Raw genomic sequence first — 72,089 nt, forward strand, 5'->3', positions numbered from 1 at the left:
TCGTGGTGGAAAGACACCGCCAACCTCATTTCCCAACACGTTTCCAATGTTCCTCGCTTTTCTTGAGGCGTAGCGCTACAACAAAGAAGTAGACATTCTATTCTGAATTTACATCATATGCGATATGATGGTACACTTACAATTTTTTTTTTTTTTTTCTGGGATTATATGATATGATTTTTAGTGTTACATTGGATAATTATATTAAATTTTGATTAATTCAAATTTAACTCTAGCTGTCCAGGTAAAAAACCACATGCATGCCTCAATTCAGAGTTATTATTATTATTATTATTATTATTTTATATTATTTATTTGTTAATTATAGTGATATATATTTTCAATTTTTGTCATTCATTTTAATTTGTTTCAATTTTAGTTAGTCAATTTAAAATTATTTAATTTAATTTTAATCCAAAGTATCTTTAAAATTTTTACAAAATGAGAATATTTTGGGTAATTTGAATTAAAGTGGAACATTTTTTGTTTTTTTTTTTTGTTATTTTTTGTTATTTTTTGTTTTTTTTGTTTTTGTTTTGGAGTGATGAGGAAAACTTGTAATCACTATCTAAGTGTGTGTATTGAGCAAACCTTGTTTTGTGACCCTAGTCATATTTTTCTCATTGAGAGTAAAATTTGTGATATTATAATTACCAAACTAACACTTTGACTAACTTGGTTGGAGTTGCTACTGAAGTGGGGGCGTTTTAAATGAGGGACTATACTAGCTCGGGGAACATTTTTTTAGAAGTTAAAGAATGAAAGTTGAACAAATTAGGTTGAAAGACCAAAAGTGTGAAATGCAACTACAATTAAGAGTATAAAATGGAATAAACTCCAAGACTAAATTAGAGTTGTGAAATGTGCAATAGCGTTCAAAATTTGGCAAGGTGAATTGTGGCCACGGAAATAGGATTAGATACAGCAGATACGAGGGCATGTTTAATTTGTTCTAAGGGCATCCCCAATAAGGGGATCTTCACCACATTTTAGAATAGTAAAATTTCTTGGGATAGACTTTAACAAATGGGATGGAGAGATTTTGAGGAAATTTTTCTCCTGCAAAACTAAGAATTTTGTCAGTAAAAAAAAAAAAAACAAAAAAAAATATTTGCTGCTTTTTCAGAGTGGCCAGTGGGCCACTCTGAAATTAATTTCATTGGCCGTTGCCCATGGCAACGGCCAATTTTCCGGCCCAAACTCTGTGCCGTTGCCATTGCAACGGCACACCTTTTTTTTTTTTTTTTTTTTTTTTTTTTTTTTTTTTTAATAATAATAATAATAATAATAATAATAATTATTATTATTATTATTATTATTATTATTATTATTATTATTATTATTATCACATCTTTCACAAATTTTAACACATTTCAATCCACTCCTAATTTATTTATATATTTCTCTCAATTTATTTTTGTAGTTTAATTTTAAGTAATTATTTGTTTAATTTTTATTCTATAACTATCGTATTAATTAATTAGACGTACTATGTTTATAAAATTATAAATATATAAATTAAATAAATAAAGAAATAATTAAAATATGGAGATTAAATGGTGGGTCCACAAAAAGTTGTGAAAAACTTAAAACTAATGGGAAGAAGAGATTTTGTGATTGAGTGAAATAGTGGATGATAAGGTGGATGTTGGGGCCTACAAAAATCTGGGGTAAAATCCCCAACTATTGAGGATGTCCAATACTATTGGTTACGTTTATTAAGATTTTTTTTTATTATTTATCAAAGAGGAGGGGGAAACCCAAAAATCACATGCCAAAAGTTGCTCCCAATTGATCATGCCGAATGAGCTCTTGAACCTCATTTGGTGCATCTGTGAGAATCCGCAAGCCTGCCTGATGTGCAAAAGCATCTCTCGCAAGGAAATCTGCTGCCTTGTTTCCCTCTCGTAGAACATGTACGAAATCCACCGCTTGAAATCTTTCAGCTTCCCCTCAGACATCTCCAGATGATGTTGCAATCTGACTCTTGATCCCTTACTGCCTTGCAAAGCATGTGTACAAGATGTTTGGAATCACTTTCAACCACGAGCTTCATCGCGCCACCCTCTCTTGCTACTCGCAGGCCATGCAGAATCCCCCACGCCTCCGCCTCCGTCACCTGGCACATGCCGATATACGACATAAAGCCCCCACACCAATTGCTGTGCTCATCGCTGTGCCGTTCCCCTTCCGGCTACCATCGACATTCAGTTTGCGCCAGCCACTGGCCAGCTTTTTCCAGCCATTCTGCTCGCTCGTTGTCTGGGCAGCTCCAGTCGCCGGTTGGAGTCTATTAGCAAACGCAGCTTTCACCTCCGTGTCATACCTTGCGAGCCAATCTAACTTTTGCTCCAAAACTAAAACCTGCCGGTTAAACACCCAATCGTTTCTCCACCTCCAAATCCACCAGAGCCGCGCACTGATTGAGCTTGCCAGTCCTCATTGAAACCCTGTCTCACGTCCCCTTTTAAGTTCATTACGAGCCACTCGCCCCACGACAAGGTGTTGAGGAGAGCAAACGTTCGTCTGGGGAGTGCTGCCTCCCAAATACCTTTCGCCGCTGGACACGCTATGAAAAGGTGAGAGAGGTCTTCCACCTGTCCTGCACAAAGAAAACAAAAGGAATCCGAATTTAGTCTGCGTCTCGCTCTTTCCGCATTCGTGAGGATTTTACCATGTCGCACTAGCCAAAGAAACATGATGAGTCTCGCCGGCACTCGAATTCGCCATATTCTGCGCCACACATCTTCATCGCCGGTGCCTGGCTTGTCCACAATCTCCGCATACATAGAGCGAATGGAAAATTTCCCATTGAGCTCAAGACCCCAGCCAATCCCGTCATCCATGCACTCATCCGTTAACACAAACCCCGCTAACTTTTCTCTTGTCTCAGGTTACAGGATGTGCTCCAACAATTCCCATTTCCATCCCCGAGTCTCATCCCAGTAGTCTCTCACCTTGCATAAAGATCAGGGAGCGCAAGTGGTATGTTAAGTTGATTGTACAGTGGTTCCGGCAGGAGCCACTTATCGATCCAAAACTTGACCCTGTTTCCATTCCGAACGGTGCAAGCCAGCCCTTTCGTTATTTCCGTCCAAGCTGCCGATATACCCCGCCATGCGTTAGATGCCTTTCGCCATCCCTGCCCCAAGACGTGTAAGTCCTCGGGCCTCCTGTATTTTGTGTTTATCGTTCGTGCCCATAGGCTGTGCCTCTCTGTCAGAAGACGCCAGCCCAGCTTCGCCATATAGGCCACGTTCATTTTGCACAAGCGCTTAAGCCCCAGCTCGCCTGCATCCCTCCCAGTTGTGACTAGGTCCCACTTCACCAAGCTCATTTTGCTCTCCGTTCCATTGCCCCCCCCCCCCCCCCCCCCCCTCATATAAACTTTTTTATCCATTTTTCGATCTCCATGCACACACCTTTGGGTAGAAAAGTTGTCTGCATTGTGTACGCAGGGATAGCATTTAGGACAGATTTAGCTAGCAAAACTCTCCCGGCGAGTGACAGAGTCTTCGCTTTCCAACCATCTAAACGCCCAGAAATCCTTGTAAGAAGGCCCGAATGTGTCGCGCAGGTGACTCGTCCATGTATGGCTGGTACCCCAAGATATTTGCCCAAGTCCCTAGTGTGTCCAATGCCGAGCCTGCCTGAAATGTCTTGTATAACTTCTGGTGGCGTGTTCTTTGAGAAGAATACCTGGGACTTGCTTAGACTGATTTTCTGACTCGAGGCGCTGCAAAAACTGCACAAGCAATCTTTCAGCACTTCTACCTGCTCTGCCGTGGCTTCTGTGAAAAGCACCATGTCATCTGCAAAATAAAGGTGGGTTAGAATAGGCCCATTAGTCGCAAGTCTTATACATTTCCAAACCTGCCCTTCAACCTCGGCGTTAATCATCTGGCTGAGCCTTTCCATACATAGCACAAAAATTGCCGGTGACATGGCACCCCCTGCTTGATGCCCCGCTCGGGGCGGAAGGGTTCGAGCCATTCCCCATTCCATATGATGGAAAGCCTGGATGTCCTAATGCATGACATCATGAGCTTCTTTAGAGTCCCTGTAAACCCAGCTTGGTCAGAGTGTCTTGAATAAAGCGTCAGGAGAGCCTATCATAGGCTTTCTCTAAATCCAACTTGATAGCCATGTAGCCTTTTCTTCCTTGTTTCTCGTGCATAGTGTGCATCACTTCCTGAAAAATGAGAATATTGTCAGAGATCTGCCGTCCAAGTACAAAGGAGCTTTGGTGTGGTCCCACAATCTTTGGCAGAATACGCTTGAGCCTGTTGGTAATCGTCTTGGTTACGTTCATTAAGATGATATCAATTAGTACATTATTATTTAAATATATTTATGATACAAAAAAATTTCTATTGCAATTCTGGTGGAAGTATCAATTTTGGCGCTAAAAAATGGATAGAAATATTTTTGCAATGAAAACCAACATGCGTTGTAATTTTTGCAACTGAATTTGCAGCGAAATTCCGTTGCAAAATTTTATCAATTCTTAAAAATTAAGGGTTTTGCAATGGTATTTGCAATGGAACACAATATCATTGCAAACGTTATCATGCAATGAAATATGTTGCAACGAAAATTTGCAACGGAATCCATTTTCCTTGCAATTTTTTTTAAAACTAATTATTTTACAATGATATTTGCAACAGAATAAAATTCATTGAAAAAATTCAATTGCAACCAAAAAAATTGCAAGGGAAAAATACAACGGAATAAATTTCCGTTGCAATTATTGTACAATTAATTAATTTGCAATGATCCTCACAAAAAAAAAATTTAATTTGCAACAGAATAAAATATCATTGCAAAAATATCATTGCAATGAGATTAAGTTGATGAAAAATTGCAAAAAAATAAAATCTCATTGCAATTAATTTTTTTTTTAAAATAGGAATAAGGGTCAAATAGTATATTGAACTACACACGAAACTGTAATTTGGTTATCGAATTAACTTCAAAAAACTGTAATCGGATCCTTGAACAACGTAAAATTATGTAATTTTATTATTTTTTAATAATAATAAGCGTCAAATAGACTATCGACTTTTTCTTTTAATGATTGAATTTGATAATATTTAGAAATAAATATTTAAACTGAACCACTTCAAATAAATTCAAACTGAATTAATTAAAGTAAAATTAAAAATAATGGTTTCAGTACTACAATTTAATACTAAATTGATGCACAAAGTAAAATTGAATTATCAAATTACTTGCAAATGAGATTCAATGTAATACCTTCATTTTACAAAACCTGAAATACTATTGAAAATACATTTATTTGATTGGAAAGTCAATAAAATTGCGAAGCGAAAATAAAATCAGAGGAAAATAGAGTGTTACCGCCATGTTCAAATATCTACCTATACCCAAATGCAAGGCTAAAAACAAGCTTACAAAAATACCCCATAACTAATACTAGTTCTATAAATGAAATACAACCGTCTAAAGAAACCTTTAAAATTATTACAGTCTCCAAACAACTGATCTTAAAAGGTGTGAAATGCTCTCAAGGCGGAATGTTATGCAACTTCACATGTAACAGAATTAAGAAGGGAAAAATAAAGAATATACAAATTCAACATAAAACTTGTAAGATTCACTTCACTCCGTAAAACGTTTTTACACATAGAACATAAGACATATCAATGAACTATAAAGAATTTAAATGAGGTGTATATCTTTCACACATTTATTTATTTAACAATGGTTCTCATAACTTACAACAGTATGCTTGGTTAATTACACATAATATTCTAGATGTATACTAATATATGCAATGCAACATGTATAAACATTTAGTAACATGAAGTATATTGTACACAAATAGTCCTTAATGCTTGCATACTAAATAACACCTTCAATCTTCCATTTCTTTCCATACTACTAACCATAACCAGGCCAGCCATATAGACGTATAACTCATAACAATGACGAATCATATCACTAAGGATTGTACACAAATAGTCCTTAATGCTTGCATACCAAATAACACCTTTAATCTTCCATTTCTTCCCATACCAATAACCATAACCAGGCTGGCCATATAGACATATAACTCATAACAATGACGAATCATATCACTAAGTATTGTACACAAATAGTCCTTAATGCTTGCATACCAAATAACACTTTTATTCTTCCATTTCTTCCTATTAGGACTCTATGTATATGAGTCTGTTTAGAACTTCTTATCCTTGTCACACTGTGACTCTCTACTTCTTATCATTGTCACACTATGACTCTCTATTCTATATATTCACATCATCTGATCTCATTGTAATTAAGTTCAGAAAATATAATACAATCAGTTCTCATCTGGTATCAGTTAGCTAGGGTTTTGTGATTCATAAAATTAAGAAGATGCAGCGCTGCGATGGCAACCTTAATTACCGTGGAGGTCAGCAACGTGGCTTCGATGATCTGTGTCAAATCTGTAAAGGTTTCGGCCACACAGGAGTCAATTGTTTTTGGCGCTATGACGATCCGTGTCAAATTTGTAAACATTTTGGTCACACGGGAGCCAATTGTTTTTGGGGCTATGATGATCCGTGTCAAATTTGTAAACGTTTTGGTCACACGGGAGCCAATTGTTTTTGGCGCTATAATGATCCGTGTCAAATTTGCAAAAGTTTCGGTCACACGGGAGTCAACTGTTTTCGGCGATATTCAGGGGCTCCGGGTTCTCAGGCTAATTTGGTGTTTCAGAATGGTTTAGTTGCTAAAACCTCGTCAAATTCTCATACTTGGGTTCCGGACACTGGAGCCACAAATCATGCAACTCCGAACATCGCTGCCCTTTCTACATCGGAGAAGTACACTGGTAATGACACTTTACGTGTCGGTGACGGTATGGGTTTATCTATTAGTCATGTTGGCCATGCCCCTTTTAATACCCCTTCTAGATCATTTGCATTGTCTGATATACTTCACGTTCCGCGTTTGTCTAATTCTTTATTATCTGTTCAGAAGTTTGCATCCGATAATAAAGTCTTTTTTGAGTTTCACCCCTCCTTTTTTGTTGTAAAAGATATCAATACCAAGGAAATACTTCTTCTGGGCAATAGTTCGGGGGGACTATACATACTTTCATTACCTAGTTCGTCTCCGTCAGCGTTTATTTCCGCTCGTGCCTCGGCTTCCACTTGGCACAATCGTCTAGGTCATCCTTATAACCGCGTTCTTAGCCATATACTTCGTTCTTGTTTGGTTAGTGGGTCTCGTGATAATATTCGTTGTCATAATTCTTTATGCAATGCGTGTCAATTAGGCAAATCTGCCTGTTTTCCCCTCCCCCGTGTTGCTTCCTCTAGTTCTCAAGTCCTAGATCTTATTTACACAGACATTTGGGGTCCTGCGCCCACTTTATCTACTTCTGGCTTCCGTTATTTTGTGATCTTTGTGGATGACTATTCCCGTTATACATGGTTCTTTCCTATGAAATTAAAGTCTGATCTTTATGTCATCTTTGATAAATTTCGTACTCTTGTTGAACGGTCATTTAATTGCAAAATAAAGGCCATTCAGTCTGATTTAGGTGCTGAGTACAAAAAGTTGCATTCTTTGTTTGTTCAATTAGGAATTCAACATAGACAATCCTGTGCATATACACATGAACAGAATGTTCGTGTTGAACGAAAACATCGTCACATTGTTGAAACTGGTCTGGCTCTTCTAGCTCATGCCTCTGTTCCTTTGAAATTTTGGGATTTTGCCTTTGAGACTGCTGTCTATTTAATTAACAGAATGCCATCTTCTGTATTAAATAACTCCAGTCCTCATCTCCTGTTACATAAATCCCCTCCTTCCTATCTTTTTCTTCGTGTCTTTGGGTGTTTATAATATAACACAATCAGTTCTCATCCTTCCCATACCAATAACCATAACCAGGCCATATAGACATATAACTCATAACAATGACAAATCATATCACTAAGGATTTCCACATATGTGATATATATATAGATATATATATATATATATATATATATATATATATATATATATATACACACACACACACTAGTAATTCACCCACGCGATGCACGGAAAAAATTATGTTATTATAAAAATAAATAAAAAAATAGAAAAAATAAAAATATTTTAAATTGTTTAATATAATAATATTTTTGAGCTTCCATTGGTTAAGTATTTATTATTTTTATAGAATACAAAATTACAATTAAAATTTTGTATGGTTAATATAATCTCTAATTATGTACATATTCAAATAAACTTATAGAGAGAATTTACATAATTACATTGATTTATTCTTAATTGTATTTTATCTATATTATAATTTTTACAATACGAATAATAACTAAGATAATTACATTTAGAAAGCAAATTTCAAATTTTGTATGAGTAAATTTAATCTCTAATTGAACACATTTTTTTTATATGAGTATATAATATATTCTTTATGCACATGTCATTCCATAAACCCAAATGTCATTTTATAAGTCCAAGACCACTTTTTGTGGAGATAATTCAAATGTATTTTTTTTCTTTTAAAAGTCCTAAGTTTAGACATCCAGAAAAACATTAAAGACCCATACACTATATACGTTTATATATATTTAAAATTTTATTTATGGCTTAAATGAATTTTTTTTTTTATTCTGAAGTCCAATAATTGACCCACGGCCCGCAACATTTGCTTTCTTCATCCCTTCTCGCTTCTGCCATTTCTTTGAAGCATTTGAGATGGAGAAAAATTATATGTAGAGGCTTGCATTAATTGCACTGTTTCAGATATCGAATAGGCTTTCATCAAAAATTTAATTAATATTGTAATCCCAAGAACCACCATAAATAACAAAAGCATATGAAATAGACTTTCATTGTAAAGCCAGAGATTTAATTAATATTGCATTGTTGTTTCATATTTTCTATTAATCGGGAATCGAAATCCTTAATCCTAATACCATAACAGTTAATAACTCCATTAATTCAATAAATGTAATACTTTGTTATGGGCGAGAAAAAAATAACTATTTTATTTTTAAAATATTGTGCTTTTTTTTTTTAGTAAAAGATGTTGTGGCTATTTTATATTTATAGCTAGTAATTATAATAATAATATTGGTAATTAATTGTAACATTAATTACTTCCCAAACCATATAGCTTTATTATATGTAAGATATATATATATATATATATATATATATATATATATATATATATATATATATATATATATAGTGAAAGGTTCCCGTGCGGATGTGCGGTGGATTAATGTGTGTGAGATTTGTACTCAATGTGCGTGAGTGTTGTGCTTAATGTGTCTGAGATTTGTACTTAATGTGCGTGAATGTGTAAAATGCAGCAGAAAATATTGATGTCAGCTTCTTCCCCATCCCCAGTAGCCATTTGCCCCCTCCCTGATGATGATGATGCGGAGGCGAGTTATGGTGGTTAAAAATTATGGGAATAATACAACAGAAATCCACACTTAGCTGCTGCGCAGATTTTACTGTGCGTGCGTCATTTATATAAACATTCAACTGCACTGAAGGTAGCTGATAATCCAGAATCCATGGCCAAATTGAAGGAAGAAGTAACAAGAAGCTTAGGCGTTAATGTGCATGAGTTTCTGTTTTGCTTCCTTCTGAGCTCGTAATTCTGAAATACGCACGCACATTAAGCACAAATCTCACGCACATTAAACACAATACTCAGGCGCATTAAGTACAAATCTCAGGCACATTGAGTACAAATCTCAGGCACATTAAGTATAAACCTCATGCACATTAATCCACCGCACATCCGCACCAGAAGCAACAAATGCACCTGATCCCTTCCCCATATATATATATATATATATATATATATATATATATATATATATATATATATATCACATATGTGGAAATCCTTAGTGATATGATTCGTGATTGTTATGAGTTATATGTCTATATGGCCTGGTTATGGTTATTGGTATGAGACCCGTGCGATGCATGGACAAAGTATATATATGAAAATCAAACAGTTATTGACAACAACAAAATTATAAGATCAAATCTTTTTTCATTTTTATTTTTATATTTTTATTATTCGAATTGGACTTTGTATTTTTTTTATGATAAGTCTGAAACATAAAATAGCTCAAAGCATCATGATTGTTGAAAAATGTTGGTATTATAGGTGTGTAAAATCATGACATTGCATATGCATTTGGTCAACAATTTCCATTTTACAAACAGAACATTTTCTGGACATGCGACCTAATCTCAACACAATTGAATGGCACAGTTTCTGGATTTGTAACCACAAATATAAATTCCAATTAATTATTAAATCATAGCATATTAAAAATAATAAAATACATAATGTTATATAAAATAATCTATATTAAGGTGCCTTTTTAATATTAATATAATTCATTAATTTGCATAAATAATTAGATATGAAATGTATATAAATACCAAAATAATTTTTTTTTTAATATATACCAAGGACATATATTTAAAAATTGCAAATGTAAAGAAAAAAAAAAAGAAAATGATCATAACCATTTATAGTTATTAGGACTCTATTATTCATATTAGACTAGAACTATATTATTCGTGTTAGACTAGGATTCTATCTAACATCTCTATAAATTCGCTCCCTGTACGACATTATTATTGCACAATTATATTCTCATCTGGCATCAGTTAGCTAGGGTTTTCTTTTCCAACATCTATGTTCCTCACTTCGTAGCAGATACACCGTATGAGAAGCGGTCCGGTCAACGACGTGACATTGATGATCCATGTCAAATTTTTAAAGGTTTCGGCCACATGGGAGCCAATTGTTTTTGGCGTTATGATGATCCATGTCAAATTTGTAACCGTTTTGGTCACACGGGAGCCAATTATTTTTGGCGCTATGATGATCCTTGTCAAATTTGTAAATGTTTTGGTCACACGGGAGCCAACTGTTTTCAGTGTTATTCAGGGGCTCCGGGTTTTCAGGCTAATGTGGCCGTCTCTGGTGATAATGGTGATTCCAACAGTCCTCATCTGTGGTTCCCTAACACTGGTGTTACAAATCATGCTACGCCTGATTCTTCTTTGATGGCCCGGAGACTCTGTGAGTCGACAATGGTATAGGTTTGCCTATTGTTAATATTGGTTCTGCTTCGTTAGCTACTGATTCTATGTCTTTTAAGTTACATGATGTTTTGCATGTCCCTGGTTTCTCTTCTTCTCTATTATCTGTCCAGCGTTTTGCAAAGGACAATGATGTTTTCTTTGAGTTTCACCCTCTTTGTTCTATGTGAAAGACATTTTGACCAAGAAGGTTCTTTTTAAGGGATATGCGTCTGGGGGTCTCTACACATGGCCTGTGTCTTCTGCTTCCCCTGCTGCATTTGTTGCTGCACGGTCCTTTTACGTTTGGCACATGCGGTTGGGGCATCCTCATTCTCGAGTCTTACGTAAAATTTTAGCATCTTCATCCGTTGGTAGATTTAATTCTAGTGATCTTCCCAATGTTTGTTCCTCTTGTCAATTAGGAAAATATTCTCGTTTTCCTTTGTCTCGTGTCGAAACTACTAGTACACATCCTTTGACTTTAATTTATTCAGATATTTTGTGTTGTTTGTGGATGATTACACTCGTTATATGTGGTATTATCCCATGCGTGCTAAATCTGATTTGTATGCTATATTTGATAAGTTTCGGTCACTAGTTGAACGTTCCTTTTCTCGCAAGATTATTTCTTTTCAATCTGATTTAGGGGGAGAATATAAAAAGCTTGGTTCCACTCTTGCGTCCTTAGGTATTCGTCACAGGCAATCCTGTGCGTATACTCATGAACAAAATGGCAGGGTAGAACGTAAGCATAGGCATGTTGTTGAAATGGGACTAGCATTAATGGCTCAATCCTCTGTTCCGTATTGTTTTTGGGATTATGATTTTGAAACTGCGGTTTATCTAATCAATAAAATGCCCACTCCTGTCTTATCTGATAAATCTCCTCATTATCTATTGCATCGGTCTCCTCCATCTTATTCATATCTGCGTGTTTTTGGGTGTTTATGCTTTCCAAATCTGCGTCCCTATAATCGCAACAAACTACAGTTTTGGTCATCCCCTTGTGTCTTTCTAGGATATCCTCCATCTTTTCGTGGCTATCGTTGTTTAGACACTAACACTAACAAGGTTTTTATCTGTCGCCATATGTGATTCGATGAGGCTGTCTTTCCTTTTGTTGCCTCTGTGGATTCGCAGGTTCCAAAACCACGCCCGGAGCCGTGGGGTGTTGCACCAATTATTTCTGGTGGTGATCCGACTATTGTCACGGCTTGTGACCCTCCTTCCGCGCCCATAGCCGCTTCTGACCACCACCGCCAGCAGCCTGCTACTGCCGAGCCCGTGACCGAGTCCAAGCAGACAGTCACGGACCAGCCGGCTCCTCGGCCAAGAGGCCGGCCTCATGGTCGGTCTCGTCCCGCGCCCTCACCCGTTCGCTCTCATGGAATGAATATGAGAAATTTGGGACCACATGATGATGTTGCTTTATCTGCTGCTGTTACTCCTGTGTCTATATGTTTTACTCAAGCGGTTAAATTTCCTGAATGGCGGGATGCAATGGATTTGGAATTTAATGCCTTGGTGCACAACAATACATGGAGGCTTGTTCCCTTTAAATCAGGTATGAATGTAGTTGGATGTAAGTGGGTGTTTAGAACCAAGAGAAAGACTGATAGTTCGATTGAGCGTTACAAGGCTCGGTTAGTTGCCAAGGGATTCAATCAGATTCCCGGTGAGGATTTCTTTGAGACCTTTAGTCCCGTTGTTAAACCGACTACGGTACGTCTTCTCTTATCCCTAGCTATTTCTCGTGGATGGACTATTCGACAGCTAGACATACACAATGCTTTCCTAAACGGTAATCTCGCTGAGATAGTTTATATGCGTCAGCCCCCTGGCTATGAAGACAAAACGATGCTTGGGCACGTTTGTCTCCTTCAACGTTCTTTGTATGGGCTTAAGCAAGCTCCCCCGTGCTTGGTTCACAAGTTTGCATGATTTTCTGGTTTCTGTTGGTTTCTCACCTTCCAAGACTGATATATCTTTATTTATATATTCACATGGCAATACTTTTCTATATTTTCTGGTTTATGTGGATGATATTTTGGTTATGGGTTCTGATTCGGCTCATGTGACTGATCTTATTGACAAGTTGGCTCTTGAATTTAAAGTTCGTGATATAGGAGTGCCCTCATTTTTCCTGGGTATTGAGACTATTCCATTGTCTGGTGGCATGCTTCTGTCTCAATAACGGTACATGAAGGATATTTTAAAACGGGCAGGTATGGTTGATTGCAAGCCTATGGCCGCTTCGGTTTCAACCGCGAAGGCCGAGACTGGTGCCGTGGTGCCATATGCTGATCCCACTCAGTATCGCAGCTTTGCAGGTGCTCTACAATATCTTACAGTAACTCGTCCTGATCTTTCTTATGCAGTCAATCGTTTGTGTCAGCACATGCACTCTCCTCTATAGCGGATTGGGCGGCTCTCAAGAGGGTGTTACGATATGTAAATGGGACACTACATCTCGGTCTTAAAATTACTTCCTCTCCCTCTCTGGATATTCATGCTTATTCTGATTCCGATTGGGCTGTCAATCTTGATGATCGAAAATCTACCAGTGGTTTTGCTGTGTTTTTGGGGACCAATCTTGTCTCATGGGTTTGTCGAAAACATCGTACTGTGGCTCGTTCCTCAACTGAGGCAGAATACAAAGGACTCGCTGATGTTTCTGCAGAGGTTACTTGGCTCGTATCTCTGATGAAGGAACTCGGGTTTGCACCACCTTCTGCGCCCAAACTCTGGTGTGATAATCTGGGTGCTACTTATCTATATGCTAAACCGGTGTTTCATGCTCGCACCAAACACATTGAGATCGACTACCACTTTGTTCGCGATAAAGTAGCAAAGAAGGAATTACAAGTCAATTTTATTTCTACCAAAGATCAGATAGCGGATATTTTTACTAAGTCTTTTTCGTCTATACGTTTTAATTTACTCCGTTCCAAGCTCAATGTTTTGGCTGACCAAACTTGTGCTTGAGGGGGAGTATTAGGACTCTATTATTCATATTAGACTAGAACTATATTATTCGGTGTTAACCAGGACTATGTGGTCCAATGGTACCCGGGTTGGACTTTCATTTGGAAGATTGTGAGTTTGAGCCTCAATGGAGGCGTTATTAGCTATTTGTGTTTCAGTAGGTTGAGAAAGTATATGAACAGATACTACATTGTAATAGAGCTAGTAGCATTCAAAAAAATATTATTCGGTGTTAGACTAGGATTCTATCTAGTATCTCTATATATTCACTCTCTGTATAACATTATTATTGAATACAACACAATTATATTCTCATCATAGTAACACTAATATTTATACATGGAATTTTGATCAATAAGTTTTGTTTGTGAAGTTAAATAAAAATATCTGAAATAATATTTACAAAATACAACATACATTATACAACAAAAATAAAAAAATATATTTATTAAATTGTAAAATACATATCAATTGTAGATACCATTATTATTAACGGACAACATTCTAAGTAACTAAGGCCTAAGTACTTCAAGAAATGATCTTAGGCATCAATATTTTCTACATCAATTCAATATAAGTAAAATTTATTAACTAATATAATTAAAATAGCATAGAATTCTTAATTGATATTGTCACTATAAATCCAACAACAATTTTAAGAAATCGTACCATAATATAATTAAGATACAATATATTCAATTAAAAAAGTAACAACCCAATAATTATGGTCCAACATAACCTTATATCAATATATATATATATATATATATATATATATATATATATATATATATATGTATATATATATATATATATATATATATATATATAGAGAGAGAGAGAGAGAGAGAGATTTAGGTTCTGGTGCGGTTAGGGTGCCCAGGTGCGGTTGTGCGGTTTAATCTGGACCATCATCTCGCTTAAATCAACGTCCAGGATTGTCAAAATTAAAAAAAAAAAAAACGCGGTGGGAATTTTGTAATTTTTGCATCTAGGTCAAAATTAAAGTGAGCGGATCTGTGATTAATGTGCGTGAGTTTTGTATTTAAGATGTGTGAGGTTTGTGCGTAAGGTGCGTGAGTTTTGTGCTTAATGTGCGTGGGGTTGTACTTAACGTGAGTAGTTGTTAAAACTTAAAGTGTGGACTTTTGTGCTTAAGTGCGTGAGATTTGTTCTTAATGTGAGTGGAGTTTGTGCTTAATGTGTGAGATTAGTGATTAATGTCAGTAGTTGTTGAAACTTAAGGTTTGTGAGTTAATACTTAAAGTGCGTGGGATTTGTGCTTAATGTGCGTGAGGTTGTGCTTAATGTGCGTGGATTTTGTACTTAATGTGCATGAGTTTGTGATTAATGTCAGTAGTTGTTGAAACTTAAAGTCTGTGAGTTAATATTTAAAGTGCGTGGGTTTTGTGCTTAATGTGCGTGAGGTTGTGCTTAATGTGTGTGGGTTTTGTACTTAATGTGCGTGAGTTTGTGCTTAAGATGTAACACTTAAGGTACGTGTTTCTATCACTTAAGGTGCACCATTTTTAGTTTAGGATTTTTTCTTCCAGACACGCTCGCGTGTCTTTTTTTTTTTTTTTTTTTTTTTTTTTTTAAATTTTCATTTATTTGAACCGTTGATATAAATTTGATCAACGGCTCAGATCTAACCGCACTGGAGACTTTACTCGCACCTGAACCCTTCCCTATATATATATATATATATATATATATATATATATATATATATATATATATATATATATATATATACGTACTTAGAAATGGAAAAGCATACGCCCATTACTTGCAAACTTCTAACTAATATTCATAGCCCATAACTATATTCCCCACGGCCCAATAATATTTTTAAACAATGGCCCAATAAATGAAATGCCCGCAAATTATGCCATGGAATCGTGTTCACCGAGAATGGTGAACACAAGGCAAAACGACGTCGTTTTTAGGCAAAAAAAAAAAATTCGTGGATGTTAAGTTAACGGCGCGCGTTTGATCAAATTATGAATTTTCTGTTATGAGATTATGAATTTTATGAAAATTCATAATCTCATAACAGAAAATTCATAATCGCATAACAGAAAATTCGTAATCTCACAACTGAAAATTCATAATCTCATAACAGAAAATTCATAATCTTATAACAGAAAATTCATAATCTCATGGTTCCAAAGTGAATGTGTAGGCATGGTTCCAAAGTGAATGTGCAGGCATGGATTCATAATTTATGAATGTCCGTGATTTCGGACGGGAATATGTAGGCATGGTTCCAAAGTAAATGTGCAGGCATCAATTCATAATTTATGAATGTCCTAAATTATGAATGTAATGAAAATTCATAATCTCATAACAGAAAATTCATAATCGCATAACAGAAAATTCATAATCTCATAACTGAAAATTCATAATCTCATAACAGAAAATTCATAATCTTATAACAGAAAATTCATAATCTTATAACAGAAAATTCATAATCTCATGGTTCCAAAGTGTGGTTCCAAAGTGAATGTGCAGGCATGAATTCATAATTTATGAATGTCCGAAATCTTTGTTCACCTCAAATTAAAGTGAAACCGCAAAATGTGAAAATAAAGAAGAAAAGTCACGCAATTAATTAAGAAAAAAAAAAGATAAAAAAAAAAAAAGAAAAGATAACGGTGTACTAACACCGTTGGAACCGTGTTAACCATGAATGGTGAACACGGTTCCATGGCATAACGTCCCATGAAATGCCTAAATACCTCATTCGTTATACCCTGCACCACGGTGCACATAGCAGTGTGCGTCCCGCACCTCCCAAAATGACGTTGTTTTGGTAAGTTATGTAGGGAGTTGACATGATTATGTGTATTTGTTTATACAATTATGTGTATTTTTTTTATACAATTATGTACATTTTTTTATATAATTATGTACATTTTTTTTATACAATTATGTACATCCAAAAAAGGAAATTTATGTGTATTATGTTAAAAGTTTATGTGTATTATGTTTAAAGTTTATGTATATTATGTATTATGTTAGATTATGTGTATTATCTTTTAAAAAAAAAGTATGTGTATTTTGTTATACAATTATGTACATTCATATATACAATTATGTGTATTCTAGTATAAAATTATGTACATTTTTGAACACGAGATTTAAAAAAAAAAAAATAATAATAATAATAAATGAAATAACATCGTTTTGCATTAGGACGCACAATGCAATACGCGCCTTGGTGCACAATATAAATTGCCCTAAATACCTACGTTCAGACATTTGTGCATTTCTCCAATCTTCTCGCCTCTATCTGTTCCATCGACTCTGTCTACCAGTTCTAGAAAGCTCACCAATCACCATAGATAAAATGCTAAGTCTACAAACCATCTCATTCTACCTGGATTTCGTCTTTTTGCCAGTCATTTAATTTTCACTACCACCTTTACTGGAACATTATGATTGCAAGTGTTAGTCTCACCCCTCAAATTCATCTGCCAGCTGTAATTTGTGATTTACATCATCCTCTACCTTTTCTTTTGAACATTAGAACTAAGGAGTATATTTGTGCGATTATGTTCCATTCAATTTGAAATTCAGTAATGAAATTGTAATAGCGTGGACTTACCTTGAGTTTCATTTGTACTGAACATCCAATCATTTAAACTAACTATGAACTTCTACTTTTGTTTCACAATTGACATCATCTCTACTCATAGTAATGGAAATTATTACATTAGCAAAAAGTATGCACTGTGTAACAGCCTCTTGAAAGTCCAATCAATTCATTTATTAAAATGACATGAAAAAAGAATGGGCCTCTATTTAATTGCAACATCTATATATATATATATATATATATATATATATATATATATATATATATATATATATATATATATATATATATATATATATATAAAAGTAAAATCCTCCTAGCCAAATTTTTCTCCCAAAACTTAGGGGCATTTATGTAAATTTATAAATATTCCGTGTGTGAAGTTTATGGAAAGAATATTATGGTAATCTATATATAATTAATAATTAAATTCATAAATATTCCTGTGAAGTTTAGTTGTAATTGTTAGGGTATGCATATGGAAATTATATATGCATGTACTACTTTTAATGGTAATAAGGAATATTTCGTCAGAATTATAATAAATTAATAATTATAATCTTACATATAATAAAGCTATATGGTTGGGAAATAATTAATGTTACAATTAATTACCAACATTATTATTATTATTACTATTATTATTATTACTAGCTATAAATATAAAATAGCCACAACATCTTTTACTAAAACTAAAAAAAAAAAAAAAAAAAAAAAAAAAAAAAAAAAAAAAAAAAAAAGCACAACATTTGAAAAATAAAATAGCTATTTTTTTTTTCTCGCCCATAACAAAGGATTACATTTATTGAATTAATGGAGTTATTAAATGTTATGATATTGGGATTAAGGATTCCGATTCCCGATTAATAGAAAATATGAAACGATGCAATATTAGTTAAATCTCTGGCTTTACAATGAAAGTTTATTTGATATGCTTTTGTTATTTATGGTGGTTCTTGGGATTACAATATTAATTAAATTTTCGATGAAAGCCTATTCAATATCTGAAACAGTGCAATTAATGCAAGCCTCTGATAATTTTTCTCCATCTCAAATGCTTCAAAGAAAGGGCAGAAGCGAGAAGGGATGAAGAAAGCAAATGTTGTGGGCCGTGGGTCAATTATTGGACTTCAGAATTAAAAAAAAAAATCATTTAAGCCATAAATAAAAATTTAAATATATATAAATGTATATATCGTATGGGTCTTTAACGTTTTTCTGGATGTCTAAACTTAGGACTTTTAAAAGAAAAAAAAATACATTTGAATTATCTCCACAAAAAGTGGTCTTGGACTTATAAAATGACATTTGAGTTTATGGAATGCCATGTGCATAAAGAATATATTATATAATCATATAAAGAAAAATATGTTCAATTAGAGTTTAAATTTACTCATACAAAATTTGAAATTTGCTTTCTAAATGTAATTATCTTAGTTATTATTCGTATTGTGAAAATTATAATATAGATGAAATACAATTAAGAATAAATCAATGTAATTATGTAAATTCTCTCTATAAGTTTATTTGAATATGTACATAATTAGAGATTATATTAACCATACAAAATTTTAATTATAATTTTGTATTCTATAAAAATAATAAATATTTCCAATGGAAGCTCAAAAATATTATTATATTAAACAATTTAAAATATTTTTATTTTTTCTATTTTTTATTTATATTTATAATAACATAATTTTTTCCCCGTGCATCGCGCGGGTGAATTACTATTAATAATAATAACTAACAATTTGCTATTATAAATTATAATAAAATAATAATCTAGAAAATGAAAATTACTAATTGATTACAAATAAAAAAAGATCTCTACTGCCTATAAAATGATCGATACACCAAACTTGTGCTTGCCTTCCCTGCGCACTACTGGAGAGAGATTCAAGAATCATATTCTCTCTCTAAGGTTTTTTCGAGAATGGCGGATCACCGTCATCGTTCCCAGCCGCGAAGCAAGAAAAAAGGAGATCTGAGATGGCCAGGTGATGTTATTCGATGCACACTCTTAAGGGTCATGTTGAGTTAGTGGTTTGAAAGGGTTGGAAATATCCAGCAGATCAGCACTACACGGTTTCAGATCGAGTTGAAACTGGTCATAGGCCTTTCATTGGAGTGAGCAACAATATCCATTTATGATAACTAACTCAGAGGAATATAAAGGAGTTAAGGGTTAGAGTTATGATCATCATAATGTGATCTTTTCCTGTCTGTTTTACTTTTGCCTTTCGGGTTGTATTTCATTGCACCCAACTATTTTGAGGTTAGGTTTTACTCTTTTAGAGAGAAATAACTCGTGTATTTTATTTATATTCGTGTGATGGATATATTAGACCCGGAACGAACCGACCCGGAAGAGACGGACCCGAGAAGCCCCTCGACCCAGTCAAGTGGGCCGTGGCCGAGTTGGCCCAAGGCATCTCGGCCTTGGGCCGAGTCCGGCCACGGGTGGGCTCGGGTGTCCCGAGCCCACCACTATGGACCCGAGCACTACCGGGCGGGTCCATGGTGGACTCGTGGACTCGGCTAGGCCGAGCTCAGCAGCTCGGCCATGCCGAGCTCGGCAGCTCGGCCGTGCCGAGTTGCCCGCCTTGGACCCGGTCCCGGGGGGACGCGGTCAAGGCGGGCCGATCCAACTAACCCCTATTCTAGGGGTCCGGTTGGGGAGTTTGAGCTGATATAAAAGGACTCCCTCTTGTCCTAACAAAGGACCTGATCATTACACAACACAACAGATTCCTGAGTTGCTATCTTCTAGCCTTATTGTCCTAATCAAGCCTTGTAATAGCTTATTAGCGATAATTAATACAATATACGGTCCCTGCGACCTACGGTCCCCGCGACCTTATTATATCTCTGCGTCCTATTATTTATTTCGTACGTATACTTATCCGGGTTTAATAATTCGGGCTACCCCCGGAGAATTAAATCCATCATTGGTGCTGTGGGCCATGAGAACCTCTCCGACACCACAACTTTAGAGCAGACCCTCAGGTTTTTTAACGCTCTCGATCGCCTCCAACACCCAGTTGAGCGGTTTGTGGCAGAAAAACGCCCTGATTGTATCATCGCAGGTTCGAGGTTCACATGGTGCAATGATCTTGCGGCCAGATTTGGGATTACGTACAAAGCTGAGTTTTTGGGGGAAGTCGGTTTTTTCCATGTGTGCTCACCACAATCTCTTCCAGTATGATGAAAACGGCGTGCAGTTGTTTGAGAAACTCAAGGGATATTGGTAAGACGTGAAAAAGGAAGATGAGGGAAAGGTCTGTTTAATTACTGATAATAGCAAAGAATAAATACATGCAAAGAAACTAAGGTAAGCTACTGGAAAAGAAACTAAATCACTATATACAAGGAATATACAGTAAAGAAATCTGCAAGAATTGGTCTTCATTATTTGCTTTCCTCATTCATCATTCCGCATTATTTGCTTCCTTATTCATCATGCCCCCCTCAAGTTGGAGCGTGAAGGTTCACAACGCCCAACATGCCCAGAAGAAAATGAAACCTATCCTTTCCTAGTGCTTTGGTGAACAAATCAGCCAGCTGGACCTTTGTATGTACTTTATGTGGAGCAATCTCATTAGATCGGACTCTCTCACGAACAAAATAACAATCCATCTCTACATGCTTAGTTCTTTCGTGATACACCGGGTTGGCTGCAATATACAATGCAGCTTGGTTGTCACAGTACAAAGGTGTTGCATGCATCTGACAAGCCCCAAATTCAGATAGTAACCAACGCAACCATAGTAGTTCACTCACAGTGACAGCCATTGCCCTGTACTCTGCTTCTGCAGATAACCGAGAAACCACAGATTGTTTCTTCGTTCGCCAAGAAACTGGGGAACCACCTAAAGATATATAATAACCTGTGCATGAGCGACGTGTGGTAGGACATCCTCCCCAATTAGCATCACAATAAGCCGTGAGTGTTAGACTTCCAGCTTTAGACATTAACAAGCCTTGCCCGGGCGCTCTTTTCAAGTAACGCAGAACACGTGTGGCAGCATCCATGTGTTCTTGTCGCGGCTCCGTGACAAACTGGCTCAGGATATTAACAACATATGTTATATCTGGCCGTGTGACAGTAAGGTACAAAAGGCGCCCTACCAGCCGTCGATACTGATTAGCTTCAGCTAGAGCCCCTGAGCTATCTGCTCGAAGCTGATGATTCTGCTCCACAGGAAATCCACTAGTTCGGCAACCTTGCATACCACACTCATTTAGGATATCTAACGCGTATTTCCGTTGGCTTAAAACCAACCCATGTGTTGTCCGTGATACTTCTATACCAAGGAAGTATTTTAGGGGGCCTAAGTCTTTGATCCCGAATCCGGCATCCAAGTAGGATTTAATTTCTTGTATCTTGGCATGATCATCACCAGCAAGAATGACATCATCAACGTATATTAAGGCAACAAGAAATTGTGCACCATGTTTATATAAAAACAAGGAATGATCAGCCTTGGATTGTTGAAATCCCACGTTAATAAGCGCACTCGTAAACTTTTGATGCCAATTGCGCGAGGCATGCCGCAACCCATACAAAGATTTTTTTAATTTGCAAACTTTTGTCTCATCATGCTGCCCAAAACCTTCAGGAATGCGCATGTAAACCTCTTCATGCAAGTCACCATGAAGAAATGCGTTATTTACATCAAGTTGGTGAATTTCCCAACACTTCTTGATTGCAACAGCTAATAAACAGCACACGGTGACTAGCTTGGCAACTGGTGCAAAAGTTTCATGATAATCGATACCCTCTACCTGTGTGTAACCTTTAGCTACAAGACACGCTTTGTATCGCTCTACTTCTCCATTAGGCTTGTATTTCACTTTATAAACCCACTTGGAGGCTATCGCCCTTTTGTTTGGTGGAAGCTCAACTATATCCCATGTCCCATTTGCTTCCAGTGCGGCAATTTCTTTTCGCATCGCATCTCGCCACTGTTCATGTTTGACCGCTTGCCTGAACGTTCTCGGCTCATCATGGCTAGTGATGGCCGCTAAAAAAGCTTTGTGTGAACAAGAGAAATTGTCATAAGAGACATAATGAGATAAGGGATATACCGTTGAGGATGCTGAAGGATGGGTAGATGGTGTTGGCACTAGTGAGGGTGGCAATGTTGTTTCATAATTCTCCAAATATTTTGGTACACTTCTGGTACGTTGGCTTCTATGCTGCAGTTGCACATTCTGACGAGGCGCTGGTGGCGCTACAGGTTCATGGTTCTCGGTAGCATGTATATCTACCAATTCACTTGTCTCAATGAGTGTAGTACTATCATTTTCCACCTCAAGGTTATTATTCACAAAGTGGTTATGTTCTGTATTGCCATTACTTGCTTCCTGGGCCTGCACAATCTTCTGAATGGCATAATGCTCATCGTCCATAGGCTCTAAACGAGAGTGTGGGCACTCAACCAGTGATTCCAAGTCATGAACACTATTTTTATGAGGGAATATATTTTCAATAAAACTCAGGTCTCTAGTGGTGGAAAAGGTTCCATCACTTGGGTCATACACTCTATATCCTTTCTGCCCATTGGGATATCCTACAAAAATGCATGGTTTCCCTCTCTCATCGAACTTGTCTCCCTTTCGATTATGCACATAAGTCAGACACCCAAAAACACGCAAGTGGCTATAATCTGGTTTTCTCCCCATTAAGATCTCATAAGGTGTTTTATCCTTAATGGCTTTAGAGGGTAATCTGTTAATGATGTATACAGCAGTTAAAATGCATTCCCCCAAAATTCAATTGACAAACCGGCTTGGAATCGTAGTGCTCGTGCCATTTCTAGGATATACCTATGCTTTCTCTCAACTACCCCATTTTGTTGTGGGGTGTCTGGACAAGAACTTTGTAAAATAATGCCATGCTCTTTATAATAATCTAGCATGTAATTTGATCTAAACTCCATGCCATTATCAGCTCGAATTTGCTTAACCACCTTCCCAAATTGGGTGGAAATCATGTTGCAAAATGAAACAAGATGGTGGCTAACTTCAGACTTGTGTTTTATCAAATATACCCAAACACCTATACTAAAGTCATCCACAATAGTGAGAAAATAATGTGCACCAGAAAAAGAAGTTGTTTTGTAACCACCCCAAATATCACAGTGAATGATATCAAAGCAAGATTTAGTTTTAATGCTACTAACAGGAAAAGGCAGGCGAGATTGTTTAGCACGCATGCATGAATCACATTAGAGATTATTCTTACTAGCAACCACATAATCTAACTGAATTTTCTTAATCTTTGTAATAGAAGCATGACCAAGCCTCCTATGCCAAACATTCGTGTCCTCCCTGTTAACTGACATTGCCACACCCTCACGAAATGTTGGCTCCAAGTAGTAAAGGCCATTGCACATCCTACCCACTCCAATCAGTTTCCTCGAGGGTAAGTCCTGCAGTACACAAAAATCCGGAAAAAAAGTTAGTGTACAATTGTAATCCTTTGTCAGCTTGCCAACAGAGATCAAATTGCACTTAAAATTCGGGATGTTCAAGACACGGTTTATTTGCAACCCATTAGGAAGCTTACTACTTCCTATGCTTTTAACTGCCACTCGGTCTCCCTTCGGTATGATGACAGGAAAATCACCATTTTCAATCTCCACTCTATTCAATAGCTCACTGTCACACACTATGTGATCTGTTGCTCCAGAATCTATCACCCACGAGTTTCGTTTATTAATCTTACCAGCCATGTTAACAGTTGGGTTTGTTGATGCCCCATCATGCTTGAATTTGTCTTCGTCTGTATTCAGGAACTGAACAAGTTTTGCCAATTGGTCTTGTGTAAGGCTTCGTAAGGGATTCACATCTGCATCAACATGGGCTACTTTTAGCATTGCTTTCTAGTCTGTGTATTGCCCTCCTCTCTTATCACGAGGACCTTTCTGCCAATGTGTGGGATAACCAATTATTTCATAGCATTGATCTTCAGTATGTCCAATCTTCTGGCAGTGTCCACAAATGGGTTTATCCCTTCTTCTTCCTCCGCCATCCTTTTCATTGGAAAATCTCTGTGTTTGGAATGCTGTAGATTCAACCACTGGTTTATGAGTGGCTGAGACTTGTCTTTGCTGCTCGTCTTCAGAAACCATATGATACGCTCGACCAAGGCTTGGCGTTGGTTTTGAACTGAGAATCTGTGACTTCACTGCATTAAATTCTTCATCCAATCCCATCAAAAAATCATAACTGCTCCTTCTCCTTCATATCGGCGAACTGCTTTGATATTATTGCATGCGCATCCACTGCAAACACATCTTGGTAGTGGAGAGATTGCCATCGTCTCATCCCAGAGGCTTTTCAATTTTGTGTAGTAAGACGAAACAGAAGCCTTTTCTTGTTGTAGGAGTACCACTGCTCGCCTAATCTCAAAGGCTCTTGGTGCACTTCCCTTCCCAAACCTTTCTTCCAGGTCCTCCCAAATATCTCTGGCTGTATTGGCATATCTTACACTGTTTCTCATGTCCTTGTCCATTGCACTCTTTAGCCAACCTTTCACCATAGCATTACAATGCATCCACTGTTGTAAATATGGTGAGTCGGGTGTCGGTGTGGACAGAGATCCATCTACAAAACCCATCTTGTTTTTGGCAAACAATGCATCTCGCATATCATTTACCCACTCTCCGTAGTTGCCATCACGGAGGACTTCAGTAACATAAACATGCCCTGGAGCATCAGAAGCATGTAAGAAATATGGCGACATGACATCTATGCAACCAGGCAAAACTTCTGTTGCTTTCGATGCCATCTTACCACGCTGGGTCTTTTCTGTTTCTTCACCGCTTTCATCCGATGTCTTCGGCGTAACATCTTTCGCCTTGTCGTAACCTGACTCTGATGCCATGATAAAAACGGCGTGCAGTTGTTTGAGAAACTCAAGGGATATTGGTAAGACGTGAAAAAGGAAGATGAGGGAAAGGCCTGTTTAATTACTGATAATAGCAAAGAATAAATACATGCAAAGAAACTAAGGTAAGCTATTGGAAAGGAAACTAAATCACTATATACAAGGAATATACAGTAAAGAAATCTGCAAGAATTGGTCTTCATTATTTGCCTTCCTCATTCATCATTCTGCATTATTTGCTTCCTTATTCATCACAGTATAAACCTCATGAGAAGATTGAATCTGACTCTGAAGAATTCATCATCCCGGCCTTACCTTCCAAACACCCTGAAAATATCCAAGCAGCAGGTACCAGAGACGGTGAAGGATGATCCATAAAACATTATTATACAAACGTTCCATAAAATCAAGAACGCAGAAGAAGATAGCTATGGATTAGTAGTAAACAGCTTTTTATGAGCTAGAACCAGCTTATGTAAGATACTGGAGAGAAGTAATAGGAGAGAAAGCATGGCACATCAGTCCAGTTTCCTTGTGCAACAAAAGATATATCACAAATCCTGGAAACAAAAACAAACATAAGCAAAAAAAAAAAAAAAAAAAAAAAAAAAAAAAAGGGTATAGCAGCCGTTCATGGAATAATTATATTATACCTTAATTAAATTATAAAAATTCTATCTAATAATTTTAGTATTAAATGTCATACAATAATTACCATAAACAATGTTTAATAATTGGTAAATTCTATTAGGCAACAAAAATTACTATTATAAAATCTTTGGTAATATGTACACATTATTTTTAATTATTTTGGTTTAATAATATTATATCTTATTTATAAAAATTCGAAATAATACTTTTAATACTATTGAATATTGATTGACTAAAAATTATCTTAATTATTAAGGCAATTAATAGTTATTTAGCTCTTAAAAGTTTTCAGATATATGAATTATACATAGCAGCATGAAATCAATTACTAGAACAATTATATTAGGTAATCTAATTAATAATTTAATTTTTAAATTATATTCTATTTTTAATAATGAATATTTTTCCTAAAGTATATACACAGACTATGCTTATCAATATAGAATTAAAAAAAAAAAAAAAATATATATATATATATATATATATATATATATATATATATATATATATATATATATTATTAGTACAAAATTAATTATACTTGCCTTAATAATTAATTATTAATATTATTTTTTAATAATTATGTATTGTCACATTTTCCGGTGTAATTATTATGGTAATTTATAGACATATATATTTTCATACTTAATGTATAATATTTTGGCACAAAATAAATTGTACTTACCTTAATATATAGATTATTTTTTTCTAATTTTTATTAAAGGTAATTATTCTCATAATTTTTCTTTCCTTCTTTTGTGTAATTATTATGGTCATTTTATGGTAATGTATTTAAATATTGGAAGAGAACAAATGTTATAATTAATATAATTAATGAAATTATCATGATAATTGCCACAATATTTGGTAATTATAATTAATATAATTAATGAAATATTTGTGACAATTTCATTACATTTGTGACCGTTATAATTAATAAATATGAAATATAAGTAAAGAAATGAAATTATAAAATTAAAAAAATCATGAATATTTATAATTTTTTAAATATAAATACATACACTTTTTAAATTTATAAATATAATTTTTTAAGTATAAATCTATCAATATAAATTATAATTATTGAAATTATATTATAGAATTTTTCTATATACATATTAATAAATATTATGTGTATATACAATGTATTATACAATCATATAATGATATGCGTCTGATTAGAGTTTATATTTATTCATAAAAAATTTAGAGTAATTTACATTTTTTATTGATTTCAAAATACAATTCTCTTAGTTATTATTATTATTCATATTTTTAGAATTATAATATATATGAAATACAATTTGGAATTAATCAACTTTTTTTTTTGAATGCTACTAGCTCTATTACATTGTAGTAATCAACTTAATTATATGAATTTTTTCTATAAATTTATCTAAATATGTACATGATTAGAGATTATATTAACCATACAAAACTTGAATTTTAATTTTGTACGTTATGAAAATAGATACTTGACCAAATATATAAAAGTCCAACTATATTATTATATTGTACATTTTAACATCATTTTAGTTTTTCTATTTTAATTTTAAATTTATAATAACAAAAAATTTATCCGGACAACGCACAGGTAAAACACTATATTTTAAAAAATACAATTTGATAAATATCATAAATTAATTAGTACAATATCATTTATGCTTATAATAAATAAAAAATAATAATTCAAATATATGAACCAGTGATTTCAAAATGAAATTAATGTACAATTTCAAATAAATATACCATGATTAGATTTACTTTAATTAGTTTTAATTCTCAAGGATATGACTTTTCTTTATCAGTTTTTATATGGAAGACTAAGGGAGTGGTTTGGGTTGCTGTAAATTTTGTTTTTTAAATACTTACTAATAAAAAATAATTTTAAAATATTTTTTAACCCCTCATAATATGTGTAAATCTTATATTTTTTAAAAATACAATTTGATAAATATAATAAATTAATTAGTACAATATCATTTCTTTTTATAAATTACAATAATTTAAAAAATCAAATATGTGAATCAATGATTTCAAAATAAAATTAATATACAGTTAGAAATAAATATAGCACGATTAGATTTACTTTAATTAGTTTTAATTTTCTTAATGTAATGACTTTTCTTTATCAGTTTTTATGGGAGGCTGATGAAGTGTTTGGATTACGAAAAATATTTTAAAATAAAAATACATACTAATAAAAAATAATTTTAAAATATTTTTTAACCCCTCATAACATGTGTAAATATTATATTTTTTTAAAATACAATTTGATAAATATCATAATTTCTATTTATAATAGTTAAAGAAAAAAAAATAGTTATAAAGATGTGAACCAATGATTTCGAAATGAAATTAATACACATTTACAAATAAATATAACATGATTAGATTTACTTTAATTAGTTTTAATTTTCGTAATGAAATGACTTTTATTTTTCATCTTACATACTAATAAAAATAATTATAAAATATTTTTTAACCCCTCATAACGTGTGTAAATGTTATATTTTTTTTAAATACAATTTGTTAAATATCATAATTTCTGTTTATAATAGTTAAAGAAAAAAAAATAAATAATTCAAAGATACGAATCAATGATTTCAAAACAAAATTAATATACAGTTACAAATAAATATAGCTTGATTAGATTAATTTAATTAATTTTAATTTTCTTAATAAAATTACTTTTATTTTTCAATTTTTTTATTAGAGACTAAGGGAGTGTTAGGATTGCTGGAAATTATTTTAAAAATGAAAAAGACTTACTAATAAAAATAATTTTAAAATATTTTTGATCCCTAAACATAAGAAAATTTTATATTTTAAAAAATACAATTTGATAAATATCATAAATTAATTATTGCAATATCATTTATGTTTACAATGAGAATAATTAAAGAAAAATAAATAATTCAAATATGTAAACTAATGATTTCAAAATGAAATCAATATAAATTTACAAATAAATATAGCATGATTAGATTTCCTTTAATTAGTTTTAATTTCCTTAGTGGAATGACTTTAATAAAATTAAAATCCTCCTTTACAACATTCCCGCCCAAAATAATATGAATATTAATTAATTAGTAAAAAATTAATAAAGCTTAATTTGTAACAAAATTTTATATGAAAATTAATTAATATCTAATGAATTGCTACCACAGATTAAAGTCAATATGTACATAAAAATGGAAAATGGTTACCAAATTCTGAGAATAATTAAATTATTATAATTGTGAAAATAATGGATACAAATTCTGCGTAGCAAATGAGAAAATTCGTTTGAAATTTTGCGTGATTTTATAAAGAAATAATAATTCATTAATTATTATTTACACCAATTTATACTATTAATAAATCCTCATTTTCCACATTCCCGCCTAAATTAATATGAATATTAATTAATTGGTAAAAATATTAATAACGTTTAATTGGTAACAAAATTTTATATGAAAATTAACTAATATCTAATGAATTTTTATCACAAATTAAAGTTAATATGTACTTAAAATGAAAAATGGTTGTCAAATTCTGAAAATAATTAAACTATTATAATTGTTAGAATAACGGAAACAAATTCTGCGTAATAAATGAGAAAATTCATTTGAAATTCTATGTAATTTTATAAGAAAATAATAATTTATTAATTATTATTTACACCAATCTATATCTATACTATTAATAAAAGTAAAATCTTCAATTAAAATGTCTTTCACCATTCTGATACGAGATTTCCCTTCAAGTTCTAACGAAAACAATTCACGTTGATGCTCGCATATGCCATGGCTATCAGCAAAAGTCAGGGTCAAACACTAACTCACGTTAACTTATTACTGGTCTGATGGTTTTAACTCTAGACAAGGATGGATAAAATTCTATTACTACTACCAATGTCGTCTACAAAGAGATTTTCAATAATGTATAATTATTCAAGCCATTGATATTATGTTTTTTTATATACAAAGATGACAAAATTGTTATATATCTACATAGAAAATATATCTTCCGTATAAATAATTCCTATAACTGAGTTGCTAGACAACAAGATAATTAGCCCAATTAATACAAATTCTAAACATTGATATATAAAACCTCTAAAGTTGCAACACCGAATGCGTATATCTACATGTTAGTTATTTATTAGACAATTATTTACTCGAATTCAAGCATTGATAACATCAGAAAACATAATCAGTGCAACTCAATTCTTCAATTATATTATATAATATTCGATATTATAATTTATACAATTGTATATTGATCTAAATATTTTTAAAATATTATAATAAATCCAATCCGTGCAACGCATGGGCGCAAATACTAGTACTTTCATAATAACTATTTCTATATTCTGTCATATTTGAATGTCAAACAATGTAGAGACATTTCTTTTCTTGATTTATTTTTTCCTATCTCATTGTTGGACGATCTCAGTCTATATCCAGTATGGTAATACTTAGGGTGTGTTTGGTTCGTACATAGGAATCGGAATCGGAATCGGTATCAAATACTTGGTAATGGTAATGGGTTTTGGTGAAAATATTTAACATGTTTGGTAGTAGGGGTGGAATGAGAATGATTACTAATAGTAGTGCTTGAGAATGAATAAGGGAATGAAACCTTTATTGTATTTAGGTATGGGTTTTTCAATTGATGGGGTATTCGAAACTCATAGTAGTGTTCTAAAAGTCTATCAACCAAACAACAAAAATCACTTTCATACCCATTCCTATGGACAAAACCCACCAACCAAACACACTCTTAGATCATTGGGAACATGGTCCAGTATGGTATTACCTATAATTAACATTACTTTTAAAAAAAAAAAATTGGTGCAGATTTCACACACATATAAAGCAAATCAAGAACATATTGCAAATGAAATATTAAGTCAATATTTCATAGAGTTTGAATGTAGAACAACAGGTATGTTTTAATTGTACATTTAATTTATCTTCAAAATCGTGCTTTTTATTTCCACGTATGGTAGTTGACCCCTTCAATTTCTTCATTTTCTTGCAATTCTTTACTATGCACTTAGGAAACTTTTCTTTGAGAATGAATATAGAGTGTAGTTCTTTTTTTCTTGAATGACATGTATATATAAATACCAACTTTTACAGAATTGAAAAGTCACTATGAAACATTAGTATATGAGAGTCAAAGCTTACCATCAACAATTAATGCTTAGTAGTAGGGCTAGGTATATGTGAAAAATAGTGATATTGTGTGTACTGAATATTGTGTAACTTGTATTGTACTCAAGAAGTTGATGACTTGTTTTTGTACTAGTTTTTTACGCGCATTGCGCGATTGGGATAATGCCCAATGTTTTTTTTTTTAAATAAGTACTTTAAAGTATATTAAGGCAAGATTATATTGAAATTGTTCATGCATAGATAATTGAAGGTTGAATTTGCGTATTTAAATAGGTAATTCTTCTCCCAAAAGTTGAGTCCCCTACCCCAAGGGCCCCCCACACTCTGACCCGACAGAGCATTGTAGGAAGTTGTAAATCACGGTGACTCAATGGTTCAGCAAACAGGACCAAATGTCGGTGCGAACAAGGAATCTGCCCACTTTGGACATAATTCCCGCACTGCCGCCGCCGAGGTTCAAACCTTGGTCTCTTCTCCCAAATACTGCCCACTAAACCATTGAGCTAAGCCCGTGCGAGTTAAATAGGTAATTCTAAGTTTACAAATGCAAGATAATATAGTCAAGATTGATTATAATTGTCAATAAAATAATTGTATAGGTATGGTTGAAACCAAATACGGGACATAAGGGAGAACAAATAAAAATTAGGGCATAAAATATTAAATATATACTAATATTGTTTGAGGAGATTTCGACATTAGGATTTGTGGTTAAGTTCTATTAAGACTTTAATATTAGAATTAGATTAATGGTGTAATTATAATTCTATATTAGACGTTAATATTATAATTAGACTAACGGTGAATTAATGGTATTTAACGAAAAAGTTAAATGGATAATCATATAATTAAGGATAAATTAGAAAAATTTTTAAAAAAAATTAAAACCTGAACAATTTGAACCATTCATTTGATTTAATAATTTGGCGGTCATTTTTTCTACCCAATGTTAATAATTAAATAAATTCGTTGGTCAAATCCGCTAATATAATCCGCGCGCTAACTGCTGATTGTCAAACATGGACATTGCAAGGTAGTTCTCACTTCAATTTGTTGTGTGATTTGAATACTCTTTTTGTCACAAAGTCTCTCAAGTAGTTAATATGGTTGGCTTTATTAATTATATATATTTTTTTAATTTTTTCATGGTATTAATAAAATACTTGGTAAATAAATATATAGCATTATTTTGTAATATAACATTGATATTTAATTAGAAAAATAGTGCAAAAAAAAAAAAGATAATAGACAATGTAGTGAATATAATCAATTGATGAATTTGAATGTAAAAATTTTTACATTTGAGAAAAATAAAGACAATATAACTAATGAAAATATTTCTCTTAATTAATTTATTGATAATGAATAATTTTTTTTCACTGAATTAAGACATTGTAAGGACAATGTAGCGAATATAATCACTTAATACATTTGAATATAAAGAATTTTTATATTGTAGAAAAATAAAGACAATATAACTAATACAATTATTTCTCTTATTTAATTTATTGATAATGAATAATTTTTTTTTTTGAATAAAGGCATTGTGGACACATAATTCTAAATTAAAGAAATGCATATCTATAATTTTTTGTTGTAGCTACTAAATTATTATTTATATAATTTAATAAGAGTAAAATAGAGTACTAATTATGTCAACTTTAATTTGATTGGGATGAGGTTCGAACCTAAGACCTTTTTTTTTTATTGAAATCAATGAGTAAGTTAACGGTGAACTAACGGCAATTCTTAAAATTTTAACGGAATTAGTAACGGTGTGTGGGTATTTTAGGAAATTTTAGTGTAAAATTTAAATCTTATCAATCTTTTAATCAATCTGAGCCATTCATTTGATTAAAATCTGTGACCGCCATTTTTCTACCCATTATAGGCCTAACTCTCTTGGGCTCTTATTAGTATAGTAGATAATATATAGTAGATTTTAAAAAACAAATAAATTATTTAAATATTATATCATATTTTAATACTTTATTATTATAATAAGGTATATATAGTACCATCTATCAAATTTCAATTTATAATAAATCAATCTTCACAATTTTATAGTATATGCATAATAGACAAATTAACAACAAAAGATTGAATTTTAAGAACCACAAAATTTATGTCATATATTATGTAAAAAACATTTATAGTATAAAATTATCAGTAAGTTTAATTTTTTGTCTTTTTTTTTTTTTGCTTACCTCAAATATAAAATACAATATATTCTAAGATTAAAGAAAAACAGTTTATTTTAAAAAATGTTTATGCATTAAAGATCTTTTCTCCACCAATACACTAATATGTAAACTAATAACATATTACAATATGAGACCATTCTATAATATTGGTATTAAGATAAAGCCTAATGCATGCTATTCCTGTTGTAGATTACCAGCATATAAATTGGTCGCTGTATATATAAATTTAGAACTTTTAATTTTTTAATTAACTGTATAAATTGGTCAATAGGTTAAATTCTGATCTTACTTTAAAAAAATAAATGAAATAAAGAGAACTGTTTTATATTAAAATAATTCAAAGTGTAAAACTGACAAAATAGTGTATTTTTTTTTTTTTTAATTTGAGTACAATATATTGTTGATAATTTAGAATATTGCGTATTAAATGTTTGAGTTTAAAAATAAACTTGAACTTTATTATTATTTTTTTTTCTATCATAAGCATGTTAATAAATGTATTCTATTGAACTACATGCAGACTATTAGTATTTTAGTTCTGTATGTTCTACCCATGTTACCTATATGTCTTTTCATGTGACTGTTTTCATCCAAGTGTTTTAATCTAGTATTGTGAATTAGACATGTTACATCTGTGTGTTGTCATTCGAAAAAAAAAAAAAAAAAGAGAGAAGATAACAGATCTCCTGATTATGGAAGACACATTGTTGCATACTTTCACCTATAAGTGCATGTAATTTTGCCTTGTTAACATTCATTGATCTAAGTTTAGCGGGTAGTAATACCCCTGAAAACCACCCGCAAACATTCATGCACCTTGGTGCAACTACTTATAACTATGTGTGCAACTACTTAGAACTATTGGTGCAACTATCTATAACTATAGGTGCACTTAGTATTGAAGCTCAGTGTAAATTTTTACTTACACCTATAATACATTTTACATGCACTTGTAATACATTTTACTTGCATTTCGATGTTCAATTATTTACGAAAATGCCACCGCATTTTTTTTTTATTTTTTATAAAAATCAGTGTTTCTCATCCATTAGATCTGGACACGTGGACGGACAGAATTCATTCCTATTTCGCGTCTGGGCGAAGCATTCCCATGTGAGTGCAATTATATATATATATATATATATATATATATATATATATATATATATATATATATATATATATATATATATATATTAATTTGACGAGTAACATTAGTTGAATGAATTATTTTATTTCAGATAATAATTAAATTAAAACATTTAATAATGACAAGATTTTGAAATAAATAATTTTATATTGTATGCATTTGGCTAGTATTATTTGAGAAAAATAATTGTGACCAAGTAATTGTCACTTATATAAATATTAAGATTGACAATAGTGACAATATTTCAACTTGTTTTAGTGACACAAATTTTGCTACCAATTTTCAGTATTTTAGTGACAAATACGTTGCCACTATTTTCAAAGATGTCAGTGATGAAGATGATGGTTACAAGAAATTGAATTGTTGTACGACTTTAGTTACCACCAATGATTGTTTTAGAGTTAACTTCTTTTGTCACAAATAAATACAACATTTGTTACCATGATTGTTGTCACAACAAAGTAATTATTGATACCACTATTTTGGTCACTGATAATCGTTTTTGCGTCAACAACAATTCTCACAAATAAGTACAACTATTGTGACTAAAGTGTGGTCACAATAAAATAATTAATTGCAACGATTTTAGTTGTCAATAGATCAATTTTTTGTAATAACATATTTGGTTACAAATTATACATTTATTGTGACAACTATCATTATCACTCAAATACTACTTTGAGGGTAAGTAAATATTGTCACAAAAGTATCGAGTAATTGTGACAACTTTCAAAAGTCGCCACTACTACAATAGTGACGGAGGATATAGTGACAACAGGTGACGACTTCAAAAATTGGTCACTAATTTCAATAGTGACCAAAAATGATAGTTTCGGTGACGATTACTGTTGTCACTAAATGTGAAATTTCTTGTAGTAGTTCTTGGTAATGCCTCCTTTCCGACCTAGCTTTCACTTGTCCTTCTTGTTCCTCTTGGAGCTTTTACCGTGCTCCACAACATTGGCCTTAGTTGTAACACCCCCATTTTTCATACTTTTGAGCCTAGATTCTAACAGTCAAATAAGGGTAAAAGAAAAAGAAAAGGGGATAAAGTTAAGATAGATTAAGTTCCAATATATCCATTAGACGGTGCTACCGCCACAACTACCCACCCTTGGGTAATTGCACAGGCTAACACATCAACCAAACTAGAGTCATAAGCTCTATACATAACCAAAAAAGGGGCTAGCGAACCCCAGTGTCTAGGCACCGACAAAACATAGTAGTCTAGTTACATCAATCCGCTACTGAAAGTCTCAAAACAGGAGGAAAGGGATTCTAAGGCTAACTACCAATAATAACAACTAGAGCTACACGCTATACCTCGATAAGTGCACTTTCAGTACAACAAGTCAACCTAAAAAGGGTTATAAGAAAACATAGGAAAATAATGCGTTAGCATAAAAATGCTAAGTATAAGACCACTCAACCCTGTGGAAACAATATAGATATAGATTGGAAAACATTTTGACATTTACATGTATATCATGTAGGATCAAAGATAGGCACCACAGCCAATCATTATATCACATGTATAGCTAGTTCACATATATGCATCTAAACTTACATATATAAATATATATACAAATAATCGCAGTTCATGCTCATACTCATAACGTAACGACAATAGCTACGATACAACATGTACACTAAGATACCAATAATCAACATACGCGTTCTAGGATGCTCCGAGATAATTAATATGAGAGAGATGAGATAAGTGTAATGCAAATCTAGATTTTCATGCTAAGTACTCAAATAGTAAGAATGAATGCTTTACTTCTCATGTAAACATTAGTAAGATATATGCAATGCTGAAAAAGAAGCTCGATAAGTATAAATATCATTTATATAGATACACTCAATCTCAAAATATAGCAATATAGATTTAGTACGGGAGGACCTTAATCAATCTCATCATATCATAAATCAGGGTCATGGGAGGCAGGTACTCCGCCTCAGAAAAGCCCTAGTGAATGGTGCTTCCCACACAACCGCCACATCCGTAACTAAGGAACCTCAATCTCATCATATGGTGGGGAGGTAGGAACTTCACGATTCGTGAATAAACCTAACAAGCATAGCGAACATCTGCTGGCCAAACTCAGCTCGCCCACAAAATCATATCTCTTTTGGAATCATGTATCGTACTTTCAGTGTGCACACCCCCTACCCGGAATTCCAAGCCCAGCGGGTAGTATCCAACCTACCAGTCCAGGATTTTTCGACCAAGCTACTTCAATCATAAAATCCTGGAGTGCTCCGCCGATTCTCATTATATCATCATTCTAGGAGTGTTCGGTTCTCATTATCACATCATTTCATACAGCTGAAAGGACATAGTCCAAACGGGAGCCTCCAAAAATATACAATTTCCCTCACATCACATAATAGTAGTATATCATATGAAAACTTCTCTTTTCTTTAATGGATATCACCATGACATGCATGCTTTTCAAAAGTGTATAGATATAGGTTTACCCATATATACATATATAGGTTTTGAAAATAGTTTAAAGCTATAATGTAGGCCTTTCATACTTGTAATTAAATGTAACTCAAAATGCTCAAATGTCATGAGTTTAAATATGAAGTGTGGCGAGTAATGATTTATGTACAAATGATTATATAACACATTCTAACAAGATTTATAGTGCAATGTATTGACACATGCATGTGGAGTACTTAAACAAAACCAACGTCAACACATGATTCAATACTATGCACAAAACTCAATATACTCAAAAACACTTAGAAATCATTTTTGATGCTTGATTTTGGAAATGAATTTTTAATCACATAACACATAGGCATATTTCATACAAAATGGGTCATCACAAATCCCGAGTCTCACGAGTCTCATGGACCCACAAGTCACGGACCGGAACGAACCCGAGGTTGGACTGAGCCTCAAAGACCTTGCACCAACACAACACAGTGACCTGGCAAGGCTAGGTTACGGAGTTTGAGAAGCTCTGCCAAGTCACTGACCAAAGTGAAGGACTTCAACGGGATTCGTCACTTGGATCTGCCACCCGGTGGAACTGGCCAGTGGAGTTTGCCCAGCTCCGTTAGTTAGCTCCGCCAGGTCAACCTCCCTGGCGAGACAGTAGCTTCCAAGCTCTGTCTGGGCACTTCCAGGGTGGAAAACTCCATTTCCACAACACCACACCCCTCCAAAATATTCAATAACAACAACATGGCATCAAAACATTACCAACACAACAATATATGCACAAAACATCATAGGAACAATTTTGAAGAAAATATTTTATTACTCATTTGGCCAAAAATTATTGTAGGAACAAAATTGAATTTTATTTTGAAACTCTATTAAATAGAAATTGGAGAAAACATTTTGGGTTGTCACATTAACGCCACTAATGACAGGACCTCTCCCATCATTCGTTTTGTTCCCCTCCTTAATTTTGAGTCGTTGGATCAGGTCCTCCAGGTTCATCTCCTTTCGCGTCGCTTATGCTTAAGGAAGCTCTTGAAGTCCTTCTATCCTGGAGGCAACAAGTGGATCACAATCCCACTAGGAAGGCTTTACTCAACACCATGCCCTCGTCGCGGATTTTATCGAAGATCAATTGCTTAGCATGGTCTTGGAACCAACCATTTTGAAATCAAGGAATCGGCCAACCACAAATTTCTTTGCGCCAGCATCCTCGCTTCTATACTTATGATCCAAGGCTTCCCACAACGCTTTCGTTGTGCTAATCTTGCGATATATATCGTATAACGCATCACATAATCCGTTTAGGATATAGTTTCGGAAAAGGAAGTCTGAATCCTTCCAATAGCCAACCGCCAGAACGGATTGGGCATCTTGTTCCTTCAAATTGGGAACTTTCTCGGTCAAGAACCTTGCCAAGTCGAGAGTTGCCAGGTACAACAACATTTTTTTTGCCACATCTTGAAGTTCGATCCGATCCCGGTGAACTTCTCCGGACTTTCAGCCGAACCACTTGGTACCGTCGGTACCCTCATCGTAAGGATGTATCCCTCGGTGCTCCCACCATCTTGTGAACCTACGCTCACTGGTGGTGCCTGGGAAAGTGCAACGTTGTTGCCGTTCCCACCACTGTTGTTCTCAACAACATTCTTCTCCCCTTGATTTAGCAATACGAGGTTCTCCATTTTTTTTCAATGAAATTAGAGACAAAACCAACGGGAAAACAAGGAAAATAAGGTTTTAAGATTGTTGGATATATGTTAGTAAAAAAACCAAATAATAATCCTACGAAAAGATTATTATTTTCTTTTTGATTTTTTTTTTGGGAAGGATGATGGGGTATGGTGGGAAGGGCGAAAGGATGCCGAGGGATAGGGGTGGAAATAGGCCGAGCCGAGCCGAGCTTTGGAAAATTAGGCCTGGGCCTGTTACAAAAATCTAAAGCCTGGGCCTGGGCCTGAGCCTGTATGTAGGCTTTTTGTTAAGCTCAAGCCTGAGCCTGAAGCCTTTTTAAAAGCCTGTTTAAAAACTTTAGTATATATAAATAATATAAGAAATGTACCTAATACAAAACTAACACATAATTACATAAGTATACAAAACTTTAGTATATCTAAATAATATATACTTGGGGTTATATTGTAAATATACAAATATTAGGTATAAAATAGAATATATATATATATATATATATATATATATATATATATATATATATATATATATATATATATATATATATATAATTTGATTCATGTGAAAACACCTCTTAAAATAAAAACGTGTGGACTATTTTTGAGCGTTGGATGATGCGGTTGAATGGCTAAGATTTGGGCGTGCATCCATCTAATTTTTTGGGTGTTTTTATTTTAAGAAGGGTATTAATGTATTTTTGGTGGGGTGAGTCCTTGTCAGATTGTCTTTCAAACACACGCGCAAGGTGTAGACTATTCCTATTCTTCCGTTTCTTCTCTTGTCGTGCGTGGGGAGTGCGTCGAAGAGTTGCGAAAATCGCGTTGCTTTCGTTCCTTTTCGTTTTCGATCTTCATTCGCACGTTGCCATGGTTGTTGGTGGGGATCGCGGCACGTTGAAGAGGGGACCACCGGATGTCGGCCGAGGTTAGTTTTTTTTGTTTTGTTTTGTTTTTTTTTTTTTTTTTTTTTTTTTTTTTTTTCTTTTCTATACTGTTTTTGGCCTGGTTTTGTGTTCAACTTTTGGAGGTTTGTGGTTTGGTGGTTGGTAGGTGTGGATTGGGGTGGGGGCTATGTCGTTTTGCCCGATTTTGTGTTCGATTTTTGCATCTAGGGTTTGTTTTTTTACTCGGTTGTAGGTTGTGGCGGGATGGGTTTTGGGGTTTGTTGGATTGTTTCTGGGGTGGTGGGGATTTTGGTGTCTGGGTGGGGTGGCTGTGGGCGATTTCGTGGCCGGAAGGGGTGTTTTTTCTTCTTCCGGCCGGCAGTTTTCGTTTCAGTTTTTTTTTTTTTTTTTTTTTTTTTTTTTTTTTTTTTTTTTTTTTTTTTTAATATATGTTTGTTCGTATGTTTTAACCACACCCTTATGAGTCTCCCTCATTTGCAATAACTTCTCTCCGTGATATCATATTTCATTTCAGCAACTAAAATAGCTTTCTGCTTCCTTTGTCAATTAACAAAGAAATACCAATATAATGCACCTTAATAATTGAGGGAACTAATTGTAATTAACTTAAGGTGGTCCGAATCAATTAAGTTTGCATGAATAACAAGGGGAAAATAGTATGAGAAATAAATGTAGTAATTTTTATTTGGATTCGGAAGGGGTGTTTCTTCTTCTTCCCGGCGGGCAGTTTTCGTTTCTGGTTTTTTTTTTTTTTTTTTTTTTTTTTTTTTTTTTTTTTAAATTTTTTTTTATTTAATGTTAGTGGTTTAGCTTAAATGTTTGTGGAATGAGGTGTGGGTTACTATGTTATATGTTGAGTCTAGCTTAAACTAGTGTGGCATGCTGTTTATTAGTAGTTGAGATTATTTGGTACATATCCTTATAACTTGAGTATGCTATGTATATAGTGTTTTGCATTTATATAGTGGCGGGAGGTTTTTTTTATAGTTTTGTAATGATAGGGGTATTCTATTTTATGGTGTATAGTAGGTTGTTTTTGTATTTAACTGCATTTCTGTTTTTTATTGTGTTGTTACATGTTTTGTTGTCGGTTGTTATAAGTGTGCAGGCTTTAATTGTTGTTACATGTTCGATGGTCGGATGATTATTTATTTTCCAAATCAGGAAAATTTGGTTGGAGGGGGGGGGGGGGGGGGGGGTGATGTTTTTGCCGGGATTGGGGGGGGGGGGTGTGGTGTTTGTCCCTTTGGGTTTTTTATTGTGCTTGATGTGGTTGGTTGTGGTGCTGTAGGTGTGTTGGTTGGTGTGCAAGGTTGTGTAGTGAGTAGTGTGGTTCTATTTTCTGCAGGTAAGAAGCTTATGGGGTTGCGGGGTGTTCCTGGGGTGGGCGTGGGGTCTGCGAGTGATGATGACTTCGTTTCGCCACCGCTGGCTTTCTTGGCTAGGTTGGAGCAAGACCCGCTGTGGAATGCTCCTGAAGATTCCTCTGGTGGTGGTGAGGAGCTTGTAGAAGAGGTTTCTGAATTTTCCACTGTTAAGTTTCGGGGGAAAACTGGTGTTCTTGTTGATGCTCTTCATGATTTGTCCGTGCGGCAAAAAAATGATATTAGGGGTTTAGGATTCGGGCATTTGTTGGATTTCAAGGTGTCGGAGTGTCCTCCGAGTCTGGTGCATTGGCTCTTGACTAATTTTGATGGGCAGACGCGGACGTTTGACTTGGGGGGTGGTAGAGTCCTTCTTGTGTATGAGCGGGATGTTGAGCTGGTGTTGGGGTTTCCACGTGGTGAAATTGAGATGGTTAAGCGTGAGCGGGTGCATATTAGTAATCTGCTGAAACATTGGAGGGGATTATTTGGGAAGGCGGGTTATGCGGTGTCGTTGTCCATGGTTGCAGACAATGTTATTGGTGAGGTTGATGGTGGCGATTGGTTTAAAAGGAATTTTTGTATGTTGGTGCTGTCCACGTTGGTGTGTTGTATGAGCAATGGCTATGTGAATCAAATGTATTTCGATTGGTTTGATGATGTCTCTCGGATCCATGAGTTAAATTGGTGCAAGCTTCTACTAGATTTGTTGGTGGAGACTCAGGATGCTTGGGTTAATGGCCGTCATAAATGCTTTGTGGGTCCTGCGGAGTTTGTTGCGGTATTATTCTGTTTGTTATTTTTTATTTATTTTTTTTTTTACTCTTTTATTGCGTTCTTTTCCTTATTTTGTTGTGTTGTTGTTCAGTTGTTTTATGTGGACCGTGTGTTGTCGTTTCAGCGTTCTGTCCCATGGCTCGTGCCTTCGTTTCGCGGATGGACATCGGAGTTGCTTTTTGCGAGGGGGTCTGCGGAGATGGCTGCTGGTGGGTTTGGTCGTGGTGAGATCGAGCCTGGTGTCGTGGGGTTGAATGTGGATGGGGATGGCCCCGAGTATGGCCCTAAGGTTGGACTGCACAGTTGTTTGTCTTCCTTGCACGCCTTTTTGTTTTAAATTTATTTAGTTCATTACTTTATGTGCGCACTGTTGGACTTGGGTGTGCTTACAGGTTTGGATTAGTCGGATTAAGGTTTGTATGCTAATGTATGTGTTCTTTTTGTGTTCACTCTAGACGTTTGAATGTGTTGTTGGGGAGGCTGCTGCTGTTGTTGCAAGTTCTGTTGCTACCTTGGATCAATTGTTCAAGATGGCACGTGGTAGGGTGGTGGAGGGGGAGGTTTGTCGCCGGTTTTTTGCTCCTATTCAGGACCGGTTGCGTGCTTTGGATGTGGATTTTCATGACATTTATGATGGTGGTGGCCTCAATATATGCCTTCGTTTAGCCTTGGTTTAACTCAAGATTTTGCTGTGGCGGGTCTTGAGGGTAGAGGTACCGATGCGGTTGTTGGGGCGGTTAACAAAAATGCGGCGGAGTTTAGCGGTGATGATTCTGGGCCTGTTAATATTATTCCTTCGGTAAGGGTTTTTGTGTTTTGTGTTGTATGTGTTTGATTTTTGGCGTTGATTTTTGGTTTGTAATCTGGTGTGGGGTTTATTAAGTTGGGTGTGTGTTCCCTTGTAGGAGGGTGGGAATGTGTGCGAGGAACCAGCTGGTTTGGGGGCCTCGGTGCAGGTTTGTTGCCTTTTTATTATTATTATTTTTTTATTTTTTGTCAAATGCAGTTGGATGAGTTGCTCTTTTGTATTTTTGGCTTTTCGTCGTTGTGTGCTGGAGTATGCATGCTGGTGTGCTGGCGTATGCATGTTGGTGTGCTTGGCAGTGTGGTCTCTATGTTGGTTTATGTGTGGTTGTAGTTTTTATTTACATTTTTTGTATGCTATTGGTTGTAATATCTTTGGTTGTGTCTTTTGGGGTAGGGTATTGGAGATGTGTTGGGCCTGATTCTCTTGGTGGGGATCAAGGTAATGTGTGTGCTGGGCCCGGGTGTGCTGATAATGATGGGGTGGATGTTGTTCATGGTGCTAGCACCGGATTGGGTGCTGTCCCTACCTCGGACAGTCCGGAGTTTTTACCGCCCATGGAGGTTTGTGTCGTTACTTTCTTCTTGCATTTCATTTTTGGCATATGTTATTGAGGGTGTGTGATTGTGGGTTGTACTTCATGTGCTTTGGCGTCTCTTATTTTCGCATGGCTGGTTTGGTGGTTGGTTTTGGTGTGGGTAATACATGTTACGGTTGTGTGTTGTGCAGGTGTGTGTCGGTGGTAGTGGTTTGACTGGCCCGACGGTTTCTGGGGGGCCAGTTTGTGCAGCTCCGGTTAAACCTGTTCGTCCTAGTAAGTCTCCTGCTTCTCATATTCCGGTCGTTGCCTCTCGTCTTCAGTATCAGCCGTTCAGCGTTAGTGAGTGTGTTACGTTTCCTGCTCCTGATGTTCCAGAAGAGGCGTTAATCGTGAATTGGTTGCTTGGGGGTTCGACTGCTGACATGTTAGTTTTGTGAGTTTTTTTCTTTGTTGTCGGTGAGTCGTGTAGTTTGTATTTTATTGTGACTGTTTGGTGTATTTTTTGTTATAGGGGGCGTACTATATTTTCAGCCGGTGTTAGGTCTGCGACTTGGGAGAATTTGTTATCGCTTACTCCAGGGTCACAGGTTGATTGTGCAGTTATAGATGCTTGGGCTGTGGTGCTTAATTGTTTGGAGGGTTCTAAGCCTCAGTCGGCCCCGTCACGCCTTTTTGCGTCTACGACGACCACGGTTAGTTGTATTTCCATCTATTGCATTTCAATCTATATTTTGTGGGTTGTTTGGTTTACTATTGACAGGTTTTCTGTTGTGCTTGGTTGGTCGTTTGTGTTAGCTCATTATTGTTATTGATACTTCTCGTCTATGGGATCGGAGGGTCGTGTGGTTTCGTGAGAGGTTGATGATGGATCTTCGGTTATCACCGTATGATAATATTACGGAGATTGATATGGTATGGTTGGTTTTGTTGAGTTTGGTGGTTTTTTTATGTTTTCATCTTCTCATATTTTGCGGGGATTCTTTTTTCCTGCACAGTAACTTCCTTTTATATTTAATGCTATTGCTTTGTGCAGATTTTTTTTCCCGATTCTACGCCGTGGTCACTATTTCCTGTTGTGCTTTGATTTTGTCCGTGGTCGGTATGAGATTATTGATAACGACTCTCATCCCGGTGCGAAGGCTGACAAGTATGGTGCTTGTGTTGATGTGTTGGTTAGTGCTCTGTGCCTTGCTTCCAACTCTTTTTGATTATCTTGTATATATTTTTTGTATCTTTTTGGTCTTGTATTCATGGCTCTAGTTTCAATATTTTTCTGATTTCTGCTTTGTGTCTCCCAATTTTAGAAGGCGATCCTATTTGAGTTTTTTGAAGAGATTTCTCCTTCAAGGGCAACAGTGTGTGCCGGTGTTGAATCCAAGCGTTTGCAGATGGGATGGCGTGATTCGAAGAATACGATTGATTCTGGTATTTTTTTAATGCGACACATGGAGACTTTTGTTGGGCAGCGGGTTCGGGAGTGGGATTGTGGCCTAGTTAAGGGAGATAGTACGGTGTTGCATAAGTTACGGTTGCGGTACATGAATGAGTTGGTCACTTCGAAGTTTAATGTGATGAGGGAAGACAACCTCGGTCGCGCTTACCAGTCGATTTCAGTTCCCCCCCCCCCCCCCCCCCCCCCCCCCCCCCCCCCCCCTTCCACTTAGTATCGTGTTGTTACTTATCTTTTGGTGTGTGTTTTGGTGGTGCATGTAATGCGCACACTGTTTTTGTATACTCTGCTTACGGGCGTTTTTTTTGCTACTTGTGCTGGCCGCACGCTTTTTGTTTTTAGTTTTACTTCGTGAATTGCGTAGCTGTATTATCCGTCTAGCGGTTTTCTATTGCCAGTGTTGTTTTTTGGTATGTGTAGGTATTGTTCTGTTGCGCTTAACTCGTGGTGTACTTTTGCTGTTTTTTAATTTATGCCGTGGTGTGTATATTTATTAGATTAACTAGTATTTGCACCCGTGCGATGCACGGAATGAATTTGTTGTAATATATTAATAATATATGAATCAATATATAATTATTTAAATTAGAATATCAAATATAATATGGTACATCTAAATAAAGATATGATTTGGATCGTTTATATATTTTAATATTATCATTGCTTGAATTTGTGTAAATAATTGCTCAAATTAATAGCTACATTTAGATGTACGCATGCGGTGCTATATTTTGAAGATTTTATTTATCATTGTTTAGTATTTTCATAAATTAGGCAAATGTGCTTGTTATCTAACAACTCAGTTATAGAAATGAATTGCTATCCTTATTCACTTGTATGGAAGATATTTTTTTTTGTCAAGATATATAGCATTTTTTTCATTTAAAAAAAAAAAACTTAATATCACCGATTATATTTACACATTATTGAAACCTCTTTGTAGACGACATTGGTAGTGACAACACAATCTTGTTCATCTTCGTCTAGAGCTAACACTTTCAATCCATCAAGACGGGTTACCCGGGTGAAAATATATAATGGTAGAATATCACTTAATTAGTTATCCTTTTATATTTTCAGTTAATTAGTAATATCAGATTCATTTTTAGCCAATTATTTTTTATATTTTTCAGTCAATTAGAATATCAAATGCAATGATATTTTTACCTAATTTTCGTTCCATTTTTATTTGATGATGTAGATATTATTATTGAAATATTTCAATTTCATTTTTAATTTACCTTTACTATTGTTTAAAATATACATTTACTATTGATAATGTATAATATTATTATTGAAATATTTTCCTTCAATTTTTATTTTTTTTTTAATATTACTGGCTCTATTACATTGTAGTATCTGTTCATATACTTTCTCAACCTATTGAAACACAAAGAACCAATAACGCCTCAACTGAGGCTTGAACTCACAACCTTCAATTTTTAATTAAAATGCAATGATCTGACTATTTTTTTCAATTATGGATCATTTTTTATTTGCAATCAATTATTAATATTCATTTCCATTTATATTTTCAGTCAATTAGTAATATTAGATTCATTTTCAATCAATTATTCTTTTTTATTTTCTGTCAATTAGTCAATTATAATATAAATGCAGTGATGTTTTTACTTAATTTTTGTTCCATTTTAATTTGATGATGTAGAATATTATTAATGAAATATTTTCATTCCATTTTTAATTTATCTTTACTATTTTTTTAAATATATCTTTACTATTTGATGATTTAAAAATATTATTATTGAAATATTTCCTTTCCATTTTTAATTTTCCTTTACTTCTCAACAAACAAAAAAAAAAAAAAAAAAAAAAAAAGACTTTGGACTTTTCAATACTTGTCGACATTGATGGGCAAGCAATTATGTTTGTAAGAGGAGCTGGAGATCAAAATGATTGCACATCATTTACAAAGGGAGCCACGGGCTCCCTTTTGTCTTTTTTTTTTTTTTTTTTTTTTTTTTTTTTTTTTTTTTTAATTTCAGTATGTATATCGTTTTGTTTGGACTATTATTATTATTATTATTATTATTATTATTATTATTATTATTATTATTATTATTTGATTATTAATAATTTCGTCAAAATTTTAACAATTTATCTTTAATCAAAACACCAAAATATTATTTAATAACTCAGTAATTTGCTCGCTCCAAACTGCTAAAAACTAAAACAACACATATATTTTGGGTTAATCTTTCCCAAACCCCACTAATAATAAATAAATAATAAATAAATAAATAATGAAAAACTAAAAACAAAAAAGAAACAAAGCTAAGGTTTCTTAAATAAGAACATTTTGACTTCTCAATACTTGCCACATTGATGGACAAACAATTATGTTTGTACCTCTTATATAGAAGAGCTCAAGAGCTCATCTTTTCAAATATTTTCAATGTGGGATCAAAATGATCTCACATCATTTACAAAGGAAGCTCGTGGCTCCCCTTTGTCTTTTTTTTTTTTTTTTGTTAATTTTAATTTTATTTTGTATTTAGTTTTGTTTGGATTATTATTATTATTAGTATTTTCACCCGTGCCATGCAGGGAATGAATTTGTTGTAATATATTAAGAATATTTCGATCGATATATAATTATTTAAATTATAACATCAAATATTATATAGTGCAATTGAAAGTATAGTTTGGATCCTTTGTGTTTTTATGTTATCATTGCTTGAATTTGAGCAAATAAGTGCTCAAATTAATAACTAATGTGTAGATGTACGCATGCGGTGTTGTAGCTTTGGAGGTTTTATTTATCATTGTTCAGTATTTTTATAAATTAGGCAAATATGCTTGTTCTTTAGCAACTCAGTTATAAGAATGAATTAATATCCTAATTCATTTGTATGAAAAATATATTTTTTGTCTAGATATATAGCAATTTTGCCATTAAAAAAAAAACAGAATATCACAAATTGTATTTACACATTATTGAAACATCTTTATAGACAACATTGCTAATAGCAACACAATCTTATCCATCTTCGTCTAGAGCTAACACCTTCAGTCCATCAGGATGGGTGACTCGGGTGAAAATATATAATGGTAGAATATCAGTCAATTAGTGATCCTTTTATATTTTCAGTCAATTAGTAATATCAGATTCATTTTCAGCCAATTATTCTTTTTTATTTTCAGTCAATTAGACTATCAGATGCAGTGATATTTTTAAATAATTTCCGTTCCATTTTTAAATGATGTATAATATTTTTATTGAAATATTTCCGTTATATTTTTAATTTACCTTTATATTATTTAAACTTTAAAATATGCATTTCCTATTGATGTAGAATATTATTGAAATATTTCCGTCTAATTTTTAATTTTTGTTCTTTTTTTTTATAATTAAAATGCAATGATCATGACAATTTCTTTTTTTTCATTGTAGTTTCATTGTAGTTAATTAGTCAATTACTCAATTAGAAATATTATTGTTACCAAATAAGCTTTATTAATTTTTTACTATTTAATTAATATTCATATTAATTTGGGCGAGAATGTTGAAAATGAGCATTTTACTTTTATTAATAGTATATTTGAATTATTTATTTTTTCATTAATTATTCGCATGGTAAACATAAATGATATTGCAATAATTAATTTATGATATTTATCAAATTGTATCTTTTTTAAAATATAAAATTTTCACATGTTTATGGGTTGAAAAATTTTTAAATTATTTTTATTTTAAAAATATTTTCCAGCAACCCAAACACTCCATTAATCTCCCATCAAAAACTGATAAAGAAAAATCATTTTATTAAATAAATTAAAACTAATTAAATTAAATCTAATCATGCTATATTTATTTGTAATGTATATTAATTTTATTTTGAAATCATTGATTCACATATTTAAATTATTATTTTTTAATTATTCTCATTGTAAACACAAATGATATTGCAATAATTAATTTATGATATTTATCAAATTGTATCTTTTTTAAAAATAAAAAATTTTCTCATGTTTAGGGGTAAAATAATATTTTAAAATTATTTTGAATACATATTATACATTAAATATACATACATACACACACACACACACACACACACACATTTTTAATTCTATATTGATAAGCATAGTCTGTGTATATGCTTTAAGAAAATATTCATGATTGAAAATGAGATATAATTTAAAAAGTAAATTATTAATTAGATTACCTAATATAATTGTCCTACTAATTGATTGAATGCTACTATGTATAATTCATATATTTGAAGACTTGTTAAAGTTAAATACCTATTAATTGCCTTAATAATAATTAAGATAATTTTTAGTCAATCAATATTCAATAGTACTAAAAGTATTAATTTGAATTTTTATAAATAAGATATAATATTATTAAACCGAAATAATTAAAAATATGTGTCCATAGTACAAAAGATTTTATAATAGTAATTTTTATTGCCTAATAGAATTTTTCAATTATTAAACATTATTTGTGGAAAATTTTACTTTTATTAATAGTATAGATATAGAGTGGTGTAAATAATAATTAATAAATTATTATTTCCTTATAAAATTACACCAATAGTATAGATATAGATTGATGTAAATTATTATTTCCTTATAATAACACTGGCTTGAATTACACATTATTGAAAATTTCTTTGTAGATGACATTGGTAGTAGTAACAGAATTTTATCCATCCCCGTGTAGAGTTAAAACCTTCAGGCCACCAGGATGGGTGACTCGGGAAAAAGTCACGTACAATTGATCGTGATTAAAGACTGGTTTTTTATGTAATAACCCAATGTGAGTTAGTGTTTGGCCCTGACTTTTGTTGACAGTCATGGTATATGCGAGCATCAATAGGAATTGTTTATGCTAGAACTTGAAGGACAATCTCGTATCAAAAGGGGTAAGAGACATTTTAATGGAAGATTTTACTTTTATTAATAGTATAGATATAGATTGGTGTAAATTATTATTTACTATTATTAAATTAATAGTATAGATGGATTAATTTCATTTTGAAATCATTGCTTCACATATTTGAATTATTTATTTTTTCTTTAATTATTATAAACAGAAATGATATTGTACTAATTAATTTATGATATTTATCAATTTGTATTTTTTAAAAAAATATAAGATTTACACATGTTATTAGGGGTTAAAAAATATTTTAAAATTATTTATTATTAGTAAGTATTTTTATTTTTAAAATATTTTCCGGCAACACAAACACTCCCTTAGTCTCCTATCAAAAACTGATAAAGAAAAGTCATTTCATTAAAAAAATTAAAACTAATTAAAGTAAATCTAATCATGCTAAATTTATTTGTAATTGTGTATTAATTTCATTTTGAAATCATTGGTTCACATATTTGAATTATTTTTTTCTTTAATTATTATAAACATAAATGATTTTGTACCAATTTATGACATTTATCCAATTGTATTTTTTAAAAAATATAGTGTTTTACACATTAAATTTTTTTTATTATTATGAATTTAAAATTAAATAGAAAAAATAAAAAGATGTTAAAATGTACAATATATTAATATAGTTGGACTTTTATATATTTGGTCAAGTATCTATTTTCATAACATACAAAATTAAAATTAAAATTTTGTATGGTTAATATAATCTTTAATCGTGTAATATTTAGATAAATTTATAGAAAAAATTCATATAATTAAGTTGATTTATTCCAAATTGTAATTCATATATATTATAATGCTAAAAATAAAAATAACTAAGAGAATCGTACTTAGAAATCAATAAAAATATAAATTATATATTTTGTATGAATAAATATAAACTCTAATCGGACGCATATCCTTATATGATTGTATAATACATTGTATATACAAATATTGTGGCAATTTTTGTTATTAAGAATTTAAAATTGAAAATAGACAAAAATGAAAAGATGTTAAACTGTACAATATAATAATATAGTTGGACTTTTACATATTTGGTCAAGTATCTATTTTCATAACATACAAAATTTAAATTTTGTATGGTTAATAGAATCTCTAATCATTACATATTTAGATAAATTTATAGAAAAAATTCACATAATTAAATTGATTTATTCCTAATTATATTTCATATATATTATAATTCTAAAAATATGAATAATAACTAACAAAATTATATATACTTAGAAATCAATAAAAAAATTTAAATTTTAAATTTTGAATGAGTAAACTTAAACTCTAATCGGACGTATTTCCTTATATGATTGTATAATACATTGTATATACACATAATATTTATTAATATGTATATAGGAAAATTATATAATATAATTTCATTAATTATAATTTATATTGATAGATTTTATTGAGCGGTTAGCATTATTATGATTGTTAGAATAATTCTATGTTAGTTTCCTATCATTTAGCTATTCTTTGTGTATATAAAGCATGTAACCTTATTCTCTAAAATACACTGAAATAAACACTATTATATGCACTCATCGATTTATAATTAAAAATTACATTTAATTTTTTTTTTTTTAAAAAGTAACATTTAAATTTTGTATTATTATTAGTATAGTGCATAAGTGTATGTATGTATTTATCTAAAAAAAAAGTGTATGTATGTATATTTTTTAAAAATTATAAATATTCATGTTTTGTTAATTTTATAATTTCATTTTCTTAATTATATTTCATATTTTATTAATTATAATTTAATAAAATTGCCATAAATATTTTCACGGAAGAAATTTTATATTCATTATTGAAAGGGGGATATAATTTAAAAAGTAAATTATTAATTAGATTACCTAATATAATTGTCCTACTAATTGATTCTATGGTTGTATAATTTATATATTTAAAGATTTTTTAAAGCTAAATACCTATTAATTGCCATAATAATAATTAAGATTATTTTTAGTCCATCAATATTCAATAGTAGTAAAAGTATTACTTTGATTTTTTATAAATAAGATATAATATTATTAAACCGAAATAATTAAAAATAATGTATCCATAGTACAAAAGATTTTATCATGCTAATTTTTATTGCCTAATAGAATTTGTCAATTATTAAACATTATTTATGGTAATTATGCTAAATTTACAACATCAAATAATATCTCAAAATCAACTTAGTACTTAAAACTGAAATTACTATACAACAATATTTTCCTCAAAATAACAAATAATTAAACTTTATTCCTACTCAACTTGTTCATCCCGAATTCCTATCCATGTTCACCTGTATAAATAATTTTACACAAAAATAGAATGTAGACAAAAATTAGCATAAGTTAAGTAAGTTTCACTTCACCCCGTAAAATAATGATTTGAATTTTTTATATTTTCAAAACTCATATAATTTTATACTTTTCCAAAATACATGTGGATTTATACATTTTCTTGTATGGAGAATAAATAGTTATTTATGGAGAAGTAACCAAATTTTTTGAAATCCACTTTGAAACTGGACTAAAACTGGACTAAAAGATTCCAAGCCACTGGATAATATATGATCCAAGTAGTTTGGTTTTCCTACCTACTACCACTCAAACAATTTGGAAACTGAATCATAACTTATGTGATACACTCTCATGTGATTCCAAGCCCAATGAGTAGTAAATAGTCCAAGTAAACAGTACTCACTCTTACTTGGACACCACACAATATATTATTTTCTCAAAATTTCATTATTTCTCCACAAATAAATACTTTCTCCAACTGGTCCCTCTGTGTGGTTTTCTTCTGTTCCTACTTGTCTCGAACACTTAATTTAATAAAGTTCTAGTTTTCCTTTCAAAAAAAAAAATATATATATATATACTTTCTCCACAAAAATACAATTTTCTCCAGAATATATAATTTTCTCCAAATACATTTTTCAAAAAAAAAAAAGAGAAATACAATTTTCTCCACATGATTTGTCCAAAATATAATTATAGTCCATAATCCAGTATTAATATAATTTCAAAATACTACTATGTATGCAACACCAAAAATTTCAAGCCAAGTATTTACATAACGCACGGGTTCTACAAATCGAAACTCATTCTCGATATTTCGAGAATCACCACTCACAATATTACCATTTATCGATAAATATACTTGTGTTCACATTAATAACATATATCATATAATATCACATATAATATCAATACATATAGTACTCGGGGAAAATAATAATTTTGGTGAATATAAAATCTTACCCTCGAAGACAAACTTTCTATCAACCTTAATAGCATCCTAACCACCTTGATAAGAAACCTGCATGTGAATCAAATAAATCCAATAATAATAATAAGCGAAGCATATTATTCATTGATCATCATCATCAATCTCAACAAACTTAGATTTAAACAAAAGAATTTGGAGAGTAGTAACAATTACCTGAAGTAGAGATTAAGTGAATGAGTTTTGCTAGGATTGAAGAAAACGTAGGAATATATTAAAATCATGAAGAACCAGTAGTGTGAGGGAAGATGAATGAATGTTAAAGTCTAAAAATTTGTATTTATAGGTGAAAATAGTAATTCGAAAGGAAAGTATAATAATTTATTTAAAAAATATAGAAAGTAAAATTAGGTAATAAAATAATAATTATTATTATTAGTATATATAGATATAGATTAAATTAAATATTAATTGTACATAATGTCTATATATATATATATATATATATATATATATATATATATATATATATCACACAGAATATTTACTATATTTAATTATTTAATTATTGTTTTACTACCTAATTTATATATTATTACTATCAATATATACATCTAATATATATAATATCACACGTATATATAAATGACTATATATATAAATTTTTATATCTATAATTATTATTTCCATAAACAAAATATATATGAATTTACATAAATGACCCTAAGTTTTGGGGGGAAAATTGGTTTGGAGGATTTTACTTTTATATATATATATATAGATATAGATTTTCCGATCCGGTGTGCGCATTTCTCATTCCTGTGTGTTTGGTCACTGTTCTATGTTTGTTTACTTTGCTTTGTGTGCTCATTCTTAAGTCGCATTAATTTATTCAATTTTGTTATTGTGCATGTCGTGCTCTGTTAGTGTGTTGTTTTTTTTTTTTCCACCCCCGTGCGTCGAGAGGGGCTGTGTTCGCTTATGGATCTGTGTGCGTTCTTATATTTTCCTCTGTGCGCGCAGTCTACTCGTGTATTTGTTAAATCACTTTTGTTCGTGTGCGTGTCCTTATGCGTTGTGTGCTTGGTTTTTTTTTTTTTTTTTTTTTTTTTTTTTTTTTTTTTTTTTTTTTTTTTTTTTAATTCTATAGTGTACACTCTCTCATGCAGCCATGCGGTGTTTGTGGGCTGATGGTTCGTTGTGCCCGTATATGTTTTGCTCAGCGCGTACTCCCTAATCCCGCTTACGTTAGCTCAATTTTGTTACTGTGCCCGTTCTAATTCGCTTGTTTGTCCGGTGATTAATTTATTTAGTCCTTTCCAGTAAGACTCGCGTGCCCTCGTCATTAGGCAATTCATCTTTATTACTGTTCGCGTCATAGTTCTGAAGTGTGCTCGACTTTTCGGTGCCAACTTGGCTTATGGATGATTGTGCGCATATATATTTCTCTCTGTGCGCGCATTCGTTAATTCAATTTTGTTAGTGTGCGCGTCCTGCTTCCTTTCTGTGCGTTTTTAAAAAAAAAAAAAAAATTAGTCAGGTGCCTCCATGCGTTCCAGTAAGACTCGCCTGCCCTCATGGGTGTTGGCTGGTTGATCTTTGTGCGCATATATATTTTCCTATGTGCGCGTTGCCAACTCTCGCATTAGTCAATTCATCTTTGTTACTGTGCGCGTCGTAGTTCTGGTGGCTTATGGATGTTTGTGCGCATGTAGTTTTCCCTCTGTGCGCGCATTCGTCATTCAATATTGTTAGTGTGCGCGTCCTGCTACCTTTCTGTGCGTTCTTTTTTTTGCTTGTTTTTTTTTTTTTTTAAATAGTCACGTGACTCCATGCGTTGTTTGTTGGCTTATGGGTATTTGTGTGCATATATAGGGCATAAAAAATGATTACTTCATAGAAGTAAGTAAATATGGTTCTTAAATGTGAATGTAAACATAATTATATTATTTCATCCGTTGTTGTATTCAACTTTTGCAATCTTCGTCTTATGCAAGTTTAGCTGGACAGGTGCGGCTGTTGTGCCCTGGTAGATCGCATATATTGCATGTTCTTTCCTTTTTTTTTTGGTTGTTCGTGGCTGCTTTTTCTCGGTTGCTTTTGAGTCTCTTCCCACTCCCTTTGTTCTTTGCAACTTGGGGTGGTTTTATTTGTATGTCGTTCGGCTTGCTTGATCCGACTAGTCTTTCAAACACGGATTCATTGTTGGGACCCTCTTGTGTTTGTTGCCTTTCGTTTTCTAGGTCCTTCTTGAGTTGTTGCAATGCTGCCAACATTTGGTCCATCTTTTCTGGCCAACCATTCACTAATCCCATGCAGTTGTAGAATTCATTCCATAGTTGGTTTGCAACTTTTGTTGTTTCATTTTGCCTTGGGTATTTTTGTTCTTTTTGCCCATGGGACATCGTATATTGGTTGTGCACATGCGTCTCGTGTCCATCGTGGGACGATATACTGTTGGGGGATTTTTTCATACCCTTTTGTCTTCATAACTTGTAGCACATGCTTGCACAGTATACCGACAGGGTTGAATTTCTTGCATGCACACTCAACTTGCTTCGTGCTTGGGATTTCTGTTACTTCAAACATTCTTCCACCAGTTTCTTCCACTTGGTAAGTCCATGTGTCTCCTACGTTATTTTTGTCGGTGATGTGGCAGTTGAAACTGGCATCCCATACCTCTTGTTGGAATTCATAGAATATATTTACGGTGTAAACTCTAGCACCGTGCTTTTCAATACTCAAAGGGGTTTTAGTTTCACGGCACGAACCTCCATTTTCTGCGTTGAGTTTTGATTGTCTATGCCTCTGTTCTCCAATGGCACTATTGTATTGTGCCACAAATTCTACCAAGCTGCAGTGGTGGTTCGTAAATTTACCAAAGTAGTTGTTTTCTGATTCTGACCGTGATGTGGTTCCTAGCAGACCTCCCATTGGTATGTCGTTAAAGTATGCAGGTATCCACGATGCACGTGCCTCGTACAGTTGGGCAAACCACCGGTGTTCTTCAAGATTTTAGTCCTTCATTAGTCTTGTCCATCTCCTCTCAAATTCATCTACTGTTAATGTGTCATCCCATACGGTGTTATTTAGTTCCTTTTTGAAGTCTGCGTTTTGCAACAATGCAACCCCTACCTTCTCCCCAACTTTTGCCATGATGTGCCACATACAGAATCTGTGCCTTGTTGTTGGCATAATGTGTGGTACTACTATTTTTAGTGCTGGATCTTGGTCAGTTGTAGTAAATCTTGGGGTGTATTCCATTGCAGTTTTGAACTTCATGACTAGCCACTCATATGACTCTACATCTTCTTCCGCAATCAATCCTGCCCCAAATGTTATGCACCTTTTGTGGTTATCAACCCCTGTGAAAGGGACGAACACTAACTTGTACCTGCAGTGTAAGCACGATTGTAATTAGTATTAAGCATACTTTTTGTAACCTGCCGACTTGTATACTGCACGCTGGTGCGCTCGGTGGTTTACAACGTTCAGCACGATCATTTCCCCCTCACTGCAGTACACCGCGCACACCATTTATACAACGTGTGCACAGTGGGCGGTCAGAATATTAAAAACCTTAAATGATGTATACCTGTTTGTACTGTATGTGGCGTCGAATGACATGACATCACCGTAATATGCGTAATTCCTTCGACATTCAGCGTCTGCCCAGAATAACCTTGTTAATTGTGCTTCGTCGTCTATGTCGAAATCGAAATAGAAGTCCGGGTTGTCCTCTTTTCTTTTGAACATGTCTTCTATCACCATTTGGGCGTCGGCCTCAGCTATATAGGCCAATAGGTCCCGTCTAAAATTGCAAAAGTCAATGCATGTTGCTCCTACATCTGTAAAACTCCCCACCATCTCTTTGAACAGTCTGAAAGCTTTTGTGGGTCCGATGTTTGCCTTTGCACAGTGAGCCAAGAAGGTTTTGTGGCCGATGTCAAGTTGCCTATTTATCTTTAAAAAAGGTTTGGCCGCATCTGAGCATAAACAATTGGTATGTTTTAGTTGGATTGCATGTACTTTATATCTGCCTTTGTCACTCTTTGTCATTACAATACGTGCCTTACAGCCTATCCTGTTGGACACTCTCCTCCGTCTCTGTTTTACTGTTGAGCTGTTGTTGGGTTCCTTCCGTTCGGCCTTGTAACCCTCGCGTGAGCATAGCATGTATTTTATTGACACTTGTCCAAATCGGTTTCTACGTTTTGTTCCATGTCTAACATCAAACCCGGCTTCCTTGGCATATTCCTCGTAGAATTCAATTCCGTCTTCAACTGTTTCGAATCGTTGTCCTTCGAACGGTGTTTTTTCTTTTGTTGTTGGTGGTGTCCAATATTTTGCTCCATCTTTATGTATTTCCATTTCGCATTCCATTACATGCTCTGCACAGTGGGCGTCACCTATTCAAGATAACAATTATATAGTTCAGTTTTCGTCGATTAATGAATGTTGTGCTTCAGTGTGTAATTGCGTTGCAATTTGGGGTCTATATTATGTGCGCTCTGGGTTTAATACTGTGCTAATTTTTTATTCTTTTTCAAATTCCTTTTTTTTTTTTTTCTTTTTTAGAGGGCTGTTCCCGACTACCCATTTTCGTGCCCTCACATGTGCCAACATATGCACAGTAGCTTCATTGTGTTTTTTTTATATGTGCATGTGACTATCTAACTTTGTGCTTAGTTATCTAATCTCTTCCTCCCTCCCGTGCTCACAGTTTTGTATCGTGTGCTTGTGTAGGGTTTCCCGTAACTGCTATTTGCACTGGGTTTCCCCATTACAGTTTTATATAATTCACACATTAATAGGTTCCTATTCATGAATACATGTATGCTCATACTTTTCAATAAACAAGCACGGTAATGCAACCGTATATATTTGAAACAATTATAGCTTCTTATTCATGGATTCACTTTTGCTCATACTTTTCAATAACTAAGCACGATAATGCAACCCTATATATTTCAAACAGTAATAGCTTCTTATTCATGAATACACTTATGCTCATACTTTTCAAATTCTAAGCACGGGGTGTTCTACATGATCAATAATCGTATTTCGATGCTTACCTGGGAATGCTGTGCCCGTGTTCTCCATGGCTGTCTCCTTCAAATGGCGCCGGTTTCTCTTCTCTGCACGGTGGTTTGTGTTTTGGTGGTTTTTGGTGTCGGACTGAGAGTGCTCTATTTGAAGGAGGATATGTAATTATACTATAATTAAACTCCTTTAATTTAGGCTGACTAGTTAAATCGTGTTTTCTCCTTAATTAGGATTTAATCATTTTGTCTGATTTGCCCTTTTCGCATGGTATGTTAGGCTGGCGTCAATTATTCCATATTACATCTAATCCATTAATCTCATCTAATCTAATGGCTCATATTTGTTCACAGGTTTGTATTTTAATGGTGTTTGCATGTGAATGCAACCCTATATATATATATATATATATATATATATATATATATATATATATATATATATATATATATATATATATATATATATATATATATATATATATATATATATATAGGCCAGGCCTGTAGGCCTAAAGGCCGAGCCTGTTATATATAGGCCTGACCTGTTTAGTTTAATAAGCTTTGAAATTGGCTCAAGTCTGACCTTTTTACTAAACGAGCTAAGGCCTAACTAGGCTTTAATTAGGCCAGGACATAGGCCCCTACAAGGGGCCTGCCCTATTCCCACCCCTACCGAGGGATGGTGTTTAGTACGAGTCGAGCGAAACACTCTTTCCTTAAAACCTTATTTGCTACCTCCCACAAGTGCTAGGAGCATTGTAGCCTAGGTTTCCCAGTATAAAACGTAAACAGAGAACCCAACGAACTAGAGCAAAGCTTAGAACATAGTAGCAAGAAAGGAGTAGAAGCAGAAATTTTGAGAATGAAAAACGAGCAGCAGTTCAATTCGACCTCCATAGCCTGCCTTTTCAGGCTTGCGAGAGAAAGCCTCTATGCTATACAATTCAATAAGCCTTAGAATAGCTCTTGTATAAATGGTGGTGCAAACCCACTTCCCAAACCAATGTGTGACAAAAGCTTCTTTTTTTCCCTTCATGTTTCCAACTCAAATGGGTCTACTGTGATAATCAATATCTTATTCACCTATTATCCGTTTTGAGCGTACAATATATCAATCTCTTCGTCTCACTACGAATAACCCGAATCCCCTTTGACCCAACCCAAATTCGGAGTGGACCCCACTAATAATTGTACCACAAAACAACCACTTATTATGTCATTTTATGTCATTATAAGCTATTTTTTCCAACATTAAGCTCCTTAGTGACTTTCCTTGCAATGTTATATTTTGTAGGTTCTTTAGGTATGGCCTATGCTTGTAAATCTCTATGTGTTGTAAGTTGGAGTTTTTCGCACTTTTGGTCCCACGCAAGGACGGAGCTAAAGGGGGGGGCAGAGGGGGGGAGGGGGGGGGGGACTGGCCCCCCTCACCCCACCCCTACCCCATATATAACCTTTGTATGTATGTTGTATATATAGTACAAATTTTAGTATTAGTATAAAAAACATATGAATGTTAACAAGAAATTAGTTAGATTAGTTGGCAAAGCATGTGTTTAGTTATAATGAAGGTTATGGGTTTAAATGTTGATGTTAACACATTTTCATAATTTTTTGGCTTCAACACAATCAAGTTTTTTTTTTTTTTTTTTTTTTTTTTTTTTTTTTTTTTTAATACACACACACACATATATAACATAACATTCTTTATATTAATAATAAGATGTGTAATTTATAATGTGTTTTTATTCAAATTATTTTATCAAATTAATTATGTTTCATATTTTGTTTGAGTATTTTTATAAAGTTTCGATGAGTTTTATTTTTTGTTCATATCCAACAATATTTATACTTATATTTCTTAAATATTTTTTTTTTCAAATTATTTCTTTTGATTTAACGTTTCGCCTTCACTAGAAGAAATTTATGGATCAGTCCCTGCTTCTTCGCCCCCCTCAACGGAATTCCTGGCTCCGTCCTTGATCCCACGACTATAGTGGCACTATTAGGATTGATCCACGACTTTCAAATCCAACAATCTCGGTACACGACTATTATTATTATTATTATTATTATTATTATTTTGCAAAAATGGTCCTTTCGGCCCATTTTCCGTCGATTTCTTACCGGAGTAAGAACCTTTTTCGTAAAAAAAAAAAGGGACCGAAAAATGGGTCGAAAGGACCATTTTTGCAAAAAAGCAATATCTTAGACAACACATTAGAGCCACAAACTACAAGATAGAGATAATAATATCTTAACAAACACATTAGGGCCACAAATTACAATATAGACAGAGATAATATCTTAGCAAACGCATTAGAGCCACAAAGTACAATATAGAGATAATATCTTAGGCTCTTAGCAAACGCATTAGAGCCACAAATTACAAGATAGATAGAGATAATATCTTATTTAACGCATTAGAGCCACAAGATAGAGATATTATCTTAGCAAACGCATTAGAGCCACAAACTACAAGATAAATAGAGATAATATCTTGGCTCGGTTACTTGTGAAATTCTAAGACGGCAAGGAAGAAATCCATGTAGTACGCCTTGAAAGTGCGAAACCCGACCGACAGGCCAAGCTGCCGGTACGCTTCCTCGGTCCAGTGTTTTCTCTTGGCCCTATACATATTCATGATAAAGATGTCTGATCCAAGGAGAAATCGTGTTCTTTGAGTGTCGTCAGTTTGGATGGGCAAAACTGGCTCGCAAACAATCAACTTTCCTCCCTGTGAAAGTGCAGCATAGCAGTTGTTCATGATCGCCTTGCACTCTTCATCCGACCATGCCGTTAACACCGACTGCATAACCACTCGAAACACCACAAAATCTATGATTATATGCTTCCATTCACATTTATATTATATTGTACTATCCGCATATTGATGTATGAAACCCTTATATAAAATTATTGGGGCGTTTAATTTGGTCCAAGTAAGGCACCTAGCTAGCTAATAGATAAAGGTTAGAGTAAATACCAGTGGACATCCTCTGACTCTGGTGGCACTGTCACTTTTAGTTCTCACTTTTTAAATCAACCACTTCCTTTCCTCCTACTTTTTGTTTCTAACCATATATGGTCCTTCCGTTACACTTCCATCTAATGCCTTTTTCTCAAGGGCAATGAGGTCCTTTCATAATTAATGTATTAAGTGTTTTTTTGAAGCAATTACGCGCCTTTAATTCATTAAAATGATTAATTTTCAGCTAATTTTAATTTCAAGAACAGATTGAATTGCCCTTGAGAAATGACATTAGATGGCCAAGTATAACGGAAGGATCATAGATGATTAGAAACAAAGAAGGACTGAAAGTATTTGATTTAAAAGGTGAAGATTAAAAATGACTGTGTCACTAAAGTTGGAGGATGTCCACTGCTATTACTCTAAATGTTATGTACCTTCATGAAAATGGCATCACAATTAGGTATGGCGGATGTGAACACGTCACCACCAACGTGGGTTACACCTGCATAAACCCAACCCAATCATTAAAGGAAATACGATAATATTATTCACTCTTAAATTTATCTCATAATTATAGTTATATTTTCATAATAATTATAGTTATTGGTGATGGGTAGATGAATGAATCATTTCACCACATTTCTCCGGGATAAGTTACTAATTGTAATCGTGACGGAGTAGTGGGGCTGAAATCTAACTCTTTTACTAGAAGTTAAACTTGAAGCCTTAATTAACTTGATTAGAGTTGTCCATAACTATCATATTATTTTCACTATTAATTGTAGAAGTTGATATTTAACCTGAGTTAGTGTCTCAACTATTGTATTGCAAGGTCGGCCCTGAAGGCGGGCAAGATGGGCACCCGTCCTAGGCCCAACATTGAGAGGAGGCCCCTACTTGATTTTTTAATTTTTTGATGAAGTTAAAAAAATGCTTGCATATACAAAGATTTGAATCATGACTTCAAATTTATTTATTAATTTTAAATCTATTTAACAATTACAATCATTTGATATACTTATCTCGATTAATAGATATATATTAGCGAACGTTGAATTAATTACACTTCAAATAGGGATCCAAAGTTTGAATGAGCTCTGCTCTAAGCAATCATTATTGTGTGATCCATAGAGTTGTGTGGACCATATTATCAAATAATCTATATTCAGTGCACAAATATTGTTCTCTTAGTATGTTAAAAATGTACATTATATTTAGGAAAAATACATTATGTGAATACTAAAAGTATATTATTTTGTATAATGTACATTCACTACACAAAAAAATGTACTTTTTGTTATGGTCGATATAGCACTGTGTGGACCATGGTCCACACAATAATTTGATTACTCCAAGGCTATTCTAAAATGTTTTTTTATTAAAAAAAATATATTTATAAAAATTCAAAATTATCATTTAATTATTTTCAATTAACTCATATAATCTTTTAACTTCGTATATTAAGGGCCCTTGTTTTTATTTTATCCCGAGCTTATAAAATGATAAGACCGACCCTGTTGTATTGTACCTAAAAGAATAGAGATGATAATAATAAAAATTAATACTCCAATAGATTTGAAGTCATCAAAACATAGATTAGATTACCAGGAATGTTGGGAGCCAACTGAACAACCTCAGGAAAATCGAAGTTAATTGCTTGTGTAATACTAGGATGCTTCTCCACGATCATTCTGAGGCAATCTCCGGCGCTCCCTCCCACATCCACCAATCGCGTTACACCTTTGAACCCTTGGTAGCTGTCCAAGAACGCCTTCATGAACGGAACAGAAATTCCGGACATGGCCTTCTGCATTAGACTGTTCATCTCCGGATTCTTCCCATAGTAACTGTACGGCGCCTCGCCGTTGACTTTCACAAACGGCTCTATCGAGGAATCCACCACCGCCTCGTGCACCAGCGGCCACGCCTTCATCATCGCAGCCTGGTGGTGCTGCAGCACATACGCTCCGTATGATAACCCGTCCTTGTCAGTCACTAGAGTTTTGCCCACCTCATCCACCGAATACCTACCAAAATTCAACAAATTAATCATTTATATATCACGGCTGGAAATTATGAAATTTTCGACCACCTGAAAGTAATTTTAAATCAAGTCGATAGCAAAAAGTGGTCGGAAACAGCAATGAAGGTGCAAAAAGTAGTCGGAAACAGCAACAAAGGTTTTTTCTGGATACCAAAAGTGATCGGGACTTTCGGACTTGATTTAAGATCACTTTTAGGTGATCCAAAATTTCATAATTTTCAGCCGGTGTATGTGTCCTAGCTACTCTCTTTATTTTTTGATGTACCAAAACCACCTTCATACAGTGACTAGTCTTTGACTGAATTGTGAACACCTCTAAAGAGCTCACCTAAAAATTTAAGATTGTTCTCATAAATCAAGAATTGAACCATTAACATTTGGTTAAGAATTGAGGTGTGTTTTTTCACTCAACCACACCTCTTAAATTAAAGTGGAGAAGATATGGTTTGATCCCGATAAATACTATATTATTATATTCCTTTTCAAATAAAAGATCGAGAAAACAAACGAGATTTTTTTTTTTTTAGATAAAAGAAAATCAATGATAAGATGCTCAATACTGTTACCTTCTCTCTGACGCATCAGCATTTATATGTTCGCGGAAGATGCCGTAGCTGGTGAGCATGCGGAGGAGGCGCTCGAGGTTCGGGGCGTCCCCGCCGCCGGAAGGGAGGACGGAGGATAGTATCTCGGAGGCGGAGAGCGGCGCGTTGGATCCACCTTGCCAAATGGCATCGGCGACGTTCAGTCGAATGACGGCACACAAGGACATGGGTACGCTAATCATGTTGGCTAGCTCCATTATCCTTAATCTTGCACCGTTATCTGATTCACTCCCCATTGCTCCGATCTCCTTTAATTTCCCTGTAATTTGTTTCTGTATTCTTGACTCTGTTGAGCACTTGAGGGTAACATTAGTATTTATAGCATGAATTCACAGGTTATGTGCCTCTTGACCCTTCTAATCGGGCACTGGATCAAGAGAAACTCGTTAACTACGTCTTTTACGAGCAGGACGTACAAAAGAAATAGTTCTAAACAGGTATGATGGAATTGATGTCCCTACCAAAACAAAAAAAGAAAAAAAAATAGAGTTAATTACCGATTTGGTCCTCTGACTATTGCGAAACTACTGATTTGGTCCTCAACTATATTCCTTATCAAATTAAGTCCTCAACTTTTCAATTTTTACTCGATTACATCCTCCGTCCAATTGACTGTGCTGTCTCCGTCAAAACTAAGGATAAACATGTAACTACACACACCTTCTTCTAAACTACCCGTCTGGTCAGCCTCTAGGTAAACGCGATGTGTCGCTCCGCTCTACTGGATGAACTTGTCCACAAATATCTCATCCGACAACATCGCCACCATCAGGTGATGTGTCTGGGTGGACACCAGCCCGAAACTCGACATCTAACATCAAACAACTAAGCTAGAATCTAATCTAGAAACTACCACCTCATAACTACGCACTATACTATCTCGTACGCTCTCAAACACTGGGCCATAAAAACAAGTAGGAAAATAAACCCGTTAGCAAATTAATGCTAAGTATAAAGCCGCTCAACCATGTAAAGTACTATAGATATAGATTTGAAAAATATTTGGCATTACACATAATCTCAAGTACTTACAACACTTAAACAATAATCTCAATACATACTCAATCATTTCTATATGCTTGCAACCTATACATCATATAAACATGCTTTTCTCAAATACTCAACTTAACACAATTCTCATGCTTTAAATAGATATCTTTAAACATAGCTCAATACGCAAACTCATGCTCAAACTGATAGATAAAGAGATACTTAAAACTCAATAAGTAAAATCATACTATCATGCCGACTCATAAGCAACAACAAAGTACTGTACTTCTCATCATACTCTAAATTCAAATCATGCATGTCATGTAACAAGATATGTCATGATGTTATATATATATATATATATATATATATATATATATATATATATATATATATATATATATATATATATATATATATATATATATTCTCGTTCTTATGTAAAAAAAATACATTTTTTGTGGAGGTTTCTATTGAGTCTCTTGACTCACTTTACTCTTCTTTCTTTCTTTCTTTCTTTCTTTCTTACTTTCTATTGAGTCACTTGACTCGCTTTTCTCTTATTTCTTACTTGCTTTCTTACTTTCTGTTGAGTAACTTGACTCTCTTTTCTCTTCTTTCTCACTTGCTTTCTTTCTTCTTTCTCAATCCTTCTCATGATTCTCTTTTCTCTTCTTTGTGCGAGGCAGGTACTCCGCCGTAGCGAAGCCTAGCGAATGGTGCAACTCTTGCAGCCACCACATCGGTATCAACAGAACCTCTATCTCGTGGGGGAGGTAGGACCTTCACGAATCGTGAATGGACCTATACGGGCTCGACAATCCAGTCGGCTTAGTACTCAACTTTCCCACATAACCGGTACTGGTGGTTCTTAATCTTTCTTTCTTTCTTTCTCTGTAGAATCAGATATTATTTAACCATTAGTATTTTCCTGCCAAATTTGGCAGGAGTGACCAAAATTGATGAGAATTGCGTAGTCAAGGTACTAAATTGACACTTTTAAAAGTCAGGTGTTGAAATTAACAAAGCCCCTATAGTCATGTGACCAAAATTGAAACTTTCTCTTATTGGAATATTTGCATTGTTCCATTGTTTGAAATTGTGAATATTTATGATATAATTGTGATTTGATTTATTCTACTGTGTAATATTATTTTGAAATATTCAAAATGCAATAACTAGACTATTTCCTTTTCCATTTTAGTCAATTATGGATTATTATATATTTTTAGTCAATTATTAATATTCATTTCCTTTTACAATTAACTTAATTTCGATTCCTTTTTTCATTTTTAATTTTTAGTCAATTAATAATATTCATTTCATTTTCCAATTGACATAATTCTCATTTCATTTTTAATCGATGATGTAGAATATTATTGTGACATATTTATATTTCTTTTTTTTAGTGTACGTTCCATTTTTAGTTTACTTTTACTATTTGCTATTGTTTGGACGGAAAATTAAGTAAATATGATTATTTTGTTTTTAATTTTAGTATAGATAGATTATTATTATTATTATTATTATTATTATTATTATTATTATTATTATTATTATTATTATTATTATTATTATTATTATTATTATTATTATTATTATTATTATTATTATTATTATTCAGTAACGATGTCCGATCAAAGTTGATTCCACATTAATTAGTTACGTTTTTTTTTTAATTTTATTTTATATGATATTTTGCTTTGTATTATTATTATTATTATTATTATTATTATTATTATTATTATTATTATTATTATTATTCATTTTTTATTATTTTTATTGTTATTATTATTAGTATTATTACGATAAATTTTATTTTATAATTGCATAACAACAACAACAACAACAACAATAACAACAACAACAACAACAATAATAATAATAATAATAATAATAATAATAATAATATTGTTGGAATGCACAGATTATAAAATTTCAAATCGCCAAAACTACAATATTGTTGAATTTTTTTGTTTCTTGTATTTGTAGTGCGAGATTTTTTTGTGCGTTCAAAGAGTTAAGCTGGAGTATTTGTAGTGCCAGATAAAATATATTTACGCATCGAGTATTTGTAGTGCCATATAGAATATATTGTCCTATTGTATTACAAATAGGAATTTTAATGTAGAATTATAGTTGAATTGGAAAGTAGGAAACAATATATTCTATTATGAATTATATTACACTATTTTATAATATTATAATATGAATTTTTTCCCGCACGACTTTAGCTCAATGGTTCAGTGAGCAGTATTTGGGAGAAGAGATCAAGGTTTGAACCTCAGCAGTGGCAATAATAATATTGACTCTCAGTGTCAACATTGTTGACTCTTTGTGTTTTAAGGTTGAGAAAGTATCTTTGAACAGAGCCAGTAGCCATTAAAAATAATAATATTATTATGAATGTCCTTATATATCTTTTTGCATTTAACCGCTAACCCGAGACAAAATGCCAAAAAAGTCATTTGGTTCTTCAACAGTTTGGAGCAACAATTTGAGGTTGGACCAGCTGGAGGCCAGTTCGTAGCCGAAGAGGAGATGATGAAGAGTCAGATGAAGACACCAAGGAGTCGGAGAGCGAGTCGTTCTAGTGCGGAGTGTGGTAATCTCGTCTTCCTTCCTTCGCTTGTTGTTACCTTTTTGTTGTTGTTGCCGCTTGCTAGTGGTTTTGTTGTTACCTTGTGTGACCTTTTTGTTTGCTAGTTATGATGAGTAGTTAGCTTTGTGGGTTGTTTTACTAGGAGCTAGTTGTTTAGAACGTTGGTATTGGTTAGAAAGTTAGTTGTTGTGTTTGGCCTTAGTGTTTGTTATGCTCAAGAAATCCGTTAGTTATATCTTTCAACCTTGCAATGCCATGACATCTTGATCATTTGGTATCTCTTGAATCCTTAAAGTTTTGATCAAAAGATATTCTTGACTCTCTTGTCACATTGTTGTTTCATGTTGCCGTTTTGTTTGAATTCGTCGTACCCAAGCTTCGGGGACGAAGCTTCTTTTAAGGGGGAGAGGATGTGACACCCCGTAAATCCAAATTCTATTTAGGGATTAATTAGATAATTAATCCTAGCTTAATTGATAATTTATTCTTAAAATCCTGAAAATTCAATAGTCGGAGGACTAGAAATTGACTAGTCAATCCAAGTCAAAGAGTTGTACTCTAGGCTTAAGAATTGTTCCCTTGTATCCTTACATTTCCCACTTTAGTAAGGGTAAAGAAGACTTTTCACCTTATGTTTGTGGCACAAGCTAACCTAGAGTCATACTTCATTTCATTTCCCTTACACCCTTAACACAAAGCTCCTCCTTCTCTCTAGAAAATTGTTACCTTCTTCTTCAAGCCAAGTTTGGGCAATCCAAGATTCTTCAAGTTGGTCTCCAAGATTCAAACTTTCTTAACTTTGAGCATAAGGGAGGGTAAGATCCATGGTTCCTTAGTGTTTTTAATACCTTTTTAGGTGTCTTTTCTAAAAGATAGAATCTTTGTTGTCTTTTGGTGTGTTCTTAAAGTTGAAGTTGAAGGAGAGCTTTAGGAGAAGCTTTAAGGGTGTGAAAAGTGAAGGTTTAGGCTACAAGAGGTAACCCATGCTTTACAAAATCTATTTTCTTACCTATATGATGATTTCTTGACTTCTACTTGTGATTTTTGCTATGAAATGTGAGATTTGATGCATTGTCTTGTGAGAATGCATACCTAGAGCTTGTTATTAGGGTTCTTATATGCCATTGCTTGGCTATTTCCTTGGTTCAAGTCATGTTGTTGTATTTTGTGATATTTTGGACTTCAATTTGGACTTGGTGTTGAAAATCCCCGAAGGGATTATTTTTGGTATAGCAGTGTACCCGTGGGCGGAACGGCGGGTAGTGCACCACCCGCTGCCCCACCCACGGGGTACAAGTGGGGTGTGGCTTCGTACCCGCGGGCGGAACCACGGGTGGAGGTCTACCCGTGGCCCCACCCGCGGGGAACACATTTTGGGGTTATTTTGGGGATTCGTTCCCCGCGATTCTTTTGACTCGGTAATTGATGTTTTGACTTCCTGATGTTGTTTTGTTGGGCTATTTGAGTGTCTTCTTGATGTTTCGTATGTCTAGAACGGTATGTTAGGAATCCATACAGGATTTGGTGTCTTGAATCGTGCTAAGTGTTCAACTTTGTGATTCGCTGAACCATGATGAGTCTTGTATGTTCTATGGAACTATGTTTGCTTTACCCATTTGATAAGTATGCTAGTTTGATGTTGAAATGCTAGCGTGTGTGGTTTGTTCTCTCCTATTGTGGATGACAACTTGTGCTGATCATCGTTGATGTCGGATTGTGATCCTTCCTTGTTGAGTATGGTTTCATATCTTTGTTGTGATCCATTGATTGATTCTTGGGATGAAAGTGTGTGTATTGGCTGTACCTGGATTGCACGATTAATGGTATGGGACATTAATCACCAAGGTACAGATGTGGTCCTCGTGGTGGCCATGATATGATTATGGAGTTGTGAACTGGGCTTCAGGCTCAGCTTGTGACGCCCCGTAAATCCAAATTCTATTTAAGAATTAATTAAATAATTAATCCTAGCTTAATTGATAATTTATTCTTAAAATTCTGAAAATTCAATAGTCGGGGACTAGAAATTGACTAGTCAATCCAAGTCAAGGAGTTGTACTCTAGACTTAAAGAATTGTTCCCTTGTCTCCTTACACTTTTCCACTTTAGTAAGGGTAAATAAGACTTTTCACCTTATGTTTGTATCTCTAACACCCTAAAAAGAAAAACTCCTCCTCCTCTCTAGAAAATAGCTAGCTTCTTCTTCAAGCCAAGGTTGGGCAATTCAAGATTCTTCAAGTTGGTCTCCAAGATTCAAACTTTCTTAAGCTTGAGTATATATGAGGGTAAGATCCTTGGTCCTTTAGTGTCTTTAGTACCTTTTAAGGTGTCTTTTTCTAAAGATGGAATCTTTGTTGTCTTTTGGTGTGTTTGTGAAGTAGAAGTTGAAGGAGAGCCTTGTTACAAGCTTGAAATGGTGTGATAAGTGAAGGTTTAGGCTACAAGAGGTAACCCATGCTTTACGAAATCTATTTTCTTACCTATATGATGATTTGTTGACTTTTACATGTGATTTTTGCTATGAAATGTGAGATTTAATTTGATGCATTGTCTTGTGAGAATGCATATCTAGAGCTTGTTATTAGGATTCTTGTATGCCATTGCTTGGCTATTTCTTGGATTCAAGTCATGTTGTTGTACTTTGTGAGATTTTGGGTGTTTTGGACTTGAATTTGGACTTGGTGATGAAAATCCCCGAAGGGATTAATTGTGGCACAGGTTGTACCCAAGGGCGGAACGGCGGGCAGGGCACCACCCGCCGCCCCACCCGCGGGGTACAAGCCCTTGGGAGTATGGTTCCCGCGGGCGGAACCACGGGTGGAGGTACACCCGTGGCCCCACCCACGGGGTACACTTTGAGGATGTTTGGGGATTTGTTCCCTGTGATTCTTTTGACTCGGTAATTGATGTTTTGACTTCCCGATGTTGCTTTGTTGGGCTATTTGAGTGTCTTCTTTATGTTTTGTATGTATAGATCGTTATGTTAGGAATCCATGTAGGATTTGGTGTCTTGAATCGTGCTAAGTGTTCAACCTTGTGATTCGTTGAACCATGATGAGTCTTGTATGTTCTTCGGAACTATGTTTGGTTTACCCGTTTGATAAGCATGCTAGTTTGATGTTGAAATGCTAGCGTGTGTGGTTTGTTCTTTCCTATTGTGGATGATAACTTGTGTTGATAATCGTTGGTGTCGGATTGTAATCCTTCCTTGATTGAGTATGGTTTCGTATCTTTGTTGTGATCCATTGATTGATTCCTATGATGATGGGTGTGTTGGCTGTACCTGGATTGCACGATTAATGGTATGGGACATTAATCACCAAGGTACAGATGTGGTCCTCGTCCTCGAAATGATATTATGGAGTTGTATTGTGGGCTTCAGGCTCATGGGCTTCAGGCTCACTTGTTGGCGGTTGTGTGATTGAAATGAACGGTACCCTCGTGTACTAGATGTTGGCAGAAATGTTGGCGGTTATTGGCGGGGGAACGACGGTTCCCGGAGGCATAAGGTTAGACTCAGAAGTACAGGGGTTCTCGGAGTTAATGGTTGGAACTTTAATAAGGCCAGGGGTAGGCACAAGGTTGGAACAGGGCATAAGGTTGGAACTTGTGACATGAAGTGTCACGGTGGCATGTAGTGCCAATGTGTGATTGTCTATCATTTTCTGATGAGCATGTCGAGTGGTATCCTACTTTGTGATCAGTAGAATACACCTCGAGTTGTACTTGTGTTGTGGTTGTCTTTGCCTTGATGTTTTCTACTTTGTGATCAGTAGATTATATCTTGAGATGTGTTGAGTTGTACCGTTGTTGTTCTTGTCTGGATGTTGTCTAGGGATGTTGATTTCCCTTGTTCTCTTGAGAGTGAAATAGAGTCTTTACAGTTGACTTCTCTCTTTACGGTTTTGAACTGATATATACTTTATTCCGTTTTGAAAATGATTTTTGTATTAAACTATCTATATATGCTATTGAACGCGTATTGATAGGTTACCAGCAATATTCGCTGACCGGGCGTTGTCCCCTTTCTTTATGTGCTTTACAGGTCCTGAGTAGACATGGCGAGAGCGTTAGCCGTTGATAGTTTAGATCCCTTGACTTTGTACTTAGCATTATGGCCTGTGTGCCACAGTTGTTGAACAATTAGATTGATGGTTTTAGATTTGCATGTGCATTAACGTTGAGGTGAATGTGGCATAACACTCCTTGGTTTTCCCAGTTTTTATATTAGACTTCCGTTGTGCTTACGTTTTATGTTATATGTTGGTTAGTTTACCTTGCGTATTTAAGTTTTAAATTGGCATGAAAATCGGGGGTGTTACACAGCTGGGCTTCAGGCTCATGTGTTGGAGATTGTGATTGAAATGAACGGTACCCTCGTGTACTATGAATAGGTGGATATGTTGGAGATTGTCGGAGTGGGGACGACGGTCCTCGGAGGCATAAGGTTGGACTTTGGAGTACAGGGGTCCTGAAGGTAAAGGTTGGAACTAGTTATAAGGTCGGGGGTAGCCATAAGGTCGGAATCGGGCATAAGAATGGAATTTGGAACTTGTGACATGAAGTGTCACGGTGGCAAGTAGTGCCAATGTGTGATTATCTATCCTTTCTGGTGAGCATGTCGAGTAGTATCCTACTTTGTGATCAGTAGAATACACCTTGAGTTGTACTCGTTTATTGTTGTTGTCTTTGCCGTGATGTTTTCTGCTTTGTGATCAGTAGATTACATCTTGAGCGGTGTCGAGTTGTTTTGTTGTTGTTCTTATCTTGATGTTGTTTTGGGATGTTGATTTCCCTTGTTCTTTTGAGAGTGAAATAGAGTCTTTGCAGTTGACTTCTCTCTTTACGGTTTGAACTGATATATACTGTATTCTGTTTCGAAAATGGTTCTGTATTATACTATCTATATATGCTATTTAACGCGTATTGATGGGTTACCAGCAATATT

General features: G+C 33.9%; 5 protein-coding genes across 5 annotated transcripts in view; 1 reads left to right on the plus strand and 4 right to left on the minus strand.

Annotated features, from left to right (window-relative positions):
- LOC109163604 (protein POLAR LOCALIZATION DURING ASYMMETRIC DIVISION AND REDISTRIBUTION-like) overlaps positions 1–235 on the plus strand; it is a 6,036-nt gene extending 5,801 nt beyond the window's left edge. The window contains exon 3 of the mRNA XM_019312351.1: positions 1–235. This exon is cut by the window's left edge and continues 228 nt beyond it. Coding sequence (XP_019167896.1) covers positions 1–66 — 66 coding nt within the window. The 3' untranslated portion in view covers positions 67–235.
- Positions 236–24,573: 24,338 nt separating this feature from the next.
- Positions 24,574–25,577, minus strand: LOC109163537. Its single transcript, XM_019312285.1, has 2 exons — positions 24,986–25,577; positions 24,574–24,878 (listed from the first exon to the last, which is right to left on the minus strand). The coding sequence occupies exons 1-2, from the start codon at positions 25,575–25,577 to the stop codon at positions 24,574–24,576; spliced, it is 897 nt and encodes a 298-aa protein (XP_019167830.1).
- Positions 25,578–55,242: 29,665 nt separating this feature from the next.
- Positions 55,243–55,815, minus strand: LOC109163538 (protein FAR-RED ELONGATED HYPOCOTYL 3-like). The gene has a single exon (XM_019312286.1). It carries the CDS (start codon positions 55,813–55,815, stop codon positions 55,243–55,245), a length of 573 nt encoding a protein of 190 aa, XP_019167831.1.
- Positions 55,816–55,896: 81 nt separating this feature from the next.
- On the minus strand, positions 55,897–57,984 carry LOC109163539 (protein FAR1-RELATED SEQUENCE 5-like). The gene is made up of 3 exons (XM_019312288.1): positions 57,957–57,984; positions 56,477–57,290; positions 55,897–56,275 (listed from the first exon to the last, which is right to left on the minus strand). The coding sequence occupies exons 1-3, from the start codon at positions 57,982–57,984 to the stop codon at positions 55,897–55,899; spliced, it is 1,221 nt and encodes a 406-aa protein (XP_019167833.1).
- A 2,176-nt stretch (positions 57,985–60,160) lies between these two features.
- LOC109163675 (caffeic acid 3-O-methyltransferase 1-like) lies at positions 60,161–63,889 on the minus strand. The gene is made up of 4 exons (XM_019312435.1): positions 63,511–63,889; positions 62,506–62,927; positions 61,335–61,402; positions 60,161–60,735 (listed from the first exon to the last, which is right to left on the minus strand). Exons 1-4 carry the CDS (start codon positions 63,783–63,785, stop codon positions 60,436–60,438), a joined length of 1,065 nt encoding a protein of 354 aa, XP_019167980.1. The 5' UTR covers positions 63,786–63,889; the 3' UTR covers positions 60,161–60,435.
- Between the last annotated feature and the right edge of the window lie 8,200 nt (positions 63,890–72,089).

Source organism: Ipomoea nil, unplaced genomic scaffold (assembly GCF_001879475.1).
Source record: "Ipomoea nil cultivar Tokyo-kokei standard unplaced genomic scaffold, Asagao_1.1 scaffold3030, whole genome shotgun sequence".
NCBI lineage: Eukaryota > Viridiplantae > Streptophyta > Magnoliopsida > Solanales > Convolvulaceae > Ipomoea > Ipomoea nil.

Bases quoted from the DNA above. Each gene is read 5' to 3' on its own strand.
- LOC109163537 (XM_019312285.1), bottom strand. From the start codon at position 25,577: ATGGCATCAGAGTCAGGTTACGACAAGGCGAAAGATGTTACGCCGAAG. The intron at 24,879-24,985 runs GTGTTTGCAGTG...AATTTAATGCAG, and splicing joins AATCTCTCCACTACCAAGAT to TGAAGTCACAGATTCTCAGT.
- LOC109163538 (XM_019312286.1), bottom strand. From the start codon at position 55,815: ATGGGAGGTCTGCTAGGAACCACATCACGGTCAGAATCAGAAAACAAC.
- LOC109163539 (XM_019312288.1), bottom strand. From the start codon at position 57,984: ATGGAGAACACGGGCACAGCATTCCCAG. The intron at 57,291-57,956 runs GTAAGCATCGAA...TATCTTGAATAG, and splicing joins CACGGGCACAGCATTCCCAG to GTGACGCCCACTGTGCAGAG. The intron at 56,276-56,476 runs GTATACATCATT...CTTACACTGCAG, and splicing joins GCCACATACAGTACAAACAG to GTACAAGTTAGTGTTCGTCC.
- LOC109163675 (XM_019312435.1), bottom strand. From the start codon at position 63,785: ATGGGGAGTGAATCAGATAACGGTGCAAGATTAAGGATAATGGAGCTA. The intron at 62,928-63,510 runs GTAACAGTATTG...GAATTTTGGTAG, and splicing joins GCTGATGCGTCAGAGAGAAG to GTATTCGGTGGATGAGGTGG. The intron at 61,403-62,505 runs GTAATCTAATCT...GGGTTTATGCAG, and splicing joins GTTGGCTCCCAACATTCCTG to GTGTAACCCACGTTGGTGGT.